This window comes from Homo sapiens, chromosome 8, assembly GCF_000001405.40.
Source record: "Homo sapiens chromosome 8, GRCh38.p14 Primary Assembly".
NCBI classification, from domain to species: domain Eukaryota; kingdom Metazoa; phylum Chordata; class Mammalia; order Primates; family Hominidae; genus Homo; species Homo sapiens.
The window spans coordinates 13,983,789-14,055,877 of NC_000008.11; the positions used below are offsets into that span (position 1 = coordinate 13,983,789).

The window sequence follows — 72,089 nt, forward strand, 5'->3', positions numbered from 1 at the left end:
ACACTCTGAAATGGATATTAATGTTGACATGTGTATTTATTATAAGTACTAAATTTTCTTGGTATCCTTTGATACATTTACATATATTTTCCCTCAATATTTGAGTTGGTGTTATTTTCATTATTTCCCTATATTCTCTTCTCTGCTTTCTGGTTTTGTATTTTACTGCCCTTTTACAGGTGTCTAATCTATATAGCCAAGGAGTCAAGCTACTGAGAATTTCCTTGAAGCAGGAAATCTGTCTACGAGCTGAAAAAATGTTCAATGTCCTCTGTACCAGAAGACACTCACGGTTCATTATTGATATGAGTACCGGCAAATATTCATGTTCATCACAGAAAAGATGCAATAATTCTTGCTTCAAACACTATCTACACTATCTCTACATTTATAATTATTTCAGTGTCCATCATCCTTAAGTAGCATGAAAAAGTCATCTTCCATGTCTTACGTAACGTCAGAAAGCACACAGTCTTTAACTTGATGCTTCAAAGGTTATCAGTGTAATTCTACTTGTGACTGTGAAAAAAAAAAAAGAAAAAATGATTAAGATGATAACTTTGTGTAAATGTAGTCAATAATTTTCTAAGACCACTTGTTTAATGTAACCTAAAAATGGTGCTCCTGTCATGTTTTTGTCATACTTATTTGAGATTTTTGTAAAACTTTTTATCGAGAAATAAACAATTTTTTATAAGAACTTAAGAGTGGTTGAATTAGTACAATTTTAATTATTGAGCAGCAATATATTTTTCAATAAAATTATTTTAACTTATTTATATAATTTTTTCTTGGAGTTAGAATTTATTAAAGCATATGATGCCATGTATCTTTTTTTTATACTTTAAATTTTAGGGTACATGTGCACAAAGTGCAGGTTAGTTACATATGTATACGTGTGCCATGTTGGTGTGCTGCACCCATTAACTCGTCATGTAACATTAGGTATATCTCCTAATGCTATCCCTCCCCCCTCCCCCCACCCCACAACAGGCCCCAGTGTGTGATGTTCCCCTTCCTGTGTCCCTGTGTTCTCATTGTTCAATTCCCACCTATGAGTGAGAACATGCAGTGTTTGGTTTTCTGTCCTTGCGATAGTTTGCTGAGAATGGTGGTTTCCAGCTTCATCCATGTCCCTACAAATGACATGAACTCATCATTTTTTATGGATGCATAGTATTCCATGGTGTATATGTGCCACATTTTCTTAATCCAGTCTATCATTGTTTGACATTTGGCTTGGTTCCAAGTCTTTGCTATTGTGAATAGTGCCACAGTAAACATACGTGTGCATGTGTCTTTATAGCAGCATGATTTATAATCCTTTGGGTATATACCCAGTAATGGGATGGCTGGGTCAAATGATATTTCTAGTTCCAGATCCCTGAGGAATCGCCACACTGTCTTCCACGATGTTTGAACTAGTTTACAGTCCCACCAACAGTGTAAAAGTGTTCCTATTTCTCCACATCCTCTCCAGCACCTGTTGTTTCCTGACTTTTTAATGATTGCCATTCTAACTGGTGTGAGATGGTATCTCATTGTGGTTTTGATTTGCAGTTCTCTGATGGCCAGTGATGATGAGCATTTTTTCATGTGTCTTTTGGCTGCATAAATGTCTTCTATTGAGAAGTGTCTGTTCATATCCTTCGCCCACTTTTTGATGGAGTTGTTTGTTTTTTGTTGTAAATTTGTTTGAATTCATTGTAGATGCTGGATATTAGCCCTTTGTCAGATGAGTAGATTGCAAAAATTTTCTCCCACTCTGTAGGTTGCCTGTTCACTCTGATGGTAGTTTCTAGGTATCTTTTAAGGAGCCCTTTAAAATTATCAATTGATATGAATTATTAAATATTGAAAATGTGTCTGATGATTGTATCTATATATCTGTCTTATAGGTATTTGACAAATGGTGCATTTTCTTAAGGCAGACTAATTTAGAGAGGAGAGATTAATTTTAATAAAAACAGAATACAAACTATTTCAAGAAAATTGTCACCGATTTTCATGCTAGTGTTCCAATCTGAAAATTATCTATACACCTTTTTGTTCACTACAGTTGAAATTCTTTAAATATTACTAAAGTATTCTGAGAATTTCAATTACTGTTTATTATAGTTGAGATCAGTACCAGGCATTATTTCTATGGCTTTCAAGAGATTTCAACAACAAGATGCTACTATCTTAGTCTGTTTGGGCTGCTATAAAAAATGCCATAAACTGGGTGTTTATAAAAAACAGAAATGTCTTTATCACAATTCTGGAGGCTAGGAAGTCCAAGATCAAGCAGCAGGCAGATTTGGTGTCTGGCAAGAACCCACTTTCGGGTTCATAGGTGGCGTCTTCTGTCTGTAACCTTACACAGCAGGAGAGGACTTAGTTCATTCTACTGTTATGACTCCTATATACTCTCTTACATTATCCACACTGATCCTCTCTGGCCATCAACCACATTAAACTTTCCTAAGTTAGACTCCACTAATCTATATTAAGTAAACAACCGTAATTATTGAATTAGTTCTTCTTGAGAGGGAAGTGGCTACTAATTCATCTCAAAACCTACCTGTGTATTATTGGAGAGATTTTTAATACCTGGAAGAATATTTTGACTTGTTGGAGAAAACATTTTGAAGAGAGGAGAAAGACTTTTTGAATTCTGTGTCTGTTTGTGTCTTCTAGGAAGCAGATGCCAAGGGGATAGGAGGGAAGAACACTTGTGAAAGATGAAGGGGAAAAGAAGCATGGTGAGTCAAGGAGAAACTTAAGACTTTGATGCAGTTCTGACATATGGTAAGAATACGAGGAAAGATGTAAAATTTGAGTTTCAGAAAGAACCTGGTACCGAGGTGCAGCTCTGAGACTGTATGGCCATGCCAGAAATGGAATGCCAAAGATTGCCTTTAGAGGTGCCCCATGTTGGGCAGAAATGGCCAGATCCCAGCAACCTTGCTGTGCTCAGTCATTGCCTGGAAGTGGCTAAGGAAGAAGGTGCGTTTGACTTGAACTCTGTGGCAGATCCCCAAGGCACTGTGGCTGGAGCCTGTCAGCAAGATATACTCCTTATAGCAGAGTCTCACTTAGCAAGAGATCTTATAAAATTTGCTGCTGCAAATATTTTGCCTAAAACTCCATACTCAAGTAAAAAGCTACACTGCTGTCCCTGTTTTCATGCACTCAAAGTCACTTTATTCTGAACCTACACATATTCATCCAGTGTTTTATTTCTAAATATTTGCTATGTTTTGACAAAAGTATATAATTACTTTTATCCTGATTTTTGCTGCATTCTTCCTTTTATTTTCATTATATTCCATTGTATACCTCATGTACTTACCTATGTTTGTTCATTATTTAATTACTAAATATATACAGCTAGTTTATTACACATGTAAACTGAGTTATTTAGATAGGCAGTATATGCACTTTGTAGAAATTTCAAGTGTACACATACTTTTATCTGTAGTAGGAGACTCAACTTGTGAAGGGATCCTTCATTAATTATTCCATAAACGTTTACCTTTTTAGCACAGGCTATAATCCCCCTGCTGTACTGCAATGCATGCCTGCTATACCATGACTGTTTTATATATGTTAAAACTGAACCAAAATAAGAATCATTTCTTGCATGATTTTTTTTTTTTTCAAGACAGAGTCTCATGCTGTCGCCCAGGCTGGAGTGCAGTGGTGCAATCTCAGCTCACTGCAACCTCTGCCCCCATGGTTCAAAGGATTCTCCTGCCTCATCCTCCTGAGTAGCTGGGATTATAGGCACCTGCAACCACACCTGGCTATTTTTTTTTATTATTATTTTTAGTAGAGATGGGGTTTCACCATGTTGGCCAGGCTGGTCTCAAACTCCTGACCTCTGGTGATCCACCCGCCTTAGCCTCCTGAAGTGCTAGGATTACAGGCATGAGCCACAGCACCCAGTCTCTTGCGTGATTTCATACATCTTATCTCAAAAAGCACTCTTTGAGGACAACCTGTCCATGTAGAATAAGCATAACAAAATATAGCATACAAGGGAGTAGTTGGCATGTTTATCTGATAAAAAACCTACCGTATTCCTGTCATTGGACTGCTAGATTTGCAGTTTGTGCCTATTAAATTTTCTTTATTCCTGATGGTGATATTTGATTAATGCCATGTGAAAATAGGTGGCCTGTAATATATATCTATTTTTCTGTTCTAGAAAAAAATACAAATTTATGATCTGAGTGATGATAAATTAGGCACACAGAATAAAGTGAAATTTGTGCTAAATGGCATGTCTCCTGAAGCACTGGGTCTTCACATTAACTCTGAGCTAAGAAAAAGCTTCAGTTATTTCTCCTTACTGATCAGCAGGAATTAATGCCGTGAAGATGTGCAGAAGCCTGGAATGTGATAAAAGGTTCAGTGTGGTTGGCCAGATACCATTCAGGATGGGAGTTCTGGCTGATCAAGGGATATAACCATCTTCCCTTTTATTACTTATTTTCTGTTTATCCTGCTTATTATATGGCAAGCTTTCTGCAAAAGCTGAGAAAAGTTGTATGTAATGTACAAGACAAGAAGAAAACAGAGGAGAAATACATTGGCGGACAGATAGGATCTAAGAAGTGATGCAGAGAGCAGTCTTGACATACAAAAAAATACAGTCACTAGAGAGTGACAGACATAGATAAATTCTGATCAGAGCCTTTGCCTCTCTGAGTGGCAGAGAATCACCTTCACAGCAACACTCTGCTCACAAACTATTTTTTTCTTTGCTTTATACTTAATAGAGTTGTCTTCTTAATTATACATTATAATACATACAAGATGCTTAGAACAGTGTATGGCATATGACAAGCCTTCTAGAAATGTAATCTTCTGTAAAGCACAGTAATGCTAAAAGTATGGCAAGTGTGATGGTTAATTTTAGGTGTCGATTTGATCGAATTGGAGACTTAGAGAGCTAGTAAAGCAATACTTCTGGATGTGTCTGTGAGGGTGTCTTTAAAGGAGATTGGCATGTAAGTTGGTGGACTGAGTGGAAGGGATCTGCCCTCAATGTGGATAGGGGTCCAGAGAGAACAAAAAGAATCTCTCTCTGCCTTTTTTTCTCTCTCTCCTCTGAAGCTGAGACACCATTCTTTTCCTGCCCTTGCACCCAGAACTCCAAGTGGTCTGGCCTTTGGACTGCAGGATTGATACCAGTAGCCTCCCTCAATACCCTGGGTTCTCAGGCCTTCAGTGTCAAATTAAAGGGTTTTATCACTGGGTTTTCTGATTCTGAACATAGAAAATAGAGCTGAGAGAGTGATAGACAGAGATCAATTCTTTTTTTCTTTTTCTTTGTTTTGTTTTGTTTTTTTGAGATGGAGTCTTGCTCTCGCTGTGTTGCCCAGGTTGGAGTGCAGTGGCATAATCTCGGCTCACTGCAACCTCCGCCTCCCATGTTCAAGCAATTCTCTTGTCTCAGCCTCCCAAGTAGCTGGGACTACCAGCACCCATCACCACTCCTGGCTAATTTTTGCATTTTTAGTAGAGATGGGGTTTCACCATATTGGTCAGGCTGGTCTCAAACTCCTGACCTCAGGTGATCCACCCTCCTAGGGCTCTCAAAGTGCTGGGATTACAGGCATGAGCCACCACACCCGGCTGACACAGATCAATTCTAACTAGAGTCTTCACCTCTCTGAGAGGTAAAGAATCACCTTTATAGCAACACTCTGCTCACAAACAACTTGGATAACTTATTTTTCTTTGCTTTATACTTAAAATAGTTGTCTTCTTAATTTTACATGAGAGTACACATAAAATGCTGAGAACGGTGCATAGAATATGACAAGCCTCTGTAAGCATAAATTCCAGTCTTTTGGACTTGGATTGAGCCACACTATTGGTTTCCCAGAGACTCCAGCTTCCAGGCAGCCTGTTGTGGGGCTTCTCATCCTCCATTATCATGTAAGCCAATTCCTCTAATAAATCCTCTCTTATCAGTGTATCTATCAATCCATCCATCCATCCATCCATCCTGATATCTGGCTATCCATCCACTCAATCCTCTAGTCAGAGTTCTCCAGATATTGGTTCTATCTAGAGAACCCTGACTAATACAGAAGGTAATATGGTTCAGCAAGTCTAGGAAAGGGAGAGGGAGACTCTGTATGGTAGTACACTGCTTCCTCACCATTTTCATGTCAGAGAACACACACAGGTACAAACACACACACTTGAGTGCGTGCACTTCTGGAGAGACTTACATCCTTCAACACTTTGGAGAAAATTGGAAAGAAAATGATAAGTCTAGTCTCTCACTCCTTCTGATACTTTAAAAAATACATTATTTAAGGTTGTTGCACAGGTGTTTCCTTAGAGATGGTTTTAAAGTAAACAGTGTTACCGTGAATGTGTTATTTGGTTTCCACAATTCTTGAAGCAAACTTGACTGGAGTCAGACTTTCCAGAGCGGCATTATTATGATGTTCCTAAAAAAGCTAAATTCATTTTCCTTTTTAAAAATAAACTAATATTATTTTACACAAACTGCACACCATGCATAACTGAAAGCTGAGTATAAACAGTATAATTCTTTTTCCTCCATATAGTTTTATATAAGGAATTCAAAGAGGATTGTCAGCTATTAAAAATAGCAGTAACTGGGTAAAAGAGAAATGGTGCACACTGAAATACTAGTGATGCAAACTCAAGAAGATTAAACATTTTGTTCATGAATTTGGTGAAAAATAATGGTTGGTTTAATGGCAACGTAAAATTCGGACTTTATCCCAGTTTGAGTTTAATAAGCTAAAGTGACCATCATTCAATCTAGTATTAAAGATTTTGTGAGTCAAATATACTTTTTTCCCTATAATATCAGCAATCTACATCTTAACCATATTTTATGAATATCAAATCATCAGTATTTATTTACTGATTTTTTCCCCATATATTTGGAAGTCTTAAAGCCATTGTAGGCAAAACATATTATTATTTGTCTGTGAACACAAGCAATGCACACAAATAAGCTGGAGCTTTAATAACATTCTGTGTCCCAAATAGACATGTAATGTAATAAAATGTTTGTAGTTGATATTAAATGTAATAGATTAGGCTAGGAGTGAGTCATATTCTACTCTACCTCCATTGGACCTACAATCTAATTAGACTGTTAACAGTAAATTTGTTGCCTTGTTAGTTAGGTTCGCTCCAAGTGCTAATTTTATACACCAAATAAACAATGCCAGGCACATCCTGACAATGGAATATTTGTGTTTGAGAAAGACAATTCACATCAAAGAACAATCAGTCTGGAATGTAGGAAATGGCTTAATACATCTGTGATGAGACATCAGCTTATGTACTGAAGAGGTCGTAACACTCAATAAGTCGGGCTTTTACAGTCAAAGCAGGGGAATAGACAACAAGAGAACTGAGAGTATGAAGCTGAGTGGGCTTGTATATTAGTAAGTCCTGCGAGGAGATAAGTTGGGAATGAGAATTTCTCTACCTGTCTTTCATTCTTTATGAGAAAAGAAAACTTAGGTACCCATCTCCTGTGGGAAACTTAACTCTGCTTAGAAAGTTCTTCCTGTGATAACTGTATCCCAAATGTCTGACAAAAGATGCCCTACAAAATTGCATTATACAAGGTAAACTTGATCCAATGTCACAGTCTGGGGGAAAAATAGTCTGCATGATCAGAGTTAGATACTGAAAGAAGAAAAGGACCACTTGGGAAGATGAGCAGGTGAGAAAGGTAGAATTTTGAGGAATATAACACGTGGTTGCTGGAAGAAGTCCCTCTGTGATGACAATATATACACAAGAAGAGATTCCCAGTGTCCAGAAATTATTTCATAACTAGATTTTTGATGAAAGGCTAGATCTGAGGATAAAAGTTTAGAGAAGCCTATGGTATTTACACATTTACTGAAGGAGTATGTATGGGAAATGAAGAGAGGAGGACAGAGCTTGCCCTAGTCAGGTATGCAAATATTTTCCAACTTAAAGGCTCAAAGGGGAGACTAAAGTTTATTTTTTTAATATTCAATTGCAACATATACAAGTAGTTTTGCTTAAGAGAAAAAGTCAATGTTAGAATGAATGTCCTCTCATTTCATTTTATAAAGCTTTCACTGATGGGTTTTCCGGCATTGTAGACCTCTCCTGTGTCATCCATATTGTGGTTCTATGTATTCTGAAGGGAGTTGCAGTTGACTTGCAATTTCTCATCCAGTATTAACCTTAATTTATGCACTCATGTGATAGTTCTCAAATAGTTGTCTCATCAGAACAAGTAAGGCTGCAATAGCACTTTTTAAATGTTACTAAATTTCTTTTTTTTTCTGCCCAGCTTCTGTGGAAAACACTTTCAAGTTCATTAGATCAAACTTGTTGAGAATGGCTGACATCTGAGAATCAAACCAACACTCCTCAGCATTGAGTCAAAAAGTCACAGAAGGTATTGTTTAAACCTCCTTAAGATGGCCTTGAACCTCCTTAAGATAGCAAAGAGAGAATAAGGGCTAGAGCCATTCCATAGAATAGATAGATTATTTTGGGGGAAAATAAGATCTTTGGAATTTTATATTTTCAAGGACAAAAGTTAAGAAAGAATAGCAAGAAATGAATATATGATGAACATTTTTAAACATATAGTACCTGGGGTAAATTCACGGTAAGAGATCCTTAGTTAAATATATGTTTTATGGCACTTTGGTTAGCTTATAGACTAACCTGAGTTTTAAAATGAGTCTTACTACAGTAAAATTTCAGATATCTGGTTGTCTCAGAGAATAAGAAATTTGTGTGCATTCAAATTCCAAGCATAGAAGCTTTAGAATGAGGACAGTATAATTATGGCCGAAAGTGCTGCCACTAAAAGTGTGGCTGCTGCTTCCTTTGGATAGTGTTACTAAGCAATGGCTTCCCAGCCAAGGACTACATGTTTAGGTGTCTTATGCCAAAAGTTATGGTCATGCGACATAACTTCAAAATATCAACAAAGGCAATTACATGGATGCCTTTTTCCTTCTACTTCCTGCAGAGTGTGAACAGGTGGTTCCTGGAGATTAAAAAGCGATCTTAGTGTTGTCTGCAGTGACTATGGGGAAGCTATTGCATAAAAAAGCAGGGTTTCACTGAGGGAGTACTTGAAATGATGGGAGTAGATGAGACCACCGGGGGAAAGTTTATAGAATGAAAACAGTAGTAGGTTAAAGACAGAAGCCTAAGAAATACCGATACGCAAAAGATAAGAGGGGAATATAAGAAAAGCACATAAATAACTTGCATTGATTGGTGAAGGCCCTTAAATAGAGGAACACTGGCCAGAGACCTGGAAGGGACTATTGTGTCAGTGACGGGGAGTAGAGAGTTTGAAGTGGGCAATGAGTGTTTTGCTGTTAGCACTGGCAATAATACAGGGGCACAAAAGTATTCTTTCATTTTGAAACTTTGCAGTTTTGGGAATGACTTGACAATAACTTCAAATGGATGTTGGGGGCAAAATTTTGAGTGTGTTTTGAATAAGGAAAGAGAAGTGGGGAAGTAAGCACCATGGAGTAGACAGCTCCACAGAAGGTTCAATGCAAAGGGAGAAGGGAGGCTTTATGGAAGAGATCACAGGCTCAAAGGAGGGGATGCGGGCACATTTATTGGTTGAAAGAATGAATTCTGTAAAGGGAGTAAAACAACAAAGATGACAGGGAGGAGATCAGATAGTTTAGCCTGGTCCTAGAGAAGGTAGGAGATGAAATTTAAAATGCAGGTAATGGAACTGGATTTAAAGAAGAAAGGGACAGATTTGTATCCTTGGATTAAAGCAATTAAGGATGATTGCTGAGGTTGGCAAATTTGCAGTGAGAAAGAGGCATAAATTGAACCATGTCCACATTCAGTTTTCCTCTAGCCTCCATATAATAAAAGATACAATTGGCTGCCTTGAAAGACAGATTGGTGGTTGTATTGCTCGCATCAACTCTGGCAAATCATCCAACCATCTAAATAACCAATTGGCAAATATTAATCTAGAATTTACTACATTCTAGTAACTTTAAGAAGTATAGTAGCAAACAAGACATGCATGTTACTCTTTTCTCCTTTATAGAGATTTTGATGTAGTAGGAAATGTTACTAAATTACAATTGATTAAAATATATCTCTTTAGAAAATAAGAGAATGGGATTTAAGTGTTTATCAGATTGTTTCTTACTAAGTAGTTAAACAAATCTGAGGGATTTAACACAAACAAGGGAGCAGACCAATTTACAGTTTGTGGTTTATATTTATCATCATCTGCTATCAGATTAATATTAAACTTGAAAATTCAAATGCATGACAGAAGTAGCAAAATAGGACTTTATATTGTAATGAAGTGCATATTTACAAGAATAAATATAATTGCAATGTCTGTACTCAAATGGATATTTAGTAAAGAATTATGGTCAATAGCAAAGGCCTCTTGAAAATTTCAAAGTGACATGATAAATGTAGAATTCTGCTACTGTTATAATAGTCAAATCTTTATTATTTGCTTGCTGTCTTTCTCTTACTCTCTCAAAAGTCTGTGTCTATGTACATATTCTTTAGTTGTGTCAGAGTAAATTAGTTACCTTAAATCTACACTATTGACTTACTAGTGACTCAGTTGTCCCTACACCAGAAATAAATCATCTAAGGTTAAAAGTTTCTTCATAAATTTGCAAATTAATTTATTAAAAACTTGAGACATTTTTAAAAAATTAATATTTATTTATGTTTATTATACTTTAAGTCCTGGGATACATGTCCAGAACGTTCAGGTTTGTTACACAGATATACACATGCTATGATGGTTTGCTGCACCCATCAACCTGTCATCTACATTAGGTATTTCTCCTAATGCTATCCCTCCCCTTGCCCTCACAGTGAAGACTTTTTTCATATTCAAAAAATACTAAATAACTTGGGGTTTATTTTAAAAAAATACATAGTTGATATAGTTCGGATGTTTGTCTCATCCAAATCTCAAGATGAAATGTAATTCCCAATATTGAATGTGGGGAATAGTGGAAGGTATTGGATCATGGGATGGATCCCTCATGAATGGCTTGGTACCCTTCTCACAGTAGTGAGTGAGTTCTCGCTCTGAGTTGATGCCAGATCTGGTTGTTCAAAAGAGTGTGGCATCCTCGTTCCCCCACGGCTTGCTCCCACTGTAGCCATGTAATGCACTCCTCCACCTTCACTTTCTGCCATGATTGGAAATTTCCTGAGGCCCTCACCAGAAGTAGAAGCAGACACCACACTTCTTGTACACCCTGCAGAACTGAAAGCCAATGAAACATCTTTACTTTATAAATTATCCAGTCTCAGGAATTCCTATATAACAATGCAAGAATGGACTGAAACAATAGTATAAAATTAGTGTAACTTCTGATCATGGTTCCACTTTTTATTACAGACCTTCAATTTTCTAGAAATAAAGGAAAGTGTTAATTATAAACATTTTCACAATGACTAAAGTAGTTGATATGGTTTGGCTCTGTGTCCCCACCCAAACCTCACCTTGAATTGTAGTAATCCCCACTTGTCAAGGGCAGGACCAGATTGAGATAATTAAATCATGGGGGTGGTTTCCCCAATGCTGTTCTCATGATAGTGAGTGAGTTCTCAGGAGATCTGATGGTTTTATAAGAGGCTTCCCCCTTTGCTTGGCCCTCATTCTCTCTCCTGTCCTCTTGTGAAGAGGTGCCTTCTGCCATGACTGTAAGTTTACTGAGGCCTACCCAGCCATGTGAATCTGTGAGCCATTTAAACCTCTTTTCTTTATAAACTACCCAGTCTTGGGTATTCCTTCATAGCAGCCTGAGAATGGACTAATACAGTAGTTTTACGGGGTGAAATGTCATGAGCCAGTAAAGAAAAATAATTATTCAATCAGTGAAAATCTGTTCTTCAGTAAAGGATGTCTTTAGGTCAGCTTGTGCTACAGGTACAAGAAATGATTATTCTAAAAAAATTATCATCCCCAGGCAAGAGATCCTTATCCTTCAAGGCAAGAGAGATGGAGCTATTGGAATATTCTTTTTCCTTGATCAAAATATCCTTCATCGGGGAAATATTCTCTTGCAAAAATACCACAGCTGTCTGGTAAGCCATTTATGACACAGCCTTAAACCCTTTGAAGGTAAGTAACACAATTTGATGTATATATTCATTTGTCATTTATAAACTATTTTATAGTTGCCCTATTTCCTCAAAAAGAGTACTGCTTCATGGCAGAAAATATGTAAGCTCTTTCTCTCTTCTACAATGCCTGGCAGAATATTGGATATTTGGAAACATAAATATCTGTGTTTTGAATACCTCAATGTTGTAATCTGTGAGACTCATTCTAGAAAACCACTAAAGTGCTATTTTGATGATTATTGCAATTTTATTTGAAAGCATTGCTAAAATGGACTAATTATGATATTTTGGGAGTTTTTTTCTAAATTGTTTTCTCATTTCCCATCTTCATAAGATGCAGTATGACTAAATAATATTCACGATCCCATTTTGAACAAGAAAAATAAAATGCATCTTGGTGTTCAATTAAATTACAAATGACTTCAAGGTGTCAATGTCTTTTTGGTTCTAGAAAAGACTTTCAAATTATACTGCTTAACAATGACATTTATAAAATGCTTTATATTTTTCAAAATGCCTTCACATAATGAAATTGTTACTAGCAACTCAAGGTTGCTTTTGATTCAATAGAAGAAATATTTTGGTAATGAAATTTTGCCGCCTCAAATGTGCAGAAAGCAAAACCATCTATTTTATGCTGCAAAGCAAACCAGGCATTTTCAAGAATAGCTAGTAGTCTGACGCTTCTGAAAAAAAGTTACATAGTACAGGTCTAGAGGGAGTTCTGGAGAACATTCAAGAAGGGTCTGCATTGATTTCGAAAGCATTAGAATCCATCTACTAAAGTCCATAATAGAAACTGAGTACTTAAAGCGTCTTTCAAGCCAACATTTTCCTGCTAGAACATATTTTATTTACATTGTGATCACTTCAGAGAACGAAATAGTGGGTGACATCATTCAAATATCTCCTTAAAAACAATTGTTGATTTTTTCCCCATAAGTCTACATTAAAAAAATTTAAAGAAACTTAAAAATCTATTGAAAGTTGAAGTGTTTATTATGGTGCTCTGAGCTTGAGTAACTATAGGTAAATTTAAATGATGTAATTATAGCAATTAAGTGTGGAACTGGTAGGACATTTCCAGTTTATTATATGTCATATAGACAAATTAATCATCACCCAGGAACTTGAAATGCTGTAAGTGTTGAATTTTAACATATTTTAAATTGGTGTCTACCTTTATATTAGCAGAACTTATAATGCTTAAAGTAAACCACCCAGATGTTTCAAATGATTACATAAACAAATAATATTCCATATTATTATGATTTTTCCTGCTTGTATATGATATACTGTTGATAATGCAATCCGTTAGGAAAAGACAAACGTTTCTAGCATTGTTCTCCCAGAATGTTTGAAGTATTTCTGTTTGTGTGGATATGCACTGGACAATCCAGGTACATAAATGATCAATGTTGTTCTTTAACAGAGATCTAAGCCACTGGGGGAGAATGGATAGCCTGGTCTGGGGGCTGATTTTATGAAGAACTTCTAGGCGTAGATACAAGAAGTGGGTTCATAAGCATCAAGCCCTGCAAGGCATTGCACGAATGAATAAAATGCCTTTTCAAAGTAGGTCCTCCAAAAGATCTACCTAAATGGTAAAGCAAGAGGTAGAAGTGTTAACACAAATAATCAGATTTTGATAAACATATATGGCAATGATTATTTTGCCAAGTCAGCAATTCCCCAAAATATGGTGCCTTGACACGCTAAGTGCTTTGAAAATTACAAGGGCTCAGAAATAAACCCCAGGACCATGGTCTCTCTATGACCTTTCCTCTCTGCCCCTGTCTTTCTCATCCTTTCTGAAAGGACTAGGAGAAGCTCCCTCTAGAATTTTCACATTTAAGAAAATTTCTTTCCAAAAGAAATGCAATTATATTAAGCCACCCTCCCTAGGAATCTCACCAAATAACCAGGAAAGATCAACCACCAAAGAAGATAAAAGACTGGGGGTCTCCACCACGCTCAGACAGACTTTTTAATCTATCTTCTGTGAACAGCTCCAACAGACTACCTGAAAGACTTTATCTGCATAGTAAGACAACCTTTGTTCCAGTGAACCGTATGGTCTGAATAATGGGCTGGTTCATTTCCCCACTCTCCTTCTTCTGTGAATAAGCCATTTAAGCCTCAATCATCTGGTCCATCTTTGAGTTCATAATTTAAACAATTCCCATGCATGTGTGTGTACATAATAGTAATATATTTGTTATTTTTTCTCTTCTTATCCTGCCTTTTGTTATAAGAGTGTCAGCCATGACTCTTTATAAAGGGGAGAAAAGAAATCACTCCATTTGCATCTATAGAAAGCATTATATGCAGTCTAGGGGTGATTTAAAACAGTGGTCCCCAGTCTTTTCGGCACCAGGGACTGGTTTCATGGAAGACAATTCTTCCATGGACTCAAGGGCAGGGGATGCTTGGGGGATGATTCAAAAACAATACATTTATTTTGGACTTTAATTCTGTTATTATTGTAATATATAATGCAATAATTATACAACTCACCATAATGTAGAATCAGTGGGATCCCTGAGCTTGTTTTCCTGGAAATAGATGTTCGCCATCTTGGGCTGATGGGAGAGAGTGACACCCGAATTGTGTTGCTTAATCCTGTTGTAGTTGCTGTCACTGCAGAAAACCCTGCTTCCCTAAGGTAGAATTTTGGAAATGGAAGCAGGCTTTTCAATGCTTTTGTGTTAACTTCAGGATATGCCCCTGCCTTGACTTTAATCCAGAATGTATGGAGACTTGAAGTTGTCTCAAACATACTTTTAAGGTCAGTGTCATTTGCAAGCTCAAGCAGTTGATCCTCTTCCAGTGTGGACAAAGCCAATTTACCTGTTTAATTCACAAATGGGTTGCGCATCCACCATTCCTTCCCAGTTTGGGGGTCTTTCGTGGTTGGGAAGTAATGGTCAAACTCTTTTGAAAGCTGAGATATGTGATCATGCACCACCTGGGGGAAAGAAGGTCCTGGCTCAGTCTCTTTCAAAAATCTTTGCTAATGTTTGAAACATGTCAGAAGTCCCAGTGTTCATTCATCACTACCATAACACCACTTTGGCTTTGAATGCAGCCACTTTATCTGTTGACTTTAACAGAGTTGTCATTCTCCCCTGAAATGACAGATTGAGTTTGTTGAGCAGGTTGAATATGTCACACAAGTAAGCAAGTTTTGCGACCCATTCTGTGTCACTGAAATGTGCTGCCAGTGGTGACTGTTTTTCTAAAAGAAATCTCTGGAGCGACTCTTATAACTCAAAAATTCTGGCCAGTGATCTACCTTTAGAAAGCCATCTCACTTCTGTGTATAAGAGAAGACGTGTGTGCTCTGCGTCCATCTCCTCACAGAGCTGCACAAACAGACGTGAGTTAACAGCATGTACTTTAATGTGGTTGTTAATTTTAATCACATCCTGAAAAACGTTAAGTTCAGGTGACATTTTGTGGCTAGCCAACATTTCTCTGTGGATGACAGAGTGTGTAGACTTAGATTCAGAAGCGACCTCTTTGACCCGAGTCAGATTTCAGTGATTATCATGTTGAAATATACAATTACATGATAATTCCTATTGTTAATAGAAATGCTTATGCAGTGAAAAGATCTATGAGCTGGAGTATTTCTGTTTTATTGTTTTCAATCTAAATATTGTACGTTTAATGTATGAGAAGAACATTAAACTCCCATCACTTAAGCATAATAACTGCCTCATGTATCTATATAATGTTTCAAAGACATTTTTAGGCCATTTAAGCTTTTTTTTTTTTTGAGACAGTTTCCTTCTGTTGCCCAGGCTGGAGGGCAGTGGCGCGGTCTTAGTGCACTAAAACCTCCGTCTCTTGGGTTCAAGCGATTCTGCTGCCTCAGCCTCCGGAGTAGCTGGGATTATAGGCACCCACCACAACACCTGGTTGATTTTTGTATTTTTAATAGAGATGGAGTTTCACTATGTTGGCCAGCTTGGTCTCGAATTCCTGACCTCAGACAATCTGCCCTCCTCGGCCTCCCAAAGTGCTGGGATTACAGACTTGAGCTACCGCGCCTGGCTTAAGCTTTTTAATTTATAATAAATATCCACTGAAAGATTTATAATAAATATCCACTGAAAGATTTCCTGTTAAATTTAGTGCAATATTTTAAGTGATCGGCAGAACTTTATTTTTTATTTTTTTTTAACTTTTATTTTAAGTTCAGGGGTGCAAGTGCAGATTTGTTACATAGGTAAAATGTGTCATAGGGGTTTCCTGCACAGATTATTTCATCATCTGTGTATTAAGCCTAGTACCCGTTAGTTATTTTTTTTTTTTTTATCCTTTCTTTCCTTCCACCTTCCACCCTCTGAATGGCCCCAGGGTGTGTTGTTCCCCTCTGTGTGTCCATGTGTTCTCATCATTTAGCTCCCACTTAAAAGTGAGAACATGTAGTATTTGGTTTTCTGTTTCTGAGTTAGTTTGCTAGAGATAATCGTCTCCAGCTCCATCCATCTCCCTGCAGAGGACGTGATCTTGTTCTTTTTATGGCTGCATGGTAGTCCATGGTGAATAGGTACCACATTTTCTTTATTCAGTCTATCATTGATGGGCATTTAGGTTGATTCTGTCTTTGCTATTGTGATTAGTGCTACAGTGAACATGCATGTGCATGTATCTTTATAATAGAATGAATTATATTCCTTTGGGTGTATAGCCAGTAATGGGATTGTGGGGTTCCATTTGAGCAATCGCCACACTGTCTTCCATAATGGCTGAACAAATTTTCACTCTTACCAATAGTGTATAAGCATTCTTTTTCTCCATAACCTTGCCAGCATCTATGTTTTTGATTTTTGTTTTCTTTTGACATTTTATTAATAACCATTCTGACTGATTGAGATAGTATCTCATTGTGGTTTGTATTTGCATTTCTCTAATGATCAGTGATATTGAGCTTTTCTTCATAAGATTGTTGACTAAATGTATCTCTTCTTTTGAAGAGTGTCTGTTCATGTCCTCTGCCCACTTTTTTTATGAGGTCATTCTCTCATTCTGTTGGTTGTCTTACTCTGTTGATAGCTTCTTTTGATTTGCAGAAGCTCTTTAGTTTAATTACATACCATTTGTCAGTATTTGGTTTTGTTGCATTTGCTTTTGGCATTTCATTATAAAATCTTTGCCCATGCCTATGACCTGAATGGTATTGCCTAGGTTGTCTTCCAGGGTTTTTATAGTATGGGGTTTTACATTTACATCTTTAATTAATCTTGAGTTGATTTTTGTATATGGTGTAAGGAGGGGTCCAGTTCAGTCTTCTGCATATGGTTAGCCAGTTATCCAAGCACCATTTATTGAATAGGAAATCATTTACCCCATTGCTTTGTCAGGTTTGTTGAAGATTAGAAAGTTGCAGGTGTGCAGTCTTATTCCTGGGTTCTCTATTCTATTTCATTCGTCTGCGTCTCTTTTTATATCAGTACCATGCTGCTTTGGTTATTGTAGCCCTATAGTATAGTTAGATATCAGGTAACATGATGTCTCCAGTTTTGCTAGAATTGCCCTGGCTATTTCAGCTCTTTTTTTTGTTCCATATGAATTTTGAAATAGTTTTTTTTTTTCAGTGAAGAATGTCATTGATAGCTGGATAGGAATAGCATTGATTCTGTGAATTGCTTTGAGCAGTATGATGATTTTAATTATACTGATTCTTCATATCCATGAGCATGAAATGTTTTTCCAGTTGTTTGTGTCATCTCTGAATTCCTTGCACATAGATTCACAGCTGAATTCTACCAGATGTACAAAGAACAGCTGGTACCATTCCTACTGAAACTATTCCAGAAAATTGAGGAGGAGAGACTCCTCTGTAACTCATTCTATGAGGCCAGCATCATCTTGATACCAAAGCCTGGCAGAGATAGAACAAAAACAGAAAACTTCAGGCTAATGTCTTTGATAAATGTCAGTGCAAAAATCATCAACAAAATACTGGCAAACGAAATCTAGCAGCACATCAAAAAGCTAATCCACTACAATCAAGTAGACTTCATCCCCACGATGCAAGTTTGGTTCAACACATGCAAATCAATAAATGTGATTCATTACATAAACAGAACTGAAGGCAAAAACCACATGATTACCTCAATAGAAACAGAAAGGACTTTCAATAAAGCTCAACAACCATTTAGGTTAAAAACTCTCAATTAACTAGGTATTGAAGGAACATGCTTCAAAATAATAAGAGCCATCTATGACAAACCCATAGCCAACATCATACCAAATGGGTAAAAGGTGGAAGCATTCCCTTTGAAAAATGGCACAAAACTAGGATACACTGTCTCACCACTCCTATTTAACATAGTATTGGAAGTCCTGGCCAGGGCAATTAGGCAAGATAAAGAAATAAAGGCATCCAAATAAGAAGAGAGAAAGTCAAATTACCCATGTTTACAAATACCAGATCCTATATCTAGAAAACCCCATATTCTTGGCCCAGAAGCTCCTTAAGTTGATAAACAACTTCAGCAAAGTCTCAGGATACAAAATCAATGTGCAAAAATAAAAATCACTAACATTCCTATACACCAACCACAGTAAAACCGAGAATCAAATCAGAAATAAACTTTCATTCACAGTTGCCACACACACACACACAAAAAAACAGCAACAACAACAACAAAGCACCTAGGAACACAGCTAACTAGGGAGGTGAAAGATCTCTACAAGGAGAACTACAAACTACTGCTGAGATAATTTTATTTTAAATTTAATAAGAATTATCGCTAAATTTTATTCTTTAGCAGAACATTTAAAATAACATTTCAATTTGGTATCTGCTATTGTTGTTAATCTTAGGATGCTTTCTTCTATGCTACAAAATTACTCAAAGTAATATTTGTGTGAGAATATAGGCCAGTAGAACATTTATTTATTCATTCATTCATTCTTTAGCTCATTGACTTGATATGTACTATGCTATAGGTACTTGGCTAGACTGAGGATGTAGAGATGAAGACACACACCTTTCCCCATAAGATGGTGAAGTAGAGGGCTGAGAACAGACATTTAAACCTACCATGGGGTAAGCATCATAACACCCTCTCTCTGTCTTGCCCTCATTAGCCTGGGCCTTTTGTGGCATAAGTGACTTCTGTTGTGTAGATGAAGTCAGTCCAAAGCTCCTTGGAACTTGGGCCAGAATGTTGTGAGTTTGAATGCTGCTTGCCACTTTCAGATGTGTAACATTGGATAAGTTTCTTTATTTCTCTTATCTCCTCAAGTGTAAAGTCTGGGTAATATACCCTTGTAAAAATCATAATATTGAACCTAAGGAGTTTAACACATTCATTTAACACATTCATAAATTAGATTAAGAACTCAAAACAAGTTGACTACTAATACAATTATTATAATTGCTAAACTTTAGTCTTCCTACATTTTTCTCTGTTATCTCACATTTAATCTGTTAATATGTCTCTATCTGTCTCTACTTAATTTTAGTGTTGTAAGAACCAGATAATAGTCAATGCTGGTTTTTCCTCACCTTTGTGGATCTTTGAAGAACATGACAAAAACAAGCAATGTGGAAAGAATTCCCTAATGAATAACTGTTTTTGGGAAAACTGACTACCCATATGCAGAAAACTGAAACTGGACCCCTTCCTTGCACCTTATACAAAAATTAACTCAAGATGGATTAAAGACTTAAACGTAAGACCTAAAGCCATAAAAACCCTAGAAGAAAACCTAGCAATACCATTCAGGACATAGGCATGGGCAAAGACTTCATGACTAAAACACCAAAAGGAAGGGCAACAAATGTCAAAATAGACAAATGGGATCTAATTAAACTAAAAAAACTTCTGCACAGCCAAAGAAACTATCATCAGAGTAAACAGGCAGCCTACAGAGTGGGAGAAAATTTTTGCAATCTATCAATCTGACACAGGGCTAATATCCAGAATCTACAAGGAACTTAAACAAAGTTACAAGAAAATAACAAACAACCACGTCAAAAAGTGGGCAAAGGATATGAACAGACACTTCTCAAAGGAAGACATTTATGCGGTCAACAAACACAGGAAAAAAGTCTCATCATCTCTGGCCATTAGAGAAATGCAAATCAAAACCACAATGTGATAGCATCTCACACCAGTTAGAATGGCGGTCATTAAAAAGTCAGGAAACAGATGTGGAGAGGATGTGAAGAAATAGGAACACTTTTACACTGTTGGAGGGAGTGTAAATTAGTTCAACCATCGTGGAAGACAGTGTAGCAATTCCTCAAGGATCTTGAACCAGAAACACCATTTGACCCAGCAATCCCGTTACTGTGTATATACCAAAAGGACTATAAATCATTCTACTATAAAGACACGTGTACGTGTATGTTTATGGCAGCACTGTTCACAATAGCAAAGACTTGAAACCAACCCAAATGACCATCAATTATAGACTGGATAAGGAAAATATGGCACATATACACCATGGAATACTATGCAGCCATAAAAAAAGAGATGAGTTCATGTCCTTTGCAGGGACATGGATGAAGTTGGAAACCATCATTCTCAGCAAACTAACACAGGAACAGAAAACCGAACACCGCATGTTCTCACTCATAAGTGAGAATTGAACAATGAGAACATATGGACAGAGGGAGGGGAACATCACACACTAGGGCTTGTCAGAGGCTAAGGCCTAGGGGAGGGATAGTGTTAAGAGAATTACACAATATAGATGATGGGTTGATGGGTGCAGCAAACCACCATGGAACATGTATACCTATGTAACAAACCTGCACATTCTGCACATGTATCCCAGAACTTAAAGTATAATAATAAAAAAATACAGAAAAAAATAGTCAATGCAACAACTTGGATTTTGTTTCCTGTTTAGAAGGTTTTTTTTTTCCTTTGTACTGAGAAAATTGAAGAAGTATTGGCTTATAGTCTAAACCTAGAAAAGACTACACTTCACCTGAAAAACTGCCAGCCAAGGCCTTCATATCTAGTGATTTGACTATGGTTCAATTATTAACACAGAAAGGAAGAAACTAACAAAATCCAGTGTCTTAATAAAGCAATACATCACTGTCAAATAGCATATGGAGAACCACACCAATAAGGCCACTAAAATTAGAACAAATGGAAATCTATTAAAAATTATGTTGCCTAAAACTTGTCATCATTGATTATGTGTGGAGAAGACAACATAGTGTACTAAAAACAGCAAGGATTTTATTTTCAGAAACAAACATAACTTAGGTGTGTCATCCTAAAATATTAAATATTTGTGTTTTCACGCCTTGTGTTATCCTGAAAGACTGAATATTTGTACTGCTACACCTGTCCCGAATTGCCTCCTCTTTGGTCCTCAGGTAACACTTGATTATGCACCCCGCTCTCCCATTGTATTGGTGATGAGAGACAGAGAGCAACACCCCTGCCTCCCTGTTTGATTCCGGGAGGTGCATGTAACCAAAGCAGCATCAATTAGTACTTTCTGGGATTATTATATAGCCTTGGAGGAAAGAGAAGTTGCCTCCCTGCTTCTAAGCTAGAAGGATTCAATGCTGGTAGTAATTTTGTCTCCCTGAGGAATAAGCCAAGCAGCAGCAAGCACATATGAGTGCCAGAGAGAAACTGTAAAGCTCTAACTCATGCCGTGCGTCCATGAATCCAGCCATGGAAGAAATCAAGCCAAGCTGTAAAAAAGCACAACTGAGAGAGAGAGAGAGAGAGAGAGAGAGAAAGAACCACAGTAAACCCATTCATGGAAGATTAACTGCTAAGTGTGGGATTTTGATAACACTATTCAGTAGGTCACACAGTGGGGCCAGGATTGCTCTGGACTTTGCCACTTGTTCGGGTTTAATTATAATGTGTTGCATTCACCCTCAAACGTGGCCTGCTTTGGACAATAATTTATCTCTACTTATAGCTCAGCAACTGTGTTTTACTCAAACTAAATATATTATTTACATCTTCTTCTGCATCTGTTGGCAATAGGCTTGGAAAAAAAAGATAACAAAGAAAATTTTAAGCAAACTCATAGACAAGATTAAGTGGTGTGAATCTATAGATTTCCATTAGTATTATGTCTGTCCAAGAGTAGAGTAGGAGCAAACCTGTATAAATTAAGTGGAGATATTATTTTAGGTTTTACACTTTTTGAAGCAGAATTAGCAGAGATGGAATATACCTGGCACCTCCCTGACGAGAAGATACATTGTGTCTACACAGCCTTATGTGAAAACCATCATGTTTTATGAGATGTAAGAGGTGCAGTAAGGAATTATTTTTGGTAACATATGTTAATTTTTCCAAACACTTCATCACCGTACATTATTATGTTTAAACAATACCACCCATATTCATACTCTGGCAAGTTTTCTAGAGTAGAAAGGCATGACCAAAGGCACCCAGCTAGTACACACTTCCTGAATGCCTATAGAAGTGGCCATGTACCATATGGAAGACTTTTTTTAAACAAGTATTTGTGAATAATTACCTTAAAAATCAACTTTGCTCATTAAAAATGCACATTTTTACTTCTCTGTTAGCAGCACAGGTCTATAAAATTCTTTTTGGACTTGAAGCATGGTAGGCAGCAGACAATTTTATGTAAATGGCATGGTTGCATAGGTCTTAGATTCTGTGAGGAGAGAGAATACATACTTTCAGTCTGATCCTTCAGGAGATGACCCAAACAGACAAGGAAACCAGTGGTGTAGGTGCACCCACTCACTTCAAGGCCTTTGCAGAATGTCAATGAACAGCTCTGCTGCAGTTTCTGTGTGGTGAAGAGTCCATTTCAAATGATACCTACTTCAGAACAGATTGCCACTTACGAATTCCGAGTATTCGGTATCCAGTTATAAAACTAGATGACTGAAAGACCTCACGGTATGATTAGCCAATTTTCTTTCAATAGACATGAACTATGTGAATTTTCATTTCTTCCTTAGCTTTTCATTAAAATGCACAAGTTAAACAGTGGTCCCATTTTAAACAAAACCTTCCGTGGCATATCTTCATCTCAAGTGAAGCTTAAAAATTGAAATACGAAAGCTATGTTTGGGACCTTGCTTGCCAAACACTTTGGTCTCTGGTTTTCTAGTTCAAACAGATGGAGAAGACCCTGGCACACATTTGGCTTTTGATTATTTCAGCTCTGCTTGCATCAGTGTGTGATGGGGAAGGGCACGACTCACAGGGCAATAAATATGAGTCATTATACCCATTCTGGTCATATAAAAGTCAATGCCAGTCTGTATCCAGAGGGACAAATCATGTGCCCCTAATTTCCTGTTACCCATATCACTATGTTATTGCTTTTGTCCTGACACAGTTATTCAGCTATTTCGACGGCTGGCAATGAGATAAGTTAGCTATGAAGTGAACATATTTAATTACTTTTCTTCTATCATTGGAAAAACTGATTTTCATCGGGGGAAATTAGACTTTCAAGAGCAATAAATGAGGAAGGAAAGGACTGGCCTTTGTCGGAGTTTTCCCAAATAAACATGAAAAATTGTCCTGGCTGTTAGGTGAATTTTGAATATTAAATGAGTGGAAGTGAGATCATTATCTTTTAATAAAAGAAATTGGTATTTGTGTGTGTTTGACAGATGGTGTGTTGAATTGGCACCACCCAAGTGAGGCTGTCGTATACCTGGGTAGAGGAATGAACAATACATCGCAGGTTGTGACAGGCTTATTCCTACGCTTCATTTAATATGGAACCCGCAACACTGATTTCAGTGCAAAGAACTCCCTTTCCTTGGTCTCTGGGAAGAAGTCACTGCAAAATCTATGTAATTTGCTCTTCATTTCTCATATCCCAATGAATTCTCAAATCAGTAATGTGTGATGATATGTCTAGATATCTTGTGCTGCCATATTGCCCATCTCAAAATGATTTGGCAAGCTGAGAAAACAATTAAACCAAATAGATAAATCTATCATTGTAATGAAAAATATTAATTACAAGCAAATGAGAGCCAAATATATTTCAATCAGTGTTTGCCTTGCCATGTACTGAGATACGGATGACGAGAAATAGGTCGACTGTCTCTGCACTCCGTTTCTTCTGGGATGACTCCCATGTTAATAACATACTCCCACGTTAATAACATATTTCCACATTAATAACAGTGTCCCTGTCATATCTCCCTCATGGATAAATTATCCAAACCTCTGCAAAGGGGTACAATCAAGACGTCTTCATAGCTAAGCTCAACTCGATGATGCCTGGTAATGGAGTATCTGGGAAATACTTTAAATCTTGTAAATGGATTTCTCCTGGACAAGAAATATATGTTCTGTGTTTTCGCCCTTTCTCTTTGCAGAACTGTGCTTCGGGTAGAGAAGGACTATGAAGGGAGTGGGTATAGCCTAACATTGTGACATATGTGTTTCCATTAACTCTGTTAGCTTCCTTCATCTCTCATTCATTACTTCCTAGGGAGGAAAAGTTTCAAATTCTAATCAATGGCTTTAAAGAGAAGATCCTATCAAACATAGAAAATATTTTATTCTTCCCTTTGTCCTGAGAGTGAGCTGTCCCTGGAAAGCATGCGTTGTGCTGGGCTTCTTCTGGAGCTGCTGGAAGAAAGTGTAGAGTGGCGAATTCTGGTGCAGTGTTGGCTGCCTAGGTCTTGGTATATGGTATTAGGAAGCCTAGCTCAGCTCCCTGAGAACTTATGCTCTATTCTTCAATATCTGCTTTATCATTAATTAAGGTGAAACTTTGGCTCTTACGTGCTTACACTTTTATTTGTGAATTGGTTTAGAAGTTGGATAGAAATTTGGGCTATTCTTCACTGGGTGTTAATGCTGAATAAAGACTATTCTGTACGCCCTGAATTATTTTCCTTTGGAGAGTAGACAAACCATGTAGTGTCCCTTGCTAGAATAATAGACACAGATCTCACAGTATTAGGCTGACTGGAGGCAAACTTGACTTGTCCTAAGTTGAAGTCTCTGAAAATCTATGTATAAATAGGCAGCTGCTTTTGCTGATTCCACCTGTGACTCAGCCCTCTACAGAGCAAACAAATTAGTTTCCATAGACTCTAACCCCAGTTTTGAGTTGCCTTAGGGAAGAGAAGCCAATGGTTGGTCAAACATAGAAACCTCATTGGATAGGTCAGATTTCAAGCAGGAAAAGATTTGCTTTACTTCCAAATGTCCAAGCCTATACTTTCTGCAGTATATTTTCAAGATAGGTAGCTATATTATCAGTGAAGAGTCTATGAGGGGATCATCTTTTGCAAATTTACTACAATTTTATTCTATGCTACACCTACACAAAAACACCTCCACCTAGCTCTTCTGTTCCAGTCTCAACAAGTGACATGCTGTTCCTTCAGAATCAACATTTATGAAACATATACCTAGTCATTGTCATGTAGTTATAAATTTGACATATATATGTCAAACATCATCTATTAAGTTCTGTTGAGTCTCTAGAAAAGAAGATACTCTTCCACAGAAATCAAATATTGGTGGCTTTGGACTCCTGTGATGTTTGGTGTTTTTTAGGTTCTGAAGCTCCATCCTTGTATCACTTGAGTCACCACAATTCAAAATCGTTTTCCATTATCACTGACATGGCAGGTTACTTTCTGAATGGGAATAGCTTCAGGTTATAAAGGCTTTCAATTGAAAGTCAACCAAAACAGCCATATCCTTAGAAGAAATAGACTCCAAAGCTGTGGACTTAGATCGATGGGTCTCATTGTGTCCCCCAAAATTCATGTGTTGAAGCTTAATAGCCACTGTGATAGTACTAGCAGATGAAGCTTTTGGAGGTGATTATGTCATGAGCTGGAGCATGCATGAATGAGTTTACTGACCTTAAAAAGGAGGCTGAAGGGAATGAGCTAGATTCTTTGTACCCTTCCACTTTCTGCCCTGTGAGGACGCAGTATCAAAGTGTCATCTTAGAAGCAGAGACAAGGCCCTCACCAGACTCCAAATCTACTGGTGCCTTGATCTTGAACTTCCACCTTCCAGATCTGTGAGAAATAAACTTCTATTCTTTACAAATTACCAAGTCTCAGGTATTTTGTTAGAGGAGCACAAATGGACTAAGATGCCTTCTTCTTGCATATGGAAAGTATACTAATTTTTAAAGAGGCTAGATTTCCATGAAGGCTGGAACAAAAATTCTAGTTTATAATACCTTCATGAGGGAATTTTGGTAAATTTTCATAAGGCTGAGGAAAGGTAATTTTCTACTTAAATATATCTTCATGTTAGTTCTTTAACATGGCCGTAAATTTCTGATAATCATAATAGCACTTACCTGCTTGACCTGCGCTCTGCTCCTTGTGATTTTGGTTTTAGTACATTGGTAACAATATTGTGCACTGCAGCTTTATGTTGAAGTTTAGGTCACAAATTCAGTAAAATAGCTTTCAAACTGTAATCTACGTAAAAACTGGGGGCTTTCTAGTGCCTAATATCTGCTTAGACAGATACACAAAGAATCCTAGATTTGCAGTCAGTAGAGTATTACTCTGTTGTCACGCTGCTAATAAAGACATATACAAGACTGGGTAATTCATAAAAGAGGTTTAACGGACTCACAGTTCCACATGGGTAGGGAGACCTCACAATCATGGCAGAAGGCAAAGGAGAAGCAAATGCACATGGTGGCAGGCAAGAGAGCTTGTGCCGCAAAACTCTCTTTGATAAAGCCATCAGATCTTGTGAGACTTATTCACTATCACAAGAACAGTATGGGGGAAACCACCTCTATGATTCCATTATCTCCACCTGGCCCTGGCTTTGATGCATGATGATTATTACAATTCAAGGTGAGATCTGAGTGGGGACACAGCCAAACCGTATCAAGTAGTGATTTACAATAAACGTATTTGTTATTTTAATGTCTCCCGGAGTGTCGTGGGGAATCCAAAATGTGTGGTACAGAAGACGGTTTTCAAGAGCCTTTCTCTATACTCTCACTTCTTATTCTCTGATGTCTCATGTCTCCCCTAGGGCCTCTCGCATTTTCATCCCCAGATTGTCATTTATGGTGATGATGATCATCATGACAGTGAAAACAATGCAAATGTATAAGGAAATGAGATTTGTATGGTTAAGTGCTTTACATGCATTAAGTTATTTAATTCTCAACACAAATAGGTTCTGACCCTGTTCCCGTCTTTCTTTCCCCTCTCTGCTGCTCTCCCAAGTCTCTCTCAAATTACAAATTTTAAATAGCCTGATTTGGCCTCTCTGGCTTTTTTTCATCCCTTCTCTTTTTAATTGTTTTTCATATTCTTTATCACAGGAGAGCAAAACAGAGCTTTTAAGAACTGAATTCTATAATAGAATAAAGTGACTGAAGGGAAAGGTAAGGATTCACAGTGGATTGGGAGCTTGCAGACATTAGAAGATTTTGTCTCTTATAAACATAGGCTTTTAATAGTTGTGCTTTATCTGCCTAATGTACACAAAATTTGGTTGTACTTTTAAAATAAGTATATCAATTTTCAATAAGTATATGCAGTCATAAGTGCTTTTAGATGTGATATAAAAATCACTTATCAAATTAGTTTTTAAATATGTTGACATAATGAATGCTTAGGACTGAAACATCAGAAAATGTCATGATGACCTATGCAAAATATTGTATTTATGCAATATACTTATTTGAAGTGGACATATACATGTGATATATAAATGTATTTACCAAACGATTTTCTGTTTCTTACTGATTTTTCATGTAAAATTTAATTGGCATTCCTGAAAAAGACAAATGCATTTAATTGGGCGAATAAAATAGAAAGTACATTTTATTTATAACCTAAAGTAAATGTTAATGAAAAAGCTGCTGTTGTTTGGCACGTATACAATTTTGAGATTTTTAACTAGATCTTTAGTACAACATTGGTCAAGTTGTTATTTATTTATTTATTTATTTATTTATTTTTTTAATTATACTTTAAGTTTTAGGGTACATGTGCACATTGTGCGGGTTAGTTACGTATGTATACATGTGCCATGCTGGTGCACTGCACCCACTAACTTGTCATCTAGCGTTAGGTATATCTCCCAATGCTATCCCTCCCCCCTCCCCCCACCCCACAACAGGCCCCAGTGTGTGATGTTCCCCTTCCTGTGTCCATGTGATCTCATTGTTCAATTCCCACCTATGAGTGAGAATATGCGGTGTTTGGTTTTTTGTTCTTGCAATAGTTTACTGAGAATGAAGTTGTTTTTGAAACCCAATGAATATTGACTTTTAGTTTTGATGACAATATAGTGCTGAAATCCCAGAGACTCACAAGGGAATATAACAGAAGTTAAATTCTGGGCTTTCATTACTGACTTTGCTCTATACTGTTAGGCTTGTGTCAGAGAAAACAAGGATTTTTCAGTACATCCAGAGTTGAATTTATGAGCTCACATTGACTTTGTCCTGCAATAAGTGAGATCATATTTGGCCAGGTGTATGCCATCGATGGCTTCATCAGTCAGAAAGTGATTACATTTTCTGTTTCAACATTAAGGTTGTCTGAGATAATGTAACATTCTAAAGCACTCTGCATTGTTTCCAAGGATTGGAAGATGTCTTCCAACAGCCTAGTTAATACTGTTTTGTACCTCTCAACCCTTTGAAGCTCTAGAAAGTTTTGCAAATCTGTCTCCTCTAGTTTCTTCTTCCAAAATGGCAAATTTTCCACACTCACATTTTTTTGTGCAGCATAATTGGTGTCTTTCTGTGGCCTTGAACCAAGAGATCCCCCCCACCACCACTTAGGAGGTCACATATATTCATCAGGTTTGATGAATCATTTGTAAGCCTTTCCCTGCAAAATTTTCCATCAGTCATCTTTTCTTTTGCAAGAAGAATAAGGTTTATTTTCAGATTTAGCAATGAGTGGCTCAAAGAGTGTTGTCTGAAAAGTCAGTATTTTCTGTGCATTAGCAGAGAATGCTGTATTTAGCACATACTTTCTGAGAAAACCTCTGAAAATGATGGCAATCAAAGGTCAGTCAGATGAATTGAAAACTTGCCTGCCAGAAAAAATATATTTTGGGAATTTTTAAGAATTAAAACAAAATGTCAGTGCATACAGGTGTGGTGGTGTGGAACAGAACCCTCCAATATCTCTGAGGTATGCTTGGACTAAAATCCAGATTTTTTTTCTCTTCGCCTCTTGCTTAATACAATTTCACACTGCCCAGCTACAGATGTTCTAATTTTTCTGTCAGTGTCAAAACAATACTATATGAAAGTATATTCTAAGTCAATATTTGTATCTTAATTAAAAAAGAGGAACATAATATATCAAACCTTACCTTATTTTTACAACAACAAAACCCATAGGGAAAGAAGAACTGAAGATAATTTTTTTTTGGCAAAGTGTAAGAAGGCAGAACAGTCACTTAATGATAATTTTTGTACATTTCATGCACAAAGGTTTTAATTTTATAGTTCATACTCTGACAAAAAGCTCTTTAACTCAATAATGATTCTGTCTCCAAAAAGTCTGCCATCTCAGCAATAACTACTTTTTTAAAATAGTTATAACCTGTGCTCTAATACAGTTACTACTTAATAATGGCAGCATATGTATCAAACCAACAACCAGCAAAAGGAGAATGAAAATTATATGTTTCAAAAGAAATGTGTTTTGTTAATAAATTATGATTATAAAAAATTATAGTCAATAATTTTAATCAAAATCAGTTATGAAATGTGATGTTTTTTCCATCATAAATACAGAAAAGTGATGGTTTTGATATCCCAAACATAATACCTTGTACAAATGCTGCTTTGCAATTTCATTGTGACTTCTTCCTGCTTACTACTACTACTAATAGTAACATCTCCTGTTTGTTGAACACCTTCTAAATGCTAAGTACTGTGATTAATGCTTCAAGCTGCATTCTGTATCAGAACACTTGACTTTATCTGGCTATGCCTCAGTTACATATTCAAAATTGCCTTTTCATCATTCTCTCTAATCCTTCTTCTAGAACCTCTGTTAGCTGGATTTTAAAGTTCTGCCTCTGTCTTCTAAATCTTTTAATATTTCTTTAATACTTCCCATAACCTGATGTACTGAATCCTGAGGATATTCCTTGACTTGATATTCTAACTAACTAATTCCCCCTTTAACCATATCTGTTTGGTTAATCTTCCCATCTATTGCATTTTTATAACATTTAAGTTTTTAATGTCCATTATCTCTAGATTTTTTGTCATATGCATACAAAATCCTGTCATATCTTTTAAATACAGGAATATCCACTAGTACCAATTCCTACTTGTTAAATTAACTCTATTTCTATATATATTTTTGACTTCTGTCTTTATCTTACATGATAGAAAGCAGATCTCGAGATCAACCAAAAATAGTCTTCATAGAGATGGAAGCAGGAGAGTCACATTAAGTAAATCACCATTAATTATAGATGTATAATGAAGTTATAAATGATGGAAAAGAGAATCAGAAATGAAAGAATGAGGAAGAAAGAGGATGAGGGTGAGAAGAAGAAATAATAATCTGTACTATAAATAAACTCAGTGATCTTTTGGAGCACAGGCAACCAGCCAGCAAGAGGCCCCTTATTATGTAATATTTCATAGGAGAGAAATATAATTGACTATATTTTGAGGGTTTTTTTTTTTCGTTTTTATTGTTGTTATAGCAGCTTAGTTTGGATTCTATCTAATTGAGTTATAGAGACAGGCTAGTGACCCAGATGGCTGAAAATGTCCAAGTCAAGAAATATAATAAATATTCATGGTCAAAATTCTTCTCCTGGCCACACCTACCTTTAAGAAAATCTGGTAAATCTAATTTATAACTGGGAAGCCATTATAAACTTGATACATTACTTTAGTAAAGGAAAATGATGAGAATAAAACATAGAAGACTATTAGCTCACTCTACTTTATTGATCCGTGTTCTCACTTATTCTGCTACCTGTAGCTGCTACCAGACCTATGCTGGGAACTGAAAAAAGATACTTAGTCTTTAGACTTGGCCACTTTTCAGTACACTCATGTTTTAGTTTTGGAGTGATCCTGTGCATACTCTTTCTTAACAGTCCACTCTTTTCATTTATTATTTTGATTTCTTTTAAAAAATTTTATGTATTTTGTCAATTCTTAAAAGTTTTGTTGGGATATCAAGCCTATAACTTGCCCTCACTCCACATTTTTGAAGAGTTATTCAATATAATAAACTGTCTTTGAAAATATATTTATGATAGGTGGGCAGGTAACTAATACTTGTTAGTATCTACCTTGACTTAGTCACTCTACTCAGCTATCTCTCTCTCTCTCTCTCTCTCTATATATATATATATATATACACACACACACACACACACACATTATATATGCTTGTGGATATATATATAAAAAAATAAAAATGACCATATATTTATGTATAAATACATATGTAGTTACCATACATATTGAAAATGTAATCATTACTACAACTATTTACAGTATTTTCATTCTCATTTCACAAATATATTCTTCTAAAAGGCAAACATTTATTATTTATTTTGAGGGGAACATAAAACAAATTTCAATAAATTTTACTTTTTATTTATATCTGTTTTATTTTAAGTTCAGGGGAGCATGTGAAGATTTGTTATATAGGTTAAACTTGTGTCATGAGGCTTTGTTGTACAGATTATTTCATTCAGTCAGGTATTAAGCCCTGTACTGATGAGTTATTTTTCACAATCCTCTCTTTCCTCCCACCCTCCAATCTCCTATAGGCCCCAGTGTGTGTTGCTACCCTCTATATGTCCATGTGTTCTCATCGTTTAGCTCCCACTTATAAGTGAGAACATATACTGTTTGATTTTCTGTTCCTGATTTAGTTTGCTAAGGATAATGGCCTCCAGATCCATTTGTGTCCCTGCAAAAGACATAATCTCATTCTTTTTTATGGCTGCGTAGTATTCCACAGTGCACATGTACACATTTTCTTTATCCAGTCTATCATTGATAGGTATTTGTGTTTATTCCATGTCTTTGCTATTATGAATAGTGTTGTAATATACATGTGTGTGCATATGTCTTTATAATAGAACAATTTACATTCGTTTGGGTATATGTTCAGTAATAGGATTGCAGGGTTGAATGTAATTTCTGTGTTTAGGAGTTTGAGGAATTGCCACACTGTCTGCCACGACAGCTGAACTAATTTACAGTCCATCCAATGAGTATAAGCATTCATTTTCTCTACGACAATGCCAGCATCTGTTATTTCTTGTCATTTTAATAATAGCCATTGTGACTCATGTGAGATAGTATCTCATCGTGGTTTTGATTTGCATTTCTCTAATGATCAGTGTTGTTGAACTTTTTTCATATGATTGTTGGCCATATGTATGTCTTCTTTTGTAAAGTGTTTGCCCATTTTTTTATGGAGTGCTTTGTATTTTTCTACTTGTAAATTTAAGTTTCTTACAGATACTGAATATTTAGATCAAGATAAAGATTGATTAACCACCTGCTATATTCCAGGAACTATGCAATGAATAGGTATTACATACTAGTTGCCTGGATATAGGTAACATAAAATTTGCAGTGGTGAATCAGTTGAGATCTAGAAGAATAGACAAATGACTAAGGACTCACAGAAAGTAATGCAATCCTATATACAAAGCCAAGAAGTTTCCATCATGAAAGTAAGTGATATAGCTTTAATACTCCTTTCCTCGTTTTGGCTTTTCTCTACTTAATCGGCTTTTTGTCTCAGCGGCCAAAGAAATATCCCTAACATGTTTGCCTTGCCCAAGCACTCTTTGTTTTGTTACTATCATCTCATTTTTTCAGGTCTTAATTAATATACCAATGATGGCTTATTTTTCCCCTCAATATAAATTTAGCCAGTATTTACCCTTTGTAGTATCCTATATTTTGTTCTTTAGTAGTTAACATGTTTTTTTAATTATGCACCTGATTTATCGTGACTGACTTTGTTTTATCCTCCTGTAGAATTTCATGAAGACTAAAACAATATCTGTTAGTTTGTTATGTCTAATTCAGTGTATACCAAATGTCTAGTGGAGCATGTGGCTGTCATTTACCTGGAATGTGTTTGTTGAATAAAAGCGGATGTGGACATTTAATCACTGGTAGAGTGCATGACCAATGAAGTCAGATACAAGGGTTTCCCTGTCATGTCATGCACTGAACCTTTAATCTTGGCTGTTGAAATGGGTCGGGGGAGTTTGAGAGGTCCACAGAGACTGGCCAGTGCTGCTGAGGCAGCATGGATGTGGGGCTCAGGTGGCTAGTTATTTAACCAGTACAGAAGTGATTCCATATTTTTAACAACCAACAGAGCCACCACTACACAATCTGAGCATCAGCATAAAGAGGTGGATCAAACAGAGCTACATTTCATCTTAATTTCTTACTTCATAATTTATAACTCCAAAGCTCTTTAAAATTTGAACAGATTCAGTCATATGGTTTTATCTCATGCCATGCCCAAATAATCCTGATAACAATGTACAAGAATCAAATCCATTTGAATTGGGATTCAACTTTATAACTTCAAAGGTGATCTTAATTCCTTACCTACCTGCTGCTGATTTAATTCTAGTGAAGATATCATATGAATGCAAATAACTCACTGTTGTTTCAAAAAATAGTTGGTGTAAATGTTTTATATTTTAAATTTCTCTATGGGGTAATTTTTTTCTGTTGTGTTGAACTATTTCAAAAGTTCATATCATTTTCAAAATATGATTCAAGTGAAATTTGCTAAAACACTTTATGGTGATTGTAACCTCCTTCCTATGCAAGACACCAGCTGTGGCCTCACTTTTAGACTATTCATATAGCAAGCAAAGCCAAGAGTTATGTTTTGAGCTAAGAACCTAGACACACATCAAAATTAGAGAAGGTAGAATTCTAGAAAACTTTCATAGAATTAAAACTCTGCTACATATGTTTTTCCCAGAAGTTTTGGATTTTTTTAACATTTAATAATTTTAAATAAATTATTTAATCTGACCATTAAAGCTTTGAAAATTTTAAGTGCTGTTCATTTCTACACAGTTGCAACTTCTGTGTCATGGCATCTGCCTCTCTTTGAAATCTGATGAAAGAAATGGCTTTCTAGTGTGACCATACACCACTATCTTTTTGCAAATTTTTTTTAATCGTCATGAAAGTATCATGCAATCTTTGTGTATGTGTCCCCTACCTAATATGCTTTGCTTGGAATTTTTGTTCTTCAGGAACTTGTTTATATTTTTCTTGTTAAACATTTTTCTGATTCCCCAACACGGAATTAGTCATGCATCTTCAGAGCTCCAGCATTACTTTGAACAGATTTTTATTTTGGTATTTTGAAGATGTATTGTTTGTATAAGGTATATTGCTTTATATTTGTTTCTTTTCTTCTAACACCATGAAATTCTTGAGGGTAAGGTCCACTGTTTTATCATCTACACAATCTAATATAGTACCTAAAATTTAGTCTTAAGAAATTTTTAAAATAATGAAATAATCTTCCCTTGGATGTATCTTGACTTTTTTCTTATTGTTTCCTGTTTACCATTAGTGCCTTTTTAACTCTTCTGTAATTTATTTTTCTTCTTAGTTTTATAGCTCCCTTCCTCCTAGCTGTTGGACATAGAAGTAAAATGTAATTCAAGAAATAGCCTGGTTATTAAAATATATTGTCATAAACTTTTCACCTGGCACATTTGCTCTGTTTACCTTTATGCAAAACATGATGCATTATGTATAATGCTTTCTCCAGCTCGTCTATTAAAGGCAATTAAAGCAAAAGTAGGAATAATATTCTGCAGCTGCTTTTACCCCTAGGACCTTCTAGAAAAGGAACAAGATGGGCTTTGGTATTTATGAAATTTGTTGTTTGTTAGGGCTCTTAACTGAGGCTAACACAACCTTTCACATAATCTTAATTAGATTTGATGTTTTATTTGTCTTCATTAGGAGGCAGATTAATTTTTAATTAAAAAAGAAAAGATTACTGCATCACTGGATTATTAAAAAACAACTTTCCATTTCTTAATTCTATAAGCAAGACATAATTATAAATGACTAATGAATGTCTCAGGGCAATAATCTAATCCATTAAATTACCCACTTCTAATGGGACAAAGTAAAATATTCAAATAGTACTAATTGGAATATTTTTGAATATTACTTCCATGAATAATTTGAGTTAAAAACTAAAACTCTTAAAAGAGTTCTTGCCAGCATGAGAAACCTAGATTTCATTTTAGTACCTTGTAAAACAGCTGGGTTTAGATCACAACATACTTAGTGGTAGCCTAAATTTTATTTGGTATTTATTGTTTTCTTCTTTTATTTTTACTTCAGAGTATAACAGAAAAATATTCTTATGGGATAAGTTAAAATACAAAAACAAGACAAAGGAAGCAAAAACACAATTAAAACATTCCAATGTAGACACATAGATGCATAAGATAATACTGCATTATAAGTAAATTGTAAAATGGTGTATTGAAGACAAAAAATAAGCAAGGCATTCTTTAAAAAAGAGAATTTATTGATTGAAGAGTTGCCCGTGGCAAGAAGAGGAAGTTAGATGCTATAATCCCAAACTGTTGCTTTCCTTACTGCTGTTTTCACATGATGGGAGAAGTTCAACAGTAGTTAGTAGAAAATAAATGAGTAAAACAGTAAAGGCCTAAAAGCCTGAAGTTTCTTGCTATCTAAATGTGAAGTACATAAACAGCTTGATATTCTTGGAATCTTTGCCTTCTTGGGAAAATCGTTGTCTATCACTTGCCATTGAAATTAACTTTAAAAGCCCAATCCACCCGGGGCAGCTCCCCACGTTGATAATGGAAGGGAATTGAAAAAGGTATGCTGGTAAGGAATTGATTCTAATGCTGGAAATTTAGACCATCCTCAGATATTCACTTCTCTATCATAATTTCCCCTCTAAATTCACAGGGTTGTTGGATAGCAATCCAAATCAAATGCCTCCTCCAAAAATTTATACTTCCTAAAGCATAAAAAATAAAATTTTGACCGTATTAGTTGCTTGGCAACCTTGATCAACTGCAGTTCTGTGACTCCTTTGCCTCTTTGACCTACTCATCTCTTTCTCTTTCATTGAACTTATCGGGACTCACACATTAGCTTCTGGTTTGGAGCTATTCTTCAGTATGTAGAAGTTTCTAAAAGCAAACAGAAAATCACTTTTACTATAATGAAATCAAATTTAAGTCTGTTAAAATTGCAGCACTGGAATAAAATAAATATTATATTTGGAGTAGAAAAAGAGAAAAAAACAAATTGAACTTAAATTTTTTTTCCTCCAAAGTGACCAATATTATTTTATTTTAGCATCATTATAAACTTGTGCATTTAGACATTTTTGATAAGTTTCCATCTATTATCTCTTCATGTATGGCGGGTAAAAGATTCTTCATGTAGGCTCCTGGGTCCTGTTGATAACTAAGTCATCTTTGGTAATTTCTTTGATTTTTGTTATGACAAGATGATCATGGCTAATCTTACATAAACATTTCTTCTCCTGGACCTGAAATCGGCCATTTCTCCAATGGGCAGTTTTAGTGGAAAATAGTATTAAGAAGTCATAATCCAGGTCTTTTTAGTAGACAAAGCTAGGAAATGTTTGTTTTTTTGAGAAAATACATTGTGAGTTCATTCTGATGTTTACATTTTCTCTTATGCTGAAAAACTGTAACTACATTAACATAACTACTTATTTACTCTATAATATTTTCAGAATAACATTAGAAATATTATTAACATTGTGATTACTGAAAACAGTACATGATTTTTTTTGCAATTTTTTTTTTTTTTGCCCTTAGAATCATTACAGTGTTTTATAGTCATTTGGAGTAATTTTTCTCTGTGAGGCTATGTTGCTAACTCAAAACAAAGTTAGATGCATTTGTTTCATTGTGCTTTTACTAAGCTTGTCTTTTTGGAAAATTTCATTTAGTTTTGTTGGCAGATGGTTCCAAAGTGGAAAAAAATATAAGATCTATTTAGATGAGTGTAGCTTTTAACCTTGTCTTTTCCCATCCCCAGTTAAAAAAAAAAAACGATTCTGGTTTATCATTGTAGTTTTTAAGTAAGCCAACATAAAGCATAGTAATCACTTTCCCTGATCCTTTCTTTGATAGTAACATACTATAAAGTTTTCTCTCTTTTCTTTTTTAGACCTATGAATATATGTATCACTCCATAGCAGCATGTGAAGATATTTAAGCTTTTTAAAATTTGTATTTCCATTTGCCTGGTACACCTTTGTTCATCCATTTACTTAAGTTTCAATGAGGTACAATTTATATACCTCATAAAGGTACCATATACCTCATGAGGTACCATAAAATTTGCTCATTTGAAGTGTACAGTTCAATGACTGTTAGTAAATTTACAGAGCTATGTAGACATCACCACAGTCCAATTTTACATTTCCATCACCCAAAAAGATCCCTTGCACCCATCCATCCTTTTATTTTAAAGCTTTCTCAGTCTCTTTCTTTTAGATGTACCTCTCACATTCTGCACAATGTTGTCATTTACTTCCCAAAAATATTTTAATAGGTGAATTATATCCATTTGTATTTAATAATACAACTGATGTTTGGCCTTAGCTCTGCCACTGTTTTATGACCTATTTGTTTTTATGTCTCTTGTATTTGTAAATAAAATATCCAGTCTTTAGTTATGTGATTTTCTTGCCCTGCCAGTCTCTTGTCTTTGTATAATCTTTTTTGGTATTTAGGAAGGCTTTTATTTTTATTCTAAAGGTTATTATGCAAATATTTTATATAATATCCTTATGTCCTAATAGTTGTGGGGGATGCTATCTTTTGGCTCCCCACTATAATTAACTTTGAAATTCTCCCTTATTTTCCTCTCCCAAAACATCTAATTTGAAGTAATAACTTTTTATTTCCTGAAAATACCTACAGGACAATCAGTAAATATATTCTATTTTACTTGCATTATTTCCCTTCTTGCATTTTCAGAGAAATGTGCTTTAGTTACATTGTCAGACTTATAATCACAGAATATATATTTTATGGTCTCCTTTATCATGTAGCTCTAGTTCTCTTCAGTAAGAAGTTTTGTTCTGTAAAGGAGTTTCAGTTAGTTTGAGAGTTCACAGGGCTAGATCACCCCAGCACTATCCAACCTTTCTGAAGTCTGTAAGGTTGCCTCCAAGTTTTAGCTTCTCTCAAATTGATCTCTAAGAATTCTACCACTAATAGGACCTTTAGAGATGATCAGGATGCTGGCAACCTGATATTTGGATTCTCTGAGCCGTCCCTTGCTGATACCATGCTAGTCTTGATGCTGCTGCTGATTTATTTTACCCACTTGTATTCTGGAGTTCAAAGGTGTTGTATAATAAAGAATTTGACTGGGCTTTGTTGCTGGTTCCTCTAAAGTTCTTGGAACTCACCAATAGGAAAGTGTGTATTATTCATGAGCCCCTTGGATCACTCCTGAATTAATGCTAAGAATATGACTCAGGATGGGGGTAGAAAATGCCACAAAGATCAACTGTGTGATTTGAGCCATATACATGTCTTTGAGCCACATGATTTCAGCCCAACTTCCCAAACTGCAGGGAATAGGGCTGATGATCAAGCTCAACCACATGGCCAATGATTCAATCAACCATGTCTACATAATGAAACCCCAGTAAGAAACCTGAGTCCTGAAGCTTGGTAGAGCCTCTTGGTTGGTGAACATGTAGATGCGTGAGGAGGGTGATGTACCCTCTGTAAGACGGAGTTGTGAAGATGCGGCCGTATAATCTGATTCTTATTTGCTCTTCTCAGAGATCACTGTAGTATTTTGGAAAATTAAATCTACTTTTTGTATATGCAAAGAAGTACAAATCTTTATTAGGTTTGTTCATTCTGTAACAAGTTTTGCTTTTTGAACATTTATTTCTTTGATTTTGCTACTTGCTTTTCGCTCTTCCTCTTCAAGGTTGCAAGTATCCTGTTCCATCAGCTTTAAACTTCCTAGTTTGGAACTGATTTTTTGTTCCGGTTTTTTCTTGGTTTTTCTCTCAAGAAGCTCCTTCTTCTTTTGTCTAAGTTCATTGTCTTTGTGCTCCAGATGTTTGCTTGTTTCACGTAAGACAATCAACCCTGAATCCACTGCTTGCAATTTTCTACTAATTTCCTTTAGCTGTTCTTCTAAGTATCTTCTTTGCTCTAGGTCCACAGTGACAGTGAGAAACTGGGCTACTTTTAGAGATGTGTTAGTAGAAATAACTTTGTTTGACTAAAAAAAAGTTTTCACTACATACTTTTCTTCCGCTGTATAAATTTGTTTTAATCAGGTTTCTTGTATTACCCATTCAGTTCTTTCTCTGGTCTTTCCAGTTCCTACAGGAACTTCATGAATATAATACTGACAGCAAAGGTAACTCATTACAGGATCAGGTGCATCAAATAATTCTCTCAAATAAGGGAAAAATCCGTATTGTTTAAGTTCATTCAAAGGAACTTAAATTTTTATTGTAGGTCAAATTGTGACTTAGCAATCTGCTGTGTCTATGAAAAATTCCTAAAAATAGAATCTTCTGAAAAATAGCAAAAATAAACCATGAAAAAATAAAAAAAAAAACCTGAAGGTTCTGTAAAGTGAACAAGCAGACTTTTGGCAGGGAGACAACAATTGGAGGAAATAATCTACATAAGTTGAGTTTCACTTATTTTCTGTTCCTCTCCTGAGGGCACTAGAATTTGTGGCATGGCACTGGTCAGCTAATGCCTCAATAGAAAAACATTCTCTCTTTTATTCCAGAAAAACTAGGAGAAGGAGCCAGGGCAATCAGAGCCAGCAGAGAATGACATGGGAGGTAAGAAAGGAGAGAGACAAATAATGGAACTCAAAAGTCTGGGCATCAACTTTGCCACTGGCTGACCCAGGAACCTCACAGGCACAGGGTACATCAAAAACTTTCTTAACAGAGATTTCAGCTGCCAGGCTCTGCAGGTAAACAGGTTTCTAGTTTGCGTGGCACCAAGTTAATTGCCTGCTAAAACAAAAACAACCACACATTTCTAAAGGGTAGAGCGGAACCCAGGGCCTCTTCAGCACAATATTTATAATGTCCTGGAAACATTTTAAAACTACTAAACATATGGAGAACTGCAAAAATATGACCCACTGTCAGTGGAAAAGTTAATCACCAGATGGCAACTGCAAAATGTCCCTGATGTTGGGATGATGAGACAAAGACTTTAAAGTAAATATTTTAGCTATGGTCAATGAAGAAATTATGCTCATAGTGAACTGGAAGAATAGTAAATCTCATCAAAATGGAAAAAATATGTAAAAGAACCAAAAAGAATTCTAAAACTGAGAAATATATCCAAGATATCTGCTTAATCAGAGAGTGAATGTGACAAGGGAAAAAAAAAATCAACGAGCTTGGCGATGAATCAATAGGCCCCATTCAATCTGAAATTGTGAGAAAAAAAAAGTGATGAAAAAAATGAAGATGATCCCAGAGAGCTCTGGAACAATTTCAATATAGTATGGGTAATTATATTCTTAGAAAGAAAGGAGAGAGGGAGAAATAAACAGAAAAAAATTGACTGAAAATATTCCTAAATTACTGAAAGGCATAAATTCTACAAGTTCAGCAAATGGCAAATTTGGATAGCTAAGTATGCCTAGGCACACCATAGTCAAGCTATAAGAAAAATTCTTGAAAGCAACCAAAAAAAAAAAAAAAAAACAGAAACAAAAACAAAAAAACAAAAAACTAACAAATTACATATGGGATATGACCATTTGTATAACTGTGGACTTTACATTAGAAATGAAGAAAGCTAGAAAATAGTAAAAATAGATGTTTAAAGTCGTGAGAACAAAGATTGTCAATCTAACATTCTGTATCATCTTAAACCAGGCAAGGCATAGTGGTGCATGCTTGTAGTCCCAGCTACTCGGGAGGTTGGGGCAGGAGCATTGCTTGAGCCAAGGAGTTCGAGCCTGTAGTGTGCAATGATTGTGCCTGTAAGTAGCTGCTGCACTCAAGCCTGGACAACACAGTAAAGACTCCATCTCTTAAAAGAGGTCCTCCTCAAATGAACATTAATTAATAGAAGCATATTAAATTTATTATCTGCGGATTCGCACTGTAAGGTATTCTAAAAATATTTCTTCAGATTGAAAGGAAATGTTATAGTAAAACTTGAATCTTTAAGAATAGAAAAGTCAGGTCGGGCGCGGTGGCTCACGCCTGTAATCCCAGCACTTTGGGAGGCCGAGGTGGGCTGGTCACGAGGTCAGGAGATCAAGACCATCCTGGCTAACACAGTGAAACCCTGTCTCTACTAAACATACAAAAAATTAGCCGGGCGTAGTGGCGGGCGCCTGTAGTCCCAAGTACTCTGGAGGCTGAGGCAGGAGAATGGTGTGAACCCGGGAGGCGGAGCTTGCAGTGAGCCGAGATTGCGCCACTGCACTTCAGCCTGGGCAACAGAGCGAGACTCTGTCTCAAATAATAATAATAATAACAAAATAGAAAAGTCAGAAATTGTGAATATCTGAATAAAGTTTCAGACTATATTATTCCTTTTATTTCATTTAAAATATTTATGAATGTTTAAAAATTCTCACCATTTCGTGGGGTTAATAAGTAGACTGCAAAAAGCTAACCATATATATTGCAATTCATGGAACAATCAAAATAATAAAGCAATTAGTAAAAAATACAATAGATAATTAGAATGATATTCTAAAATAATATTTAAATAATAAAATAAGCAGAAAAGAGTAATAGAAGAAAAGAGAAAGATGGCTGTTTTTTTTTTCTTTTTTTAGACAAGGTCTCACTGTTACCCAAGCAGGAGTACAATGGCACAATTACATCTCACTGCAGCCTTCTCTTCCCTGGGCTCAAGCAATCCTCCCGCCTTATAAATCAAGACAAAGAAGAGGCTTTAAATCTAACATAATCAAAAGAAAGAAAATAGTAAAGATCATTAGACAGCCTAAGAAAAAAAAGATAGGTGACCCAAATAAGTAAAATCAGAGATGAAAAAGGAGACATTACAACTCTTACCACAGGAATTTATGGAATAATTAGAGGCTACTATGAGGAACTATAAACCAATAAACTAAAAACCTAGAAGAAATGAATAAATTCCTAGATACATACAACCTACCAAGAATGAACCATGAGGAAATATAAAACCTGAACAGACCAATAAAAAGTAATGAGATTAAAGCCATAATAAAAAGTAACCCAGCAAAGAACAGCCTGGGAACTGATGGCTCCACAGATTAATTCTACCAAACATTTAAAGAAAAATTCATATTAATCCTACTTAAATCTTCCAAAAAATGGAGTAGAAGGGAATACTTCCAAACTTATTCTATGAGGCCAGTATTACCATGATACCAAAAGAAGACAAACATCAAAAAAAGAAAACTACAGATCAATATCCCTATGAGCATTGAGGTAAAAATCCTCAACAAAATACTAGCAAAATGAATTCAACAAAACATTAAAAAGAACATTCAACATGGCCAAGTTGAATTTATCCAAGGAATGCAAAGATGCTTAAACGTATGCAAATTAGTCAGTGTGACGCATTATATCAACAAAATAAAGGACAAAAACCATGTGATCATTTTAATTGATGCTGAAAAGGCATTTGATAAAATTCAGCATCCCTTCATGATAAAATCCCTCAAAAAACTTAATACAGAAAGAACATAGCTCAACACAATAAAAACCATAAATGACAAAACCACAACTAGTATCATACTGAATGGGAAAAACTGAAAACATTTTCTCTCAGATCTGGTACATGAAAAAGGAGCCCACTTTCACCACTGTTTTTCACCATAGTACTGGAAGCCAGAGCCATCAGACAACAGAAGGAAAGAGTATCTAAACTGGAAAGGAAGAAGTCAAACTATGCTTGTTTGCAGATTATGTGATCTGAAGTTTACCAAAAAAAAAAAAAAAAAAAAAAAGAAAGAAAGACTCCCTAAAAAACTATTAGAACTGTTAAACAAATTCAGTAAAGTTGCAAGATACAAAATAAACATACAAAAATCAGCAGCATTTCTATACAGCAAATAACTTCTAAAAGAAAATAATCCCTTTTACAATAGCTACAAATAAAAAGAAAGTACCTGGGAATTAACCAAAGAAGTGAAAGATCTCTACAATGAAAACTATAAAACACTGATGAAAGAAATTGAAGGGAAGACAAATAAATGAAAAGATATTCCATGTTCATGAATTGAAAGAATCAATATTGTTAAAATGTCTATACTACTTAAAACAATCTAATAAGAAATTAATTTCTTATTTCTTATTAAATTAATTCTTAATTAATTATTAAAATTAATTAATTTCTTATTAAATTAATTTCTTATTAAAATACCAATGACATTCTTAACAGAAATACTAAAAATTACTAAAATTTATGTGGAACCACAAAAGATCCAGCATGACCAAGCTATTCTAAGCAAAAAGATCAAAACTGAAGGAATCACATTACCTGACTTCAAATTATACTTCAAAGCCTTAGTAAGCAAACCAGTATGATACTGCATAAACCTGGATACATAGACTAGTGAAACTGACTAAAGGACCCAGAATGAAATTTCTATATCTACAGTGAATTCATTTTCAACAAAATTGCCAAGAACATACATTGGGGAAAGGACAGCTTGTAGGGTCCACCCTTACGTGGCTTAGTGGGTGTTCTCCCTCTGTGCGGAGACAAGAGATTGTAAGAAATAAAGACACAAGACAAAGAGATAAAGAGAAAACAGCTGGGCCCGGGGTACTACTACCACCAAGACACAGAGACCTGTAGCCCCAAACGGCTGGGTGCGCTGATATTTACTGCATACAAGACAAGGGGGCAGGGTAAGGAGGGTGACTTTTCTAAGTGATTGAAAAGGTGAAACAAGTCACGTGATCAAAGGACGGGGGCCCTTCCCTTTTAGATAGCCAAAGCAGAGAGAGAGAAGGCAGCATACGTCAGCGTTTTCTTCTATGCACTTATAAGAAAGATAAAAAACTTTAAGACTTTCAGTATTCCTTCTATCGCTATGTACTACGAACTTCAAAGAGGAACCAGGAGTACGGGAGGAACATGAAAGTGGACAAGGAACACGACCATTGAAGCACAGCACCACAGGGAGGGGTTTAGGCCTGTTGATGACTGCGGGCAGGCCTGGATAATATCTAGCCTTCCACAAGAAGCTGGTAGCAGAGTGTTCCCTGACTCCTCCAAGGAAAGGAGAGTGCCTTTTGCGGTCTGCTAAGTAACGGGTGTCTTCCCAGACACTGGCGTTACTGCTTGACCAAGGAGCCCTCAAGCGGCCCTTATGCGGGCGTGATGGAAGGCTCAGCTCTTGCCTTCTAGGTCACTTCTCACAATGTCCCTTCAGCAAATGACCCTATACCCGCCGGTTATTCCTAGGTTATATTAGTAATGCAACAAAGACCAATATTAAAAGCTAATGATTAATAATGTTTATCATAATGATTGATAATTGTCCATGTTCATCTCTATATCTAATTTGTATTATGACTATTCTTATTCTAATTATTTTCTTTATTATACTGAAACAGTTCGTGCCTTCAGTCTCTTGCTTCTGCACCTAGGTAATCCTCCGCCCACAAAAGGCCTCTTCAATAAATAGTGCTGGGAAAATTAGATATCTACATGCAAAAGAATGAAACTAGATCCCTCTTTGTACATACACAAAAAGGAAATCAAAATAGATTAAAGATGTAAATCTAAGATCTCAAATTATGAAATTACTAAAATAAAGCATTGAGGAAACCGTCCAGGACGTTGGACTGGGCGAAGGTTTCTTGAGTACTACCCCATAAGCACAGGCAACTAAAGCAAAAATGAACAAATGGAATCACAGCAAGTTAAAGAAAACTTCTGCACAGCACAGGAAACAATCAGCAAAGTGACAGGAAAATCTGCAAAATGGGAGAAAATATTTGAAAACTATCCATCTGATGAGGGATTAATAACCAGAATATATAAGGAAGTCAAACAACTCTATAGGAAGAAAAATCGAATAATCCAAATAAAAAAGGGCAAAAATTTAAATAGACGTGTCTCAAAAGACATACAAATGGCAAACAGGTATATGAAAAGGTGCTCAACATCACTGTTCAGCAGAGAAATGCAAATCAAAACTACAATGAGAGATCATCTCACCCCAGTTAAAATGCCTTTTGTACAAGACAGGCAGTAGCAAATGCTGGTGAGGATGTGGAGGAAAGGGAAACCTTGTACACTACTGGTAGGGATGTAAATTAGTACAACCACTATGGAGAGCACTTTAGAGGTTCCTCAAAAAACTATAAATAGACCTACCATATGATCCATCAATTCCACTCCTAAGTATATACCTTAAATAAAGGAAATCAGTATATCAAAGACATATCTTCACTCCGATGTTTATGGCAGCACCATTCACAGTAGCCAAACTTGGAAGCAAACTAAGTGTCCATCGACAGATGAATGGATAAAGAAAATGTGGTACATACACACAACAGAGTGTTACTCAGCCATAAAATGAATAAGATCCAGTCATTTGCAACAACATGGATGGAGAAGTTATTATGTTAAGTAAAATAAGCCAGGCACAGAAAGACCAACTTCATATGTTTTCACTTATTTGTAGGAGGTAAAAATTAAAACAATTGAGCTCATGGAGATAGAATAGAACAACATTTACCTGAATCTGGGGAGTGTAGTGGTGTTGGGAGGGAGAGTGGCTAACGGGTAAAAAAATATAGTTAGGAGCCGGGTGCAGTGGTTCATGCCTGTAATCCCAGCAGTTCGGAAGGCCGAGGCCGCTGGATTACCTGAGGTCAGGAGTTTGAGACCAGCCTAGCCAACATGGTGAAACCCCATCTCTACTAAAAATACAAAAATTAGCTGGTGTGGTGGCGGGTGCCTGTAATCCCAGCTACTCGGGAGAGTGAGGCAAGAGAGTCGTTTGAACCCAGGAAGCAGATATTGCAGTGAGCCAAGATCATGCCATTGCACTCCAGTCTGGGTGATGAGAGTGAAACTCCGTCTCAAAAAAAAAAAAAAAAAAAAAAAAAAAAATATATATATATATATATATATATATATATATGGTGTATTGTTGGATTCAATTTGCCAAATTTCTTGAAATATTTTCATCTGTGTTCATGAGACATACTGTTCTGTAGTTTTATTTCATGTCTTTAGTTTTGATATCTCAGTGACATTGTCCTTACTATATATATAGTTATATATATATAAAACTTTTGAAGAACCTACAGCAAACATCACACTTAATGTTAAAATATTAAGTTTTCTTCTTAATATTGGGAGCAAAGCAAAAATGTCCATTCTGACCATTTCTATTAAACATTGAATTGGAGATTCTAGCAAGTCAAATAAGGCAAAAATAATTATATAGTAACATAGATGGATATATATATCTATCTATATATGTAACTATATATAGTTACTATAAATATATAGTTATAGTTACATACATAGATATATATATCCATCTATGTTACTATTTATAGTTGTATATATAGTTTATATATGGTATAAACTATATATAGTTTATACTGTACAAACATCTGTACATCTGTACAAACATACAAAATTCAGCAAACAATCTGTATGTGTATATATATATATATATATGGTTATATAGTTAGGAACAATGAATAAGAATGAAGAAGATCTGGTATTCAATAGCACAGCAGGGTGACTACAGTCAACAATAACTCATTGTACATTTAAAAATAGCTAGAAGTGTAAAATTGGCTCCTTTTGTAACAAAAGGAAAGGATAAATGCTCAAGATGATGGATCCTCCATTTCCCTTGATGGATTACTATGCATTGTATGCCTATGTCACAGAATCTCTTGTGCCCCACAAATATATGCGCCTACTATATGCCCACGAAAATAAAAATTTAAAATTTAAAAATTTAAACAGAGATACTAAAGACCAGACTTAAGTTTAAAAACAAAACAATAAAATGTACCTATGAAACAAAAACCTGGTTCTTTGAGTAAATTAATTAAATCGATAAACTTCTAGTCAGACCAAAAAAAGAGAAAAAAAAACAATAATGGGAGTGATGAGGTTGACATCATTAGAGATCAAATAGATATTTGATGGATATTAAAATAATATTGTGAACAACATTATGCTAAAAAATTTGAACACGTGAAAAGCAAATATAATTTTCTTGAAAAACGTAAACTATTAAACTCACTTGGGAAGGAATAGACCAACTTGATTGCCCCTTGTCTATTAAAATAATTAAAATTTGCTTTTACATTTCTTCCAACAAAGAAACTTACAAGTGTAATTGTTTTTTACTATAATTCTATCAAAAAAATTAAGGATAAGTGCCGGGATTGCGCCACTGCACTCCAGCCTGGGCGACAGCGAGACTCCGTCTCAAAAAAAAAAAAAAAAAAAAAAAAAAAATTAAGGATAAGTATCACCAGTTATTCACAGCGTCTTTCAGAATAAGAACTATATTCCAACTCACTCTGTGAGGACACAGTCACTGTGATATCAAAAGTAAAGACATGAAATAAAACTACAGAACAGTATGTCTCATGAACACAGATGAAAATATTTTAAGAAATTTGGCAAATTGAATCCAACAATACACAAAAAATGAATGCACTATGACCCAGTGGGCTCTATTGCCAGAAGGTAAAGTTGATTTCACGTTCTTAAATGAAACAATGAAATTTACCACTTTAAATAATTAAAAATTAAAAGTTGAGAAAAGATATGATCATCTCTTCAGCCACAGAAACATCCTTGACAACGTTCTACACCAACTTCTGATAATAAATCCTAAACAAAGTAGGAATATTATTAAACTTTCTTAACCTGGCAAAGATCTTTTGAAGAACCTACAGCAAACATCACACTTAATGTTGAAATATTAACTTTTCCCCTTAATATTGGGAGCACAGCAAAAATGTCCATTCTCACCATTTCTATTAAACATCGAATTGGAGATTCCAGCAAGTCAAATAAGGCAAAAATAATTATATAGTAACATAGATGGATGATAGATGAATAGATAGAAAGATAGATAATCAAGCAAATAAATAACATATAAATGAGAAAGGAAGATGTAAAACTATCTTTCTTTGTAAGCGGCGTGAAAAGTTGGCATTTTTTGGCTTGTGGATGGTCTTTTCTCTGTGTCTTCACGTTGTCTTCCTTCTAAATCTTACCCCTTTCTATAAGGACACCAGTCATATTGGATTAGAGCTCACTTTACACCAGTATGGCCCTCATTTTAACTTAACTAATTAAATTCACAATGACCCTATTTCCAAATAAGTTCACATTCCAAAATACTGGGGATTAGGAATCCAACATATGAATTTTTGAAAGACATAATTCAACCAATATCATACCTCTAAAACCAGAAACAACCTAAATATATATCAACAGGAAAATGGACAATTTTGCTGTGTTTATATCATGGGATACAATTTAGCAATAAAAAACAGTGACCAACAATTGATACTTGTAAAATAACAGATTCATTTCAAAATAAGTACGTAAAGTGAGAGAAGCCAGGCCAAAAAAAATACATACTTTATGATTACATATATATAAATTCCTAGAAAATGCAAATTAATATATAGTGACAGAAAGAGGATTAATGTTTACCTGCAGATGGGGAGGGAGGTTTGTAGGAATGCAAAGGGGACCTAGGGGCAGAGATTACAAATGAGCATGAGAAAACATTTATCATCTTGATTGTCAGGTTGATTTCACAGATATATGCACATATGAATTCTTGTGTTATGCAATTTAAATACATGCAGATTTTACTATATAAATTCTACCTCAATAAAGATCTTTTTTAAATACAAATATTTTTAATAAAGCACCCACTTTTCAATAGGAGTTTAAAAATGGACTCAATAATACAAAATCCTGTAACTCAAAAATAAACTGTTTCTAGTTAAAACAAGAAAAAAATTAACACCGATTACTGAGATTGCCAAATGGTAGTCAAAAAAAATAGTTTTGATATGTTGAGTAACAAAAACTTGAAATATAGAATTTTATCAAAATATATATCATAGAATCATAAAGACAGAGATTACTCTTGTCTCCAGATAATCTAAGGGAAATGAACAAGTTACTAATTGTCTTCTATTAAATCAAAAATATTTACTGCCAATTAAAATCCACGATAAATTTTATAAATACCAGAAGTCAAGTATTAAAAAAAAGCCATTCTGACTGTTCATCCAACCTAAAACAAAAATGCAAACATAAAATTACTTATTTTTTAATCAAAATATTTGCTACAATGTTGGTCACCTTCACAGTCTTCCAGGCCTGGTCACTGTGTTAAAATGATAAGAGAGTAAAAAGACATTTAACATAGAATACATGTTTTCTTTTGGACAGTACCATTTTTCAAGGGCAGTTCGTAATCTATCTGGATCAGACATTTAACAGACAAAATCCTAGTTACCAAAGTTACTTTAACCATATGTGTTTTATAGATTGAGACATAAATATGGATGGGCTTTCAGAGATAACCTGTTCTAAATTCATATTAAGAGAGACAGACAAATTGCCAGCTGGAAATATTAAATGGCTTTCCTAGTGTCATACAGACATTTGTTAGTATAGCCAGGGTTAAATCTGCTACCTCTTAATTTATCCTAGAATAGCTTTCTCCATAAGCTATCATGCTGCAATTTAAACATATTATATATAGGGTAATATTAAGATTTGTTAGAGGAGAGTGACAAATACAGGCTCCCCTATACTTTACTGCTCTGCTAGAGTCCCTACAGAATGCATTAATTAAAGTTAAGAAGATATTAAGTCAGCATCTTTGACATTGAATTCATGTTGCCTATTGTGAATGACTAAATAAATAGACATTTTCATAGATATTTTTGAATGCAAATGGTTAAATTCTACAACATGAGAATGAAGGCTGAGGACCTAATGCCAGAGATTGTAAACACTGATAAATAAGCTATGGCTCCTGCCTTTGTGAACACGATACTAACAGAAAGGGTTTGTGTTACATAAATATTAACTCTATTATACATTTATTATATTCTAGCCATGAGATCCAATGCTTTGATGAAATGGCATTGAAAAAAACTGTGAGAGACTTCAGCATCCAATGTAATTAACACTGCTAAACAGAGTTAATGAAGGTGTGAGCATTATTACATTCTTAATGAAAAATATCTGTAAGTGTAGTGAGTAAACTTATGGTATATGTTATTATCCAATGTCAGAATCTGGGGAAAATTTACCTAATTAAAGTAGCTACTCTTGTTCCAGAGAATAGAATAGAGACATGCTTTTGAAAATAAGCGAAGCTGTTAGTAAGTCTTCCTTAATTTTTAACTCATGAAATAGAAAATTAATTGGCATTGTGACAATTTTAAATTTTTTTTGGTCAAGGCTATAAAAATTACTTTATACTAAAACTCACTATGTCTTCTGTGGGGTAAGAGTGCCTTAGAGAGCAATTTGCAAAGTGTTTAAAAAATGCATACCACCTTGGAGCATTAAAAATCATTATACTAAATGCAATCACATACTTCTTAATGTGTGTATCCATTCAATTCTAATTATATTAGTTCTCTATTCCTGCCATAACAAATTATCACACTCTGTGATGTTTGAAACAACGTAAAGTTATTATCTCACAATTTTGTAAGTTTCTATTCATGTCACTGAAGTTCTATTAGGCTGGGCTGATTTTTCTACTCAGAGCCTCAAAACGTTGAAACCAAGGTTTCAGTGAGCCCTGGGAAAGAATCTGCTCATTATGGTAGTGGCAGAATTCAGCGTCATGGAGTGATAGAGCTAAAGTTCCTGTGTCCTTGCTGGCTATAAGCTAGAGGTCGTTCTAAGTTTTCTCTAAAGGCCTCCTGTATATCCTGGCTCATGGACCCCTTAATCAGCCTTCAAGGCCAGCAGCAGCAGATCGAGTTGCTGTGTTTTCATCTCTGTGGTCTGCCCTTCTGCCGCCCCTCTCTGACTCCTCTTTCTGCCATTTCTGACTCGAACAGGATAACGTGCTCTGATTTTAAGGGCTGTTGTGGTCCGGTTGAATCTGCTGGAAAATATCCAGCATAATGTCTCCATTTTAAGATATATAACCTTAAAAACATTTGCAGTGTCTTTTGCCATATCACCAACATATTCATAGGTCCCAGGGTTTAGGACATCTTTACGATAGGGAGGATTCGGCACACCTCGTATGTGTTTAAAGGGAGTACATACTTTTTGGTAACTTTGCCAAAGACAGCCTACCCCCATCCACCAAGGAACTTCATTTCAAATCATTATTAAGTAGTTTATGTGAAAAACATAAAAGAAGCAGCCTGTGAAATATTTACTTATATATGATACATGAGGGCACATGACTAGTTTTGTTTTATTTGTATCAGACTATACTCTATGCATGTCATTGTCTATCAGTCCTTATACACATTTTTTCGCCAGCACATATTTTATCTTTCTGTTTATATTACACATGAATTATTTCTAGAGTGATAATGCATTTACAAATGTAATATGTTACCTGACACAGAATAGTTGCTCAATAATTATTGTTTCCCTTCCTTTGTTCATGCTCATTAACTTATTTGATGTTCCTTCTGTCCTTGTTCCTAAATAGTTACCAAAAACTTACAGAAGGCTTACTTCCTCATCTAAACTTTGCAGAAATATTCCACCTCACAATTGCTCTTCCCTGACATATTACATCATTTCACACTACAAGGTAATAAAAGAATATACTCTGCCTTGTATTAATTGATACATTTCTATGCGTGTTACTTTTGCTCTGTTAGCAATGATAGGAGAAGGCCTTTCAAAATGCAAAACTGTACTCTCACCAGTGTGGTTCTGAGCACATAGCAGCTGTTCAATAAAACTGTGGACTGAAGCCAATTATTACTTCTACGGGAATATATTTTCGAGTTAGGGAGACAGGTAAGAGATTAAAGAGATGTTTTTATATTAGATGAGGAACATGTTATTATCTGATTCACACTGAAGCCTAGGAAGTCAAGGAAAATAATAAAGTAGCTACCAGTTTTCTTGTTTTTCAGTGGGCTTATTATTAACTATATGGGGTTATTTTCAGTGGGGTTATTATTAACTGTGTTAATAATAAAACTTTGATCACAGACAACACAGGTTCATAATACCTTATCTGAAATTCCAAAGCCACATGAGTTCTTAAAATCAAGTGTTTCCAAAGCTCATATGCCAATAATACCTAACTTGAAAAAATTAAGCCAAATAAGAAAATAATGCGAGTTTTTAAAGTAGTTTCCCTTTATGCCATTTAGTATGATTATTAACACATTTTTGGCAGAGATTTTAACGTGGTTGTTGCAGATGCTGCCTCAAAAACCTGTTAGGACATATTGTATTTGCAATGCAATACTTTTCTGAGAAAAAAGAAAAAGAAAAGTGTGAATTCTGAAACAAATTTAAGTCAAAAGTTTTGGTTGGAAATGGCAAAATCTTACCTCTGTAAAGCAATAAGGTCACTCTAGCACAAAATAATGAAGAAATACCTTCTTGTAGGTGAATTATAAATATAAAAATATGTTTTAAGACTCGACAATTAGATTCTTAGTGTAGTATTTATATATTGTCTAGGTAGTTTCTTATGGAAAGGTCTATTAGAGGAAGTGGGAGACTTTCTCAATGATAACAGATTTTTACAGGTCAAATTTTTCAAACAGGTATTGAATCCACTATATTTCCTTGAGAACTTATGCCTCTGATCATACTAATGAAGCTTAGTTGTGTATTTATTGTTGGCACACGTCTAAAATTTAAAAATAAATATGATAATTAAGATGCTGTATAAACTGTAATCACTAAATTTTCTGTTTACATCACTCAATTAATTATCAACTGTATAAATGTATAAATACTCACATTAAGTATTCTTCATTCTGTGGCAGAATTTCCTATGTAATTATAAGACTAATAATGATGAATTTGTTGAAAAACCATAATTGAATAGTACAACTAGAAAACATCTGGCTCTAGAAGCTTATGCAAAATATAGTTTTACTGTGAACAAATAAATGGTATTAGCTTTTATCTTTTATTTCACAACACAGCCTTAATTTTTTAAAACTATATTTTGAAATTTTGAAAGCGTTTTCTTATCTTCTGTGGGGCAGTGGTCCATTCAACACTGGAGAATGTGAAAACTATAGCAAATGTACTGCCGGCTGTATAATATAATTCATCTTTGTAGAATGAATGCCTCATTGGAAGAACCAATAGTACATCTCTACTACAGAAATCTCCAGTGGAGGCAAAGGGGTATGCAAATTACTTTATTCAAAATTTCTATCTAAATATGTTTACCCTTTATGTCAGAATTCCTAGCATTGGGTAAAGAAATCGAAGTTAGCAAGTGAGAAAAGTGAGGACTAGATCAATTGTGTTATTATCTGTCCAAAATGAACGTAATCTCTACTTTAGTGATGCTAGAAGACAGGAAAGAACAATGTACTGAAAAATGCCAAAGCATGAACATAAAATACCTTATTCACATTTATGGAATTTGGAAGTAAAATTATGTTTATTTTATTTTGCATAAAAGGATTTTATGATTACAAACGGGGAGTTTCCTTTTGGAATTCATAGGGGAAAAATCCATTCTGTTTGAGTAACAATGAGAACTAAAACTTCTTGCTGGCTTGCTTCGCACACCCCACCAACCCCATCAAATTAGTAATTAATCAAAATGTATTGGTTTGGACCAAATTAAAAATAGCTCAAAGTAATAAACATTTTGGCAGTTTAATTTTATTATTATTTAATTTAGCTTTTTTATTTTGATCATTTATTTTTTTAGAGACAGAATCTTGCTCTGTTACCCAGGCAGGAGTGCAGTGGAACTGTCATAGCTCACTGTAACCTTGAAGTCCTGGGCTCAAGCTACCCTACCTGCCTCAGCCTCCAGGAGCAGGAACTATTATGTCTTTTACTTTATACATGAATAAACTGAGGGAAATGCAGAAGTATTGGAGTTGAACTGTTTGGCCACAGGAGGTGTAATCTTAACCACTAAGCTATACAGGCTATTCTCTGCCCAGAATCATGCCTGTGGATTCTGCCTGCACGTCAGAACATGCAAAGGGAGACACAGTTCTGATATGTTATTAGAGAACTATGTAAAGTGAAGACTGCCTCTATTGCTGAGGGAAAACAAAGATGCACAATTTCAATGTGATTTTATGTGGTTAGTAATCTGTAACATTTATTATCTTGTTGTATATTATCCGGGGAAGTATTTGATTGTAATAAATGTCTTGCAACTTCCATGTCTAGCAAGAATATATTGGCTCATTTTCATTACCCATCAAAATGGATTAGATGTCTTTAAAGTTATCTAAAGCTTAGTAATTTATAATTAAAGTTTTCCTTATATAATTTTCAATGTATTTGTGTAATAGCATTTGCATAGATTATACTCAGTTGGACAATATTATCTATAGTTAAAAAGATGGAGATTTTTGAAGAGTTAGTTGTAAGAGAAAAATAATTGTATGTTAGACCAGTTTATTCTCGTCAGATATTAAAATTAGCCATGTAGGGCAGGTAGAGGTCAGATGTATTTTCTTTTGATTAAATAAAATGCTGAAACTAGGTATTAATAAACAGACAAACTAGCATGCTTTAAGCAACTCAGGCAAAATCCTTACGACTGAAGGCATTGGGGTTTAGAAAGATCAAAGAGTTCTTTCATGGTATATTATTAGTAGGTAGCAGTGCTGAGATTTGAATCCAAATCTGTCCCTACAGTTCCAGCGGATCAAACTGCTTTATCCAAGCCACAGGCATTGGCTTGTTTGTGGATTATACTTTTCTAAATTTACTTTGCTGAGGTTACATAAATCTGTTGGATTTATCTGTAGTATATGTTGGCTATTTAATGTGGAGGGCATATTCTAGAGCTAATTGGGCAGAAGTTAACAAGATGCTGCTTGCTTTACTTTGCAAATACTGGGAGGAAGAACAAGTTGTTGCCATTTCAGCTATAAAATCTCTTCACTCTTCAACCGTATTTCCAAGAGCTTCAATCTCTTTCATCACATATTAAGTCCAGCCACACAATGCAAAATGCAAATTAGAAAGACATTGATTATACACCGAAATAAACTTTGAGATCATATTACACACTTTTTAACACTTATTTCCTGGTATCTGTGCAATTTCACAAACATTTCTTGAGCTCACCAACAATATGTGAGATTCTAAGCTAGGAATTGATAATATAACAAGAAAGAAAGCAGACAAGATAACTGTCCCCATGAAGCTCACCTTTACACAGAGGTAAATCAATTAATAAATAAGTAAACAAGTCTATGTAGAATACATCAAAGTGAGAGAGTGCTGTGTAGAAGAACAAATCAAGGTTAGGGAAAACAAAAGTGTTGGAGGAGGGAGGCTCATTCTGATATTTATTTAGAGTTTTCAAGAAAGGCCCCTATAATCAAGTAACATTTGAGCAAACATGTGAGTAAGAAGAACATTTCCAGAAAAAAATGAGCTGAAATTATAAAGGTTTGGAAGCAGTAAAAAGCATGGTTTGATCAAGAAACAGGAAGGGGTTGCTCTTCCTATGTTAATTTTCTTAGGATTATGGCCTCTGACTACATGCATGATGCTGCAAAGGACATGATTTCATTCTGTTTTATGGCTGTGTAGTATTCCACGGTGTATACGTACTACATTTTCTTTATCCAATCTACCACTGATAGGCACCTGGGTTGATTCTAAGTCTTTGCTATTGTGAATAGTGCTGTGATGTACATATGAGTGCATGTATCTTTTTGGTGGAATAATTTATTTTCCTTTGGGCATATACCCACTAATGGGATTGCTGCTTTGAATGGCAGCTTGCTTTTTTCTTTGAGAAATCTCCAGACTGCTTTCCACAGTGGCTTAATTAATTTGGGTGATGAGATTCATACCCAAACCTCAGCATCACGCAATATGCCTGTGTAACAAATCTTCACATGACCCCCTCTATCTAAAATAAAAGTTGAAATTAAAATAAGAAAAGAAACAGCAAGGGGGCAGTGTGGCCTGGGCACAAGGAGCAGAGAGAGCTCCAGATAGAACTCCATCAGAGCTGAGCCTCATCTGGTCTGGTCCTGGCTCAGCTCTGATGGATTTTGTCTTCCCTCCTACTATCAGAGATGTGGAATAGTCTGACTCGGTAAGAGGATCTTTAGGGGTATGGTGTGGAATAGACTGGAACAGAGCAGGAAGAAGACATAGGGAGACTAGGTAGGTGGTTACTGCAGTTGCCTGGGTAAGAGATATTTTTGGCTTGACTCAGGGTGGTGGCAGTGGAGGGAGAGGAGATCAGTGATTCATTTGGGGATATTTTAAATTTGTGATGCTGCTAATTGTTTAAGAGAAAAGAGGTTGCGTAGTTCAGTCGGGCTTCAGAGGAGATAGTTAAAAATATAAGACAGGAGATTGAATGAAGTTAGCTACAGAGACAGAGAAGGAGAATATACAGAGGTAACAATGATAAAGAGAGCAAGGACTTTATGAGTCAGAGAGAATAGGCAGATTCAGGACCAGAAATAGAAGGTATGGCTGGGGTATGGGAGGAGAAGCAGAGGGAGCAGGGCCTGGGAGCTCAAGTGGAGGAAGCGTTTTTAGGAGGGAGGAGACATAGATTTAAATGCTACTATTAAGAGGTCAAATAGAAACTGAAAACTGATGGCCAGTTTTATCAAAACACAGGCTATCGCAGCTGGAAAAGAACTGTTGTAATGTTGTAATGAGGTATTTGGAATGAAAGTGTGATTGCAGTGAGTTCAAGACTGAAGGAGAGAAAAGGGCTGGATAACTTCATGAAGTTTTGGTGAAAATGGAAGCAGAGAAATAGGGCATAACTGGAGGAGGTTGTGGATTCAATATAGTTGTTACTTAAAGGTGTTTTCTTTGTTGCTTTTTTTAAACATGGAATAAATATGAATAGTATGCTTGAACGTTAAAGAGAAAAACAAATGGATAATTCAGGAGGGAGAGAGGAGAATTGCCGGTGTAGTGCCCTCCAGAACCTGAAATGAGAATCTGTGGGCCACAGAGGGGCACGTTTGAGCAGCTGCTTCGACATCTGGGTCATGGTCATGGTGATGAAAGATAGGTAGGGCTAAAGGCGACAGGTCAATGGAATGTTACTGAGTGCTTGTGAATGCTACTTTTCATGATTTCTACGTTCTCAGTGAAATAGAAAGACCATTGAGCCGGGCGAAGCGGCTCACGCCTGTAATCCCAGCACTTTGGGGGCTGAGGTGGGTGGATCACCTGAGGTCAGGAGTTCAAGACCAGCTTGGTCAACGTGGTGAAACCCCATCTCTACTAAAAATACAAAAAAAGTTAGCTGGGTGTGGTGGTGCCTGTCTGTAATCCCAGCTACTTGGGAGACTGAGACAGGAGAATCGCTTGAAACCCGGAGGCAGAAGTTGCAGTGAACCGAAATCACACCATTGCACTTGCAACAGAGTGAGACTCTGTCTCAAAAATTAAAAAATAAAATAAAATAAAAATAAATAAATCACTGAGAATGTAGGTGAAAGTTTTTTAAAGATTTGAGGAGAGAAGTGAGAGTAAGAACTAATAACTTAAAAGAATAAAGGAGAAATAGACTGAAAAATGAAGAGGGATCATACCTTCGAGGATTACCAAAGCTAGAATTTTCGTTTGTTTGTTTGGCCTGGCGGTGGGGTGAGGAGAGGGAGAAATGCTTTTAGTCAAGTTTGTTTTATTCACATACCATTCTCTTAATAAAGTTTTTATTCTTTATTTTAGAAGTTCAAGGAAAATAAGCACACTGTGCTGTTAATTAAAATAAATATTTTTTCTGTAACGTCCTAAAAGAATCATGAGCATCCTACACTTATTTAAACCTTTTACTTTTTATTTCTAAAATGGTGTTGATGCTAAAAATATTTGAATGAATGAAATTCTGCTGAATTTTGAATCAGTAGGCCCTGATCCACAAACCAGTTCTTTCCTGTGTGATTCTTTCTTCTGCAGAACCTTTTAACTGTGAAGGATTCCTTCAACTTACTTTGCATGAAATTATGAAGACAGTGCTTGGGGAAAGCTAACTATATTTCCCTTTCCTTTAATAGAAACAGAAAAAAATAGTGTTAGAAGATGGTACTAATATCTCCCAAGTGGTATATATGCCATTTAACTATCACAAAATAATTGAATGAATGACAGTTATAATCATTAGAATCATAAAATTTTGGAACTAGAAAGTGTCTTCCAGATCATCTAATATATTTAATTCATAAAAGATAAAACAAAGATCTAGAGATGTGAGAAGTTTGCTGATAATCTCAAACCTTCTGATGAACTTAAACAAACATTGCTTTACAATTAGCTTGATGCCCTTTTCACTGATCACTGTCCATCTTTTTTGTCTTTAATCCATTTCTTTGTGTTAAATTATTTAGCAAATTGTTATTCAGTAATATAATTGCTCACATTATTCAGTTATGAAATTGTTTGTATATTAATTAAGAAACCAATACACGTCCAGTGGAATGCTTTGCTCTGTGGATGCTATCACACGTAATGGGTTGAATAGTGTATCATATCTTCCCAGAATCTCAAAATATGACTTTATGCAGAAATATGATCTTCACAAATGTAATTAAGGTAAGGATCAAGATAAGATCTTACTGGATGAGGGTGAGCCCTGAATCCATAGGGAGTCACAGGAGACAGAAAAAAACAGGATACACAAGTACACAGATAAAGCAATGGGCAGATGGAGGCAGAGATTGGAGGATGCATCTGAATATCAAGGAATGACAATGATTACAGAAACCATCAGAAATTAGGCGTGAGGTTTGGAATATTTTCTCCTTCAGACTTACTGGAAGGAACCAACCTTGTGACAGCTTAATTTCGGAGCCTCCTGAACTATGAGACAATACATTTCTGTTGTTTTAAGCCACCAGTTTGTGGTGATAGTCCTAGAAAACTAATATACCATAGAAGAAAATATCAAAGCCTATGACCTGGAAAAGCAGTAAAATAGAGGAAAAAGAAAAAGGAAAACCAGTTCGTTAGCCTATGGCCATTAGTAAGCATTACTATGATGCCTCCCCACTCAATTGATAAACATGTCCCTTGTTCATTGGAGTTGAACTAGAAAAATGAGGTTTTTTAATTTTTATAATGTATAACAGCACCACAGTCTACATTACAAAGGCTGTGTGATGCCATATTACTGGACAGCCCTCCAGAATTTGTCATATATTTTTCCATGCCAATACTGAAAAATATTTGTTTTATCAGTACCGCCTGAGAACTGTGACACATAATATGGATAAAAGAGCAATTATTTAAAAACTAGCCACTCCGTACCCGTTTCTGTGCTAAGGAGCTTTACATATGTGAGCTCATTTAATTACAAAGCATCTGCATTGGCATCTGTGTTAGTTTGTCATTGGTATAAAAAGTGACCACAGAAGTAATGGCTTAAAAGAACACACATTTATTATCTCACAGTTTTGTTGGGTCACAAGTCTGTGAATGGCTTAATAGGGGCCTCTTCTCAGGGTCTCAAAGATGCAGTGCAGGTATCAGCTGCCCTATGAACATCTGAGGCTCAGGGTCCTCTTGCAAGCTCATTCTACTTGTTAGCAGAGTTCAGGTTTTTTTTTTTTTTTTTTTCATGTTCTTGTTGAACTGAGATTCCTGTTATTTATTTATTTATTTTTATTTTTTATTTTTTTGGCTATGGGCTGTGGGTGCTGTCAGCAACTAAAGTGTCCTGGTCATGTGGTCCCTCCATAGGTAGTTCACAACATGGATACCTCCTTTTTCCCAGGCCAGCAGGAGATTGCCTGCATCTCTCTGACTCTCTCTAACTCTGGCCCAGATTTAAAGGCCTCATTAGATTAGGTCAGGTCTATTTAAAAGCAAACTAGTAAGGGACTTTTTATTTTAAAGGACAGGGTCTTGCTCTGTCATCCAGGCTGGAGTGCAGTAGGATGATCACAGCTCAATGCAGCCTTGAACTTCTGGGCCGAAGTAGTCCTTCCACGTCAGCTTCATGAGCAGCTGGGACTACAGATATGTGCCACTATGCCCAGCTAAGTGTTTTTTTTTTTTTTAATTTAAATTTTTTTTTGTAGAGACAAGGTCTCATTCTATTGCCTAGGCTGGTCTCAAACTCTTGGGATCAAGCAGTCCTCCTTACTCAGCCTCCCAATGTACTGGTATTATAGGCATGAGCCACCCTGTCCAGTCTAATTAGGGATCTTAATCACATCATTCCCATATAGCATAAGCAAATCATGTGAATAAAATCCCAGAACATCTGCAAGTTCTTCTCACACTCAAAGGGAGAAGGTTATGCAAGAAGTGTCCACCAAGAGATGGGAATCTTGGAACCAATTTAGAATTCTGTCTACTACAGCATTCCTAACAAATAATGTTTACTGATTCCTAGTTTGTACTTTCATACATAATTCTCAGGTGTAGAATATTAGTCCTGGCAGGGATTTTGGAGATTGTTAGCTTGCTGTTCTGGCTCCTTGCTTGCATTTCCTTGTTTCTTTAGCATTTCTTTTTATTTAATAAGTTTTTAGAATAATACACGTAAAACACGGCCCCAGTGATTTCACGTTTGTGTTCTCATTTATTAGAAATGGCTTGGCTGTAGAAACTACTATCAGTGTGAACAGGCAACCTACAGAATGGGAGAAAATTTTTACAATCTGCCCATCTGACAAAGGGCTAATATCCAGAATCTACAAATAACTTAAACAAATTTACAAGAAAAAATCAAAGAACCCCATCAAAAAGTGGGCAAAGGATATGAACAGACTCTTCTCAATAGAAGACATTTATGCAGCCAACAGACACATGAAAAAATGCTCATCATCACTGGCCATCAGAGAAATGCAAATCAAAACCACAATGAGATACCATCTTACACCAGTGAGAATGGCAATTATTAAAAAGTCAGGAAACAACAGGTGCTGGAGAGGATATGCAGAAATAGGAACACTTTTACACTGTTGGTGGGACTGCAAACTAGTTCAACCATTGTGGAAGACAGTGTGGCGATTCCTCAAGGATCTGGAACTAGAAATACCATTTGACCCAGCCATCCCATTACTGGGTATATACACAAAGGATTATAAATCATGGTGCTGTAAAGACACATGCACATGTATATTTATTGCGGCACTATTCACAACAGCAAAGACTTGGAACCAGCCCAAATGTCCAACAATGATAGACTGGATTAAGAAAATGTGGCACATATACACCATGGAATACTATGCAGCCATAAAACAGGAAGAGTTCATGTCCTTTGTAGGGACATCATTGAAGCTGGCAACCATCATTCTGAACAAACTATCACAAGGACAGAATACCAAACACCACATGTTCTCACTCATAGGTGGGAATTGAACAATGAGAACACTTGGACACAGGATGGGGAACATCACACACCGGGTCCTGTCATGGGGTTGCGGGAGTGGGGAGGGATAGCATTAGCAGATATACCTAATGTAAATGATGAGTTAATGGGTGCAGCACACCAACATGGCACATGTATACATATGTAGCAAACCTGCACGTTGTGCACATGTACCCTAGAACTTAATGTATAAAAAAAAAAGAGAGAAATGGCTTGGCTTTCCTTCGGTTTCACTTCAGAACAGCAATACCTAGAGTAAAACATGAGTTATATATTTTATGAATGGTATTAAATAGAGTAAGGTAATATGTTTTAGAGTTCTGATAACATATGTACTTGTTTGATTGCATTTTAGAAAATTAGTAGAAGAAAACAATTCTTCATTTCTAGGACTAAAAATATTTATCTGAGATAATTGAATGATGGGGGTGATTTCCCCCATACTTTTCTCATAGTAGGGAATAAGTCTCACCAGACATGATGGTTTTATAAATAAGAGTTGTTCTTCATAAGCTTTTTTGCCTGCCACCGTGTAATAACACACGATTTTGCTCCTCATTCGCCTTCTGCCATGATTGTGAGGCCTCCCCAGTCATGCAAAACTGTGAGTCCATGAAACCTCTTTTTCTTTATAAATTAACCAGTCTAGGGTATGTCTTTATTAACAGCATGAGAACAGACTAATACACAATATATGATTGAGAAGTGCTAAATGTATACATTTTGAGAACTGAGAGAATTTGCAGTAAAGAAATGATACTTAAATTACAGTAGAACGTAGAAGGAATTCCCCATAGTTTTCGAAAAGGGCAAAAGGGAATAAAAATATTAAGGGAAGAAACAGTAAAAGATACTTTATGTGAGTTGAAATTTTAACTCAGAATATTTGGCATGAAGTTATTTTGCTTGTAGATAACATGATATTGTCATCAATTATATGCGTATATCGAAACCATGGACCATCAAGGAGGTACTTCTATCAAAAATAACTTCAACATGCAAACAGTCAAATATTTGCTTTGGTCTGTCATTTTTCTGGTCTGTTGGCTCTCTGGCTATGAAAACGTGTCTGTCTAGTTGGTTTTTTGAGGTGTAATCTAGCTCCAAAACTTCCAGTTGAGTTTTATTTTCACTGTTCCAACCCACCACCGCTTTATGTAGACGCAGACTTTTTTTTTGTTGTTGTTGTTGGCAAACAGTTTGAGAATAACATGGAATAAGCCCTTTGCTATATCTTAGAGAATTTCCAAGCAAAGTTAAAATTATCTAATATAGTTAAATGGGAAGCATGATTAAACTTTGAGTAATCTTTTCTTTATAAAAAGACTAGATACAACAGCTCCAAGAAATATCTGTAATATTTCAAAAGAAAAACCTGAACTCTACAGCCGACTCTACGTACACACACTCAGAGAAATGAGCAGAATGAAGAACTAAGCAATTTGTGCTTAGTGCATAATTTATTTGATTAGTGTAATGAGCTGGTATGTAAAATTTAGAATAAAATTTTTGTGTTACAATAAGAAAACATAGAAAACAACTTCAGACCTTGAGGCTGGGGATAAGGCTGGCAGCTAAGATTACAAGCTAAGCTATAAACTTGGTCTCTTATTTGTATTTTGTTCCACTTCTAAATAATTGATAATTCGTGAATTATAATAGTTGTTCCTTTAGCTAGCTTTCTAGGGATATTCATCTAAATTGTGTACTCCCCCGCCCCGACACCACCATTATCTAGAAAGTACAGTTTCTTCTACTTCTTACTGAATTGTCTTCAGGGAGACTCCATTTCTGGAATTTATCTTTTGCCAACTATAGCCAAATATTTCATTACAGAATTGATTTTATTTTTTCCTCCATGGACACATCCCATAGATACTACCCACCCAGCATGACATCTGTTAAATTGTTCAATAAATCACTCTCTTACTCAGTTGCCTTGCCACCATTCAGGAGAAACCTGGGGTAATTGATCCTGATGCAGTCTCTCTAGAAGATCTATTTCACCAATCAACAGGGACTTTTCAACTGTCCCACTGAATTCTCCCAGCAGTTCCCAAATGATACATGGAATCATATGCTTTTCCAAGGGGAAAGAAATTTTTGAAAGTTTTAACTTCAGAAGAAAGAAATCTGTGACAAGTTGCTGTAGCCTCTTGTGTACTTTTCTCCAGGCTCTCTTGTACCACTTCAGTATCACTGATTTCCATGTGACTGCTTTCAGCAAGTTTTCATGATCCTTTGCTTATTGTAAATCAAGCATTGATGATCATCCAAGGCTTTATTAGGCCACGAACCGATTTCTATTGGATCTGGCTTTGTGAGCCTAGTCACAGGAGCAAGAACTTCATTTCATGGTTGTCTTAAAAATAATGTTAGGCACATCATCAGTCTTGTTTTTTTTTTTTTTAAGTTTTTTAATTTGAAAGCTAAATTGGTACCATTGACTTAGTGCCTGACCCTTGCATTTTTCAGTAAGTTCTTAAACAGTTGACAGCCAGATTTAAGATCAGAGGTATATTCTAAATGCTTACAAAGGAGTGGAAGAGAGTTGCCAAACTCTATCTCACGCAACATCTGCTCTAACACGTTGTTGGAAGACCGGAAATGCAATTGAGATATTAGAACCTCAAAAAAGGCTAATACTTATTATTGAAGAAGCATCAGTATGACAAGGCATTTATTCATCAAGGTTTCTCGTGTGCTTATTTTCATCTTAATTATGACACAAACCTAAACTTCTTAAGCGTTCTTAAAAAACCACCCCCATCAGCATGCTAAATGAGAGGCAAATCAAAGCAAGACCCTGGGGTTAAGAAAAGAATGTTCAAAGGCTTGTTAAGAATCTTCAATTGAACCATTAACATTATACTATTCTTTTAAAACAATTGGAGTAAAATAAAAATAATGAATCTGAAGCTTGAGCATTACATTTTCCTAACAAGATATAAATTTTTAAAATAAAAGGAAGATTTCTCTTAGATTTGAATGAATCTCAAATGTAGTATAGTTAATTTCATTTATGAGCTGAACATATCATATTGCTGGACTTTAGATATATTAATCTGAATTGGATAACTTTAACATTAAAATGTTATTAGCAGGTATCACTTTTGGGAATTAAGCCTTCTGGACCTTCCCAAACAGAAAACTCATTAAAGTGCATATTAAATTAATAATCTTATTGCGTTATGTAATTCCTGCAGCCATAGTTCAATAAATATTTAAGCCATCCTTAGCTTTAAGAGGGTTTTCTTTAATTGTAGTTTGTATATAATTAGAGCCATTTAAATTTTCTTTAATTTTTTTTTGTATATTTTACAAAGTAATAGAATGTACTTTGCCTTGAATGTAGTATATGTTTTGCTTATATGTTTAGGTTTCATATTATCAGTAATGCAGGAGTTAGAAACATACCTGGAAAATGCTGTAAAATTATGATTTGATCTCCAAAGGGTAGTTCTACATAATGAAGTAGATGCTGGGGCTGAGTTAATTTCTGGGAAAATGTATGCATAAGAAATACTCTTACTATACCAAGAAATATTCTAGCCTCTGTGTAAAGCTGTCAGGGAAGTCTTTGTGGTACACTTATAATTCGCAAACAAACAGATCTGCAAACAAACAGATCCTTGAACACAGACGCTTTTAGAGCAAACTACAGTCTAGGAAACAAATGTGATGCTAACTTTTTGTAAGACTAAGAATGGTTTTGACAGATGAGCATTTGTGATAGGTTTGATAGTAAGGAACTCTAACTTTGAACTCCAGTTAATTGAAATTTTATCTCCCTTATACATAAGTTCCATTCTTCTCATCAGTAGACTTCTATTAGCAAATTTTAAAAAGTTATCAATTTTTGTGATTGCATTTATTTTATTTTATTTTATTTTTTACTGATGCATAATAGATGGACATAGTTTGTGGGTATGTGTGAATAATTTAATACATTTGTATAATTTGTAAAGATAAAAATCAATGTCCTTGCGATATCCATCACCTTAAATATTTGTCCTGAATGTTTCTTTTATAGGTATTTTAAAATAAAAAAGAGAAGAACATTTTATTTATGTATTTATGTATTTATTTATGTATTTATTTATTTATTTATTTATTTATTTATTTATTCTGAGACAGTTTCCCTTCTGTTGCACAGGCTGGGGTACAGTGGCGCAATCTCAGCTCAATGCAACCTCCGACTCCTGGATTCAAGCATTTCTCCTGCCTCAGCCTCCCGAATAGCTGGGATTACAGGCTTCCACCAGCACGCCCGCCCAACTAATTTTGTATTTTTAGTAGAGGTGGGGTTTCACCATGTTGGTCTTGAGCCCCTGACCTTGTGATCTGCCCACCTAGGCCTCCCAAAGTGCTGGGATTTACAGATGTGAGCCATTGCGCCCAGCCAATATTTTTTATTTTTAAATTTAATTTAATTTTACATTCTGGGATACATGTGCAGAATGTGCAGGTTTGTTACACTGGTAAACATGTGTCATAGTGGTTTGCTGCACCTATCAACCCATCACCTAGATATTAAGCCCTGCATGTATTAACTATTTATCCTGATGCTCTCTCCCCCACAACCTCCAATGACAGATCCCAGTGTGTGTTGTTTCCTTCCCTGTGTCCATGTGTTTTCATTGTTCAGTTCCTACTTATAAGTGAGAACATGTGGTGTTTGGTTTTCTGTTCCTGTGTTAGTTTGCTGAGGATAATGGCTTCCAGCTCCATCCATGTACTTGCAAAGGACATGATCTTCTTTCCTTTTACGGCTGCGTAGTATCCCATGGTATTTATGTACCACATTTTCTTTATCCAGTCTATCATTGATGGACATTTGGGTGGATTCCATGTCTTTTCTTTTGTTATACATATATATATATATATATATATAAAACATCTGAATATATATATTCATATACATATATATTTGAATAAATATATATATGAGATTAATTAACTATGGTCACCTTACTGATCTATGTATGACTACATCTTATTTCTTCTATCAAACCATGCATTTATACCCATTAATCAACTTTTCTTTATCACCCCTTCCTCTTACCCTTCCTAGCCTCTGGTAACCACCAATCGACTCTCAATTATTGTGATAGCAGTTGGAATTTCATCAATACGTATTTGTGAAAATGGTTTTATCTTTTGTTTTAGAAGTACCTATATAGCCTTGATTTTGCCTCTTGATTCTCAATCTTAAAATGTTTACCATCTAGCCTTTTGCAGAAATAGTATGCCCACTTCTGTTTTAGAGCAACATGTGAATGTATACTAAAGGACCCCAGTCGGTTAAGAGCAACAACTTTGTATTCAAAGAAGTCTAAATGGAGTTCAGGAACTACCATTTCTGAAATCGACGATCTTGGACAAGTTACTTGCACTCACTAAGCTTTAATTAACTCATCTATAAAGATAAGTCATAGGATTACAATGGAGTTAACAATAATGGCACCTATTTCATAGGGTAACTTTAAATATTAAATTGCCAGGAGCATAGAAAGATACCAAAAATAATTATTTATGGTAGTAAAACAAATATTCAGATGTTTAAGCTGGTTTTATATGGAAAGTCAGCATTTGGCAATCCCGAAGCAAAGTCACAATCACAGAAGGCAAATCTATTCCAAATACTTCAAGTGAGAGTTTGAGGCATGTGCTCTTCCTTTATCAGAGTTTTGTTTATTTGTTTACTTTTTGTTTGTTTTTCCCTTGCTAATGATTAAGGGTTAGATTTAACAAGGCATTATGATCAATTACATTCTGTGATAAGTCACATGTTTGATATATGGATACCTACCAAGCAAGAGGCTTTCTGGAAAGGAGCCCCTCCCGCCCCAAACCTTTGGACCTGATCCAAGGTGTTTTTTTTTTCCAGAAGCTTGATGTCTTCACCTCTACAGACCTAGGAAGTACCAGACAAGTTTGCCCACTGAAGTTGTCCCCATGTCCAATTGCCCAATTGGAATGGATCCGAGTCCTTGACTGTATTAACTAACTTTCACATAAAAAGACTGAGATCCCCTTTCACCTGTATCTCCTGGACGGCCACCTCAACTTATCTCCTGTTGATCTCTGGTCTACATGAAAAAGGGAAGTAACTCTGCACCATTGCTTCATAGCCGACTTCTATGAAGCAAGAGGGATGCCAGGCTTTCCTTTAAAAAATGAAACCTGACACCATTAGCAAGTACCTGGTAAGGATTCTTTTCTAAACGGCCAGAGTACACCTTTGCCCAAGAAAGTCTCCTTAGAGGAGCGGTAGGGAGGAAATCCAGTGGCGATGCCTGGCATGGGAAGTGTCCAGCTGAGAAATGGAGGCTCCCAGAAATGGGCATCTTTTTTTTCTCTCTCTCTTTCTCAAAAAAGCCACAAGGAAGGTTAAGTGGCCCTCTCTTTTATGCAGTGTGACGTTATGTATCCGATAGCCCCAAGGAAGAATTTCAGAGGAGCACGTGCTTGGTCACAGAGTGAAACTTACATAAAACAAGTAATAAAATGGAGTATATTAAGTTATCAATGCTTTAACCTGATGATACTTTAGCATCTAGGAACACTGAATCTTAGCAATAGCAGTGAATACCGAAAGTTTCCATTTGCAATAGCATGACTTTTTGCATATGAAAAATAAAATGAACCAAACAGAATAAATTATCCAGAATATTTCCCATTGGTATTCCGTAACATCACAAGGTATTGTATCTTCTTTAATGTAAAGAAGATTGAAGATGTGGTTGATATGCTTTATGGTGGCTGTATTTTCCCAAGATGAATAACTTGCTTTTTATGAACATTTCAAAAACAGATGAGAGATCTATTTGCATACCTCATTAATGATCCCTTTTTTTAAGTAGGAACATGTTTTCAATTTTATATATCCATAAACATCTCTTTTCATTATGTGAATGAAAAATAATATGTCATCTGCCAGAATTTATTCTTGGCTACCAGTGTTTGAAAAATCTAAATTATGCTAAAGATTTCAACATTTGAAATGAATGAATTACAATAGTGATATTACTCATAATGTGTTGATAGCATATTAGGCTCTTACTTTCTTGCTTTGGTTCTTCTATTTTCATTTCACTTGGCCACCATCCCCTTTCTGTTTTGCTGTTATTTATGCTTTCTAATCTGAAAATGACAGAAATATGATGCTAAGGAAGAATGTTTAATTTTTAGACATTTGATAAAACAGTATTTTCTTTAAAAAATGTATTTGTTATTACAGACAAAGATTTCTCTTAGAGGTGTTTTTTTTCTTTTTCTTTCTTTCTTTTTTTTTTTAATTAATTAATTAATTTTTTTTTTTTTGAGATGGAGTCTCACTGTTACCCAGGCTGGAGTGCAGTGGCATGATCTTGGCTCACCGCAACCTCCTCCTCCCAGGTTCAAGCAATTCTCATGCCTCAGCCTCCTGAGTAGTTGGGATTACAGGTGCGTGCCAACACACCTCTCTATATTTTTGTATATTTTTGTATTTTTATTAGAGACAGGGTTTCACCATGTTGGTCAGGCTAGTCTCAAACTCCTGACCTCACACGATCTGCCTGCCTCAGCCTCCCAAAGTGCTGGGATTACAGGCATGAGCCATTGTGCCTGGCCTAGAGGGCTTCTTTTTCTTATTCTTACTCTTCCTGTTTATGATATAACATGTCACAACTGAGAAAAAACAAATAAACTATTTTTTATGTCTAAGGCACATTCTTCAGCCCACCCACTGCTCCTCAGAATGATAGAACACTAACTACGAATGTTAGTAAACTTAGGTAAAATGTAATTATTTGTGTTCAAAATAACCCTAATATAAATTTCCTGGAGGGAATTGCATGCATGACTTCACTTTTCTCCATTCATTCTAAAGATATTTATTGAGTGTCTGCTATGCATTAGAAACTGTACAAGGCACATAAGTTACCAAAATGAATCAACCAGCTCAGTTCTCATAAATTCAAATGAGATAAATTAAATAATTAGAGGAAGAGTCATATATTATAAAAGTATACACATTAGACCTTGAGAGGACATAAGAGGACAGTGGATTTTATGATCAAGGAAGGCTTCTCAGAAGAGGTGATATATGAACTGAGCTTCCAACAATAAATAGGAGTTAGCCGGGAGAAAAGAGGAATGTCGTTCCTTAAGCAGCATATGTGAAAATTTGGATAGCCAGACTGCTTTTAGGACTTTATATACTAAGTAATAAGAGAGAAGCCTGAAAGCGTAGGTTGGAAACTAGAGAGTTTGTATTCATGTGGAATTAAGAACTTTGAAGAAGTTTAAGAGGGAAATAACTATAGGGAAAAATGAAATTTTCATTTTCTTAGATAAGTGCCATGCAGATAAAACCTTTCCCATGTGTAAGCCCAGACGTTGGCTTGTCTTTCACCTTTTTGTGGAAGTTTCTTTTCCCCACACACAGTAGTTTTCAATTTTAAGATAAACATATTTGTGAGAACTTTTATTTTTGGCTTATTTACATCCTTAATATTTTATTTTATGAAATCTGGATATGATTATAGAATTTAATATGTACAAGCTCCTACTTCAGTTCCCTTGTAAAATAAAGATACTTGGGCATAGAGAGTTAAGTGACTTGGTTCTTTGATTGCCTTTTTAGTGGTTAAACAGCACTAGAAGCCAGAATTTTTCATGTTCTTAGGTAAGTGTTCAGTGCAATTGAACACAGGGACCTTTTCCTGGACTACTTTTCCACTTCCAAGATCACAGTGAATATTCTAATAAGGTATTTAAACAAACAATCACAGTTGTAAACATACAAGTCCAAATTGGAATGATTTTAGGTATTAGTTTGTTAAACATGCAGTCTGTGCCAAAAAGCACACTAATTGTTCAGCTGCTCAGAAAGAACCTGTCAAATCATTAGAGGTGGTCATCAGTCAGATGATATCTCTTTTCCAAGTGGCAGCTGTTCCTGTCTGGAGTGTAGAAAATCACCATGAAAGTATGCTGTGGATTAACCATCTCATCTGCCTGTGCTATTAGAAGAAACTTGGGAATTTTCTTTATAAATCTGTCGTTTTTCTTACAGATTTCTCTCAGTAGCTACACCTTTTTAATCATTATAAATTTCAACAGACATTTTCTATCAAAAAACATAGTATCATTGAAGGAATGGAAACTGTATCTAATTCTAATACACAAAAATATTTACATCTGTATTTATTTACTAGCAATTCGTGAAGTGGAATATCAGGCTAATTCTGAAACATTCTGCTGAAAGTTTATCCAAATAGAGAAAGTATTATATTACTTTTGAAGAGTCAGAAAAAAATATTATAATGCTAGACCACTTAGCTTATTAGAGGAGGATAAATCCAAACAATAAATTATATCATCAATCTTAACTGGAGAAATGTAGTGACACTGAGGGGAAGGGGAGTGAAATTCCTTTTCATTTATTCATCTTTTCAAAATTTCTCACTCCCACCTAGCCTCATTTTCTTTTCCCTTCCCTCCCTTCCTTTCTGATATGGTTTGGCTCTGTGTCCCCACCCAAATCTCATCTTGTAGCTCCTATAATTCCCACGTGTGTCGGGGAGGGATCCAGTGGGAGATTATTGAATCATGGGGGCGGGTCTTTCCCGTGCAGTTCCTGTGATAGTGAATGGGTTTCGTGAGATCTAATGGTTTTAAAAAATGGGAGTTTCTCTGCGCAAGCTCTCTCTTTGCTGCTATCCATGTAAGACATGACTTCCTTGCCTTCCACCATAGTTATGAGGCTTCTCCAGCCACATGGAACTGGAAGTCTAATTAAACCTGTCTTTTGTAAATTGCCCAGTCTTGGGTATGTCTTTATCAACAGTGTGAAAACAGACTAATACACCTTTCCTCTTTTCCCCTCCCCTCTCCTCCCCTGTCTTTTGCTTCTTCCCTTCCCTTGTCTTTTTTTTTTTTTTTACATTAGACTTCTTTTGAAAACTGCAATAAGGAATTGCTGTTCCATCTAGCCCCAGCTCTCCATTACTGTTTCCTTTCTCTCACTCCCCACCTCAGGATCCTGAAGTTGATGTGTATCTTTGTCATTCACTTCTCGTGTGATTTTTGTGAGATATGCATATGCCCAAGACAGCATACGTGTGCACTTTTCCAAAGCAAATTTATTATTGTTTATGTATGTTTTATGTTCATAAATGGTGTGATGCTGTTTTGTTCTGTATTTTCTCTTTAACTCAGCATTATGTGTTTTAGATTTATTATTAATGCAGATTTTGTTCATTTATGTTTGTGTATGTGTGTATTTATATATGCATTTATATATTTCTGTATCCAATGACTATCTACTATCTTGTGCACACATGATAGTTTCTACTTGGGGACAACCTAGCCAGAGCTAGCTCATGAGGCATTTTTATGAGAAATGATAGGTA

At 35.7% G+C, this 72,089-nt stretch overlaps 1 pseudogene, besides 3 other annotated features; it reads right to left on the reverse strand.

The window, feature by feature from the left end:
* Positions 25,610–25,779: an enhancer, noted in NCBI's record as "experimental_101599 CRE fragment used in MPRA reporter constructs". NCBI's record gives its function as "activates a minimal promoter by MPRAs in K562 erythroleukemia cells, with activity observed for the introgressed 8:13866992 variant allele {active_cell/tissue: K562}" and the evidence as "EXISTENCE:reporter gene assay evidence [ECO:0000049][PMID:34662402]".
* Positions 33,034–33,203: an enhancer, noted in NCBI's record as "experimental_101611 CRE fragment used in MPRA reporter constructs". NCBI's record gives its function as "activates a minimal promoter by MPRAs in K562 erythroleukemia cells, with activity observed for both the introgressed and non-introgressed 8:13874416 variant alleles {active_cell/tissue: K562}" and the evidence as "EXISTENCE:reporter gene assay evidence [ECO:0000049][PMID:34662402]".
* LOC100421160 (structural maintenance of chromosomes 5 pseudogene) lies at positions 38,896–39,651 on the reverse strand (annotated as a pseudogene).
* Positions 50,049–50,218: an enhancer, noted in NCBI's record as "experimental_101653 CRE fragment used in MPRA reporter constructs". NCBI's record gives its function as "activates a minimal promoter by MPRAs in K562 erythroleukemia cells, with activity observed for both the introgressed and non-introgressed 8:13891431 variant alleles {active_cell/tissue: K562}" and the evidence as "EXISTENCE:reporter gene assay evidence [ECO:0000049][PMID:34662402]".